Source organism: Cryptomeria japonica, chromosome 3, assembly GCF_030272615.1.
Source record: "Cryptomeria japonica chromosome 3, Sugi_1.0, whole genome shotgun sequence".
In the NCBI taxonomy this organism is placed as follows: Eukaryota; Viridiplantae; Streptophyta; class Pinopsida; order Cupressales; family Cupressaceae; genus Cryptomeria; species Cryptomeria japonica.
Window position 1 is genome coordinate 156,059,907 of NC_081407.1, and position 72,089 is coordinate 156,131,995.

At 37.6% G+C, this 72,089-nt stretch overlaps 1 pseudogene; it reads left to right on the top strand.

Annotated features, from left to right (window-relative positions):
* The first annotated feature begins 4,648 nt into the window (after positions 1-4,648).
* On the top strand, positions 4,649-29,181 carry LOC131043525 (photosystem II D2 protein-like; annotated as a pseudogene).
* Positions 29,182-72,089: the final 42,908 nt, after the last annotated feature.

Genomic DNA, 72,089 nt, shown 5'->3' on the forward strand with positions numbered 1-72,089 from the left:
TTCCATGGCCCCCCTGTTGGTACTAAAAAAGGTAATAAAAAGACCTCGAAAAAGCCTATTATGCCTTGTCAATCCCCTGACCACGCCCCTCTCATTTCCCCCAAAATTGGGGAGAAAAACAAAAGCAATCCTTCCGTTGCTAAAGCTACTTCCAAGAAACCCAGGAAAGAACCTAAGATCCTGTTAGATGAGTCTAACGCGGAGGAAGGTGTGACCCCACGGAGGTCCAATAGATTTGTTGGCAAACCCCATATGAAACAAATCGTTGTGAGGAAGAACTATGTCAATGAGGGTGAGGAAGATTCTGAGAAGGCATAAAGTGATAAGGTCGAGGATGATATGGAGGCCACAGAGGGCTCAGAGTCTTCCAAGCTGGATACCAGTGCCTCTGACTTTGAGACTGTTAAGGATGATAATAAGAACACCTCCCTTTCTTCTGCCACTTCCCCCCCCCCCCGCCCCCCCGCATAATCAGATCTCTGAGGAGGATGGGAGAAATTCCAAGGGCGGTCAGACTGCTACTGAAGGTGGAGAGAAGGAGGAGGTGATGCATTTTGCGGGTTGTAATGCTATCTCTGAGGACGTGAATGGACTGAAGAAGAAGCTGGACTATTTGGATTCCCATGTCAACAAAATTGCAAAAATGGCCATTAAAGTCATGCACTCCTCGGCCACTTCAATGTGCCTACTGCACCAGGAAAAAGTGAAACAGGGTGAGCTGGAAGGTGACACCACGAAGGAATTGTTTGAGTTCCTGGCTAAAGATTGGATCGGGCTTCTACTCTCCCAGCACATTGGAGCTAGAAAAAAATGATTAATGGTGGATACTTTCCTTTTTTGTTATAGTTTTAGTTTCAGGATCGACTAGATCCCTATTAAGTTTAATTTCCTTATCAGCCATATGAGGCTTGTCAAGACTCTTGCTACTTTCTTTAGTTTTTATAGTATGAACAATATGCTTATCTTTAAGGATAGATGGTTTAAGGTTAGTTTCTTTTTTTATTATTTGTTGTTTAAGTTCCTATATGGACGAGATTGTTATCAATCTTGGGTTATTCTATAGCTGCGGGTGGTTTTTGTTTTTGATGATTAAGATAGGGATTGGATGACTGTCATTTGGCAGCTGTGTATGTGTTGTTTATGCTCTCTCTGAGGCTTACTGTGTATTTAGGGTTAGCCCCCTTATTTTGGCTGCTTTATTATCAAAAACATTAAGCGGTAACATCTCTATAGGGGTTTAATTCTGGGTAGCAAAATCACAACACCTTGATTTAACCATAACACAATGCCATTACCAAAAAAATTCAATATATCTTTATATTTAAGAGTTTAAAGTTATTGTTTGGAGATTTGGGCATCAATGATGTAGTCTTGCTGGCGTTATTTTTATTGCGTTGTTCAAAATTACCTCGAAAACTGTTAGATCATGAAGACATATATTACCATCATTTTATGTGTCACTATAAAATTGGATATTTCTTTTATGTTATTTGTAAAAGTTGTACTTGCACAAGTATATATGCACATATATTATGTCCTGATTAAATTTTTATTATTGATTTTTCTTCAACTATTAATTATTTTAATACATATAATTAAGAGTTTAAGTGCGCGGCAACATAAAGATTGTTGGGCTTTTCAAGATTTCCATTGCTATGGCTGAGAAACTTGAGAAAATACAAAGAATTTTTCTGTGGATGGGGTTGGAGGAAAAGGCTAGAATCAACTTAGTCAATTGGGAGATGGTGTGCAAACCTAAGTGCATGGGAGGTCTAGGGATTAGAAAAATTTATGATCTGAATAAGGCCTTGTTGAATAAAATTGGACGGAACCTTATGAAGGACAAAACTAACTGGAGCAAGATTATGAGGGCCAAGTACTTCTATCAGACCCCCTTCTACTCCCTCCTTTCCTCCAATGAGCTCCCTTCAGGGTCTAAGATATGGAACAACATTGTTAAGAATAGGAAGCTTCTCAAACAGGGTCTAAAATGGCAAGTAGGCAATGGTGAGAAGATCAAATTCTGGGAGGACAACTGGATTGGCAACAGACCCCTTGCCTTCTCCTGTTTCAGTTGTCTCAAGGACACTCTCAAGGACTCGTTAGGCTCTCTTGTGATAAACTACATCTCTCCCTCCTATTGTTGGTTATGGCTCGCTGATGGTCTGGGAAACAACCCCCAGTGGGCCCATTTGGCTGGAGAGTTACAATCCCTTCTTGAAAGGATCAGGATCCCCTGTTTCACTCACACTGATAAACTTGTTTGGGCTGCGAACCCCTCAGGGACTTTCAGTGTTACATCGGCCTATAATCTCTTGGAAGTTTGGAACTCTCAACTCATCCCTAAAGTTAACTTCTTCCAGTGGACGACCCTTCACGAGAAGATCCTTACTATTGATAATCTTAAAAAGAGGGGATTTCTGCTAGCCAATAAGTGTGTCATGTGTAATTATGCAGAGGAAAGCATAAATCACCTCTTTATCCATTGCCCCTTCGCTTCTATGGTCTGGCACAAAATTTTACATAAATTTGATTTGGCTTGGACCTTCTTAGAAGACTTGCAGCAGTTTATCAACAATTGGAAGTGCCCCTACGCTGACCCGTCGATCAGTCTATTTTGGAGACTCATACCTCCCCACATCGGTTGGCATATCTGGAAGAAAAGGAATAATCAGATCTTTTGTGGTACCAACAGCTCGGTTGACACAATGGCTGACATAGCCGAGAAGCTCCTCAGAGAGAATGCCCTAATCTGCAAATGGAAAACTCTGCAATCTACCCTTATGGTTTTGGACCGCAACTGGATTAGAACATGGAATTTGCCAGACAATCTCCTTTGATATGAAAATTCAAAAAAATGGAGAGGCTTATTACCAGATGGTCAACACCTCCCCCTCCATGGCTCAAACTTAATTTTGACCGTGCTTCTCGTAGTGGTTTTGCAACAGGAGGTGGAATTATCAAGGACAACATGGGCAACCTGGTTCTAGCCTATGCAGGAAATTTTGACTCTGTCTTCAGCAACATGGTTGAGGCCCTTACTCTCTTCTAGGGGCTTAAGCTGGCTCTTGATATCAATGCTAAAAGATTGATCATTGAAGGGGACTCTAATTTGATTATTGAGGTAGCTAAAGAAGTTTCAGGGGTTAGCTGGATGATCAACAACGTCATCAAGGACATCTAGTCCATGATAGTTTGGCTGGAGGAATTTCAAATTCAGAATATCTAGAGAGAGGGAAACACATTGGCGGACTCTCTGGTTGCAACATGTCTGGAGATAAAAGGTATGAGGTGTTGGAGACACCTTGATTCTCTTACTGACAAGCAGAAGGACCTTTTTAGGAAAGAAAAAATTGCTTCTACCAATCAATGATGTGCCATATACTTTTTATAAGGGGTCGCTTTGGGCTAGCTGCTATGCTAAGCTGTTGGAGGGAAATTTTAATTCAAATTGGGCGAGCTATGCCAAGCTGACCTCATGTGGTCCCCACCTTCTCCGTCCGGTGCCGACGTGGTGGGACACGGAATTCTACATCGCCGAAGGATTGAAGCGCCAACTTTTAATCATTAATCACAACAAGGACACTCGTTATTACCATAACTGGAACTTAAGATCTCTTCATAATGACGATCTTTTCAAGTTGGTAGAGAAATTAAGAGGTGTCCCTTCGCATGCTTCCCAGAGCTGGCGTACGCATGCCTTGGGAAACACCACTAAAAATAATTATTGCAACTCGCACAACACTTTGGCTAGTTCTCGGTTGATTTCTCTTATCTCTAGCTCTGGTTTTTCCCTCTGCATATCCTTCTTCAGGTCTGCGCCGCATCTCAACTTCACTCTGGAGGAAGCTATCATGTGGGGGAATTTAGTCCGGGTGGAACCAGAAACTATTGATGATTGTTTTCGTACTGACCCATGCGTCTGGATGTATGCTAAGGAAGGGAGAATCATCTCGTTCATGGAAGCCATGACAGGGTTTGACGAAAACCTCTCCATGCAGTTTGTCAACAACTGGAATGACAGGAGAGTGGTCATGGGGGACATTTCATTTGAAATCAATGAGGAAGTTATCACCCAGGCTATGGGTCTCTCTACTGAGGGCAGGAAGTGGAAGAAAAGAAGTAGGGTTGCGGACAAGAACAACATGAACCGCTTCTTCAAAAAGGGCGAGGAACCGGCCAAAATGGGTGGGGGTTTCAATAGGGGATGCTTACCCTACCTGTGGACCAAGTGTGCAAGATTATTATGAAATAATTTACCCTCGAAGGAAGGTATGGCATTTTCTACTATTACCATTTCCCATTGCTCAATCACTTTCACAACCAAGGTACCATCTCTTTTCCATTCTTTCTCTTGCATGCCTTAGAATCTACTGTTAAAGATGTCTGCCACTGCATGAGTCAAGAGGGTAATTATACCATCCTCCACCAGGGGCTGATGTTTCGGCTATACAATTTTCACAAGGCCCTGTATCCCCCTAAGCCCATCTCAGTCCAACCCGCCCCCTCCATCCAAGGTCCCTCTGTTGGTTCTAAAAAAGGCCTCAAAAAGACTTTGAAAAAGTCGATGATGCCTTGTCAATCCCCCGACCAAGGCCCTCCCTTCCCCCTCAAAATTGAGGAGAAAAACAAAAGCAACCCTTCAACTATGAAACCAACCACCAAGAAACCCAAGAAGGAGCCTAAATTCCTTCTTGTCGAGTCTGATGCGGAGGATGGTATCACCCTGCAAAGGTCCCATAGGTTTGCTAACAAGCCCCAGATGAAGCAAATCGTTGTGAGAAAGAACTATGCTAATGAAGAAGAGGATGACTATGAGAAAGCGAAAAGTGAAAAGGGGGAGGAGGAAATGGAGGCTACAGAGGGCCTAGATTCCTCCAAACTAGGCACAAACGTCCCCGACTCGGAGACTTTCAAGGAGAATATTAAGAACACCTCCCCTGTTTCTAACACTTCCCCACCACATACCTCTGAGGGAGATGGAAGGAATTCTGAAGGTGGGCAGACTGCTGTAGATGGTGGGGAGAAGGAAGAGGTGGTGCAGTGTACGAGTTGCAATGTTATCTCTAATGACTTAAATGGTGTTAAGAAAAAAATGAACTATCTGGAGTCCTATGTCAACAAAATAGGGAAATTCGTCGTCAAAGTTATGCACTCTTCTGCTACCTCTCTGTGCTTGCTCCACCAGGAAAAGGCTAAACAGGGCGGGTTGGAAAGTGACACCACTAAGGAACTGTTCTAGTTCCTAGCAGAAGACTGGACCGGGCTTATGCTCTCTAATCACATGGGTGCTGAGAAACATGATTAATGGCTTAAACTTTTCCTTTTTGTTTAGTTTTTTTCGCTGGAATGGATAGTTCCTTGGTAATCTTGCTACTTTTAATAGTTTTTATAGTTTAAACAATATGTTGGTTTACTGTTGCTTAAGGTGCTTTTTGGACGAGATTGTTTTCAATCTTGGGTTATCCATTAGCGGTAGGCAATTTTTGTTTTTGAGGACTAAAGTAGGGATTGACAGACTACCGTTAGGCAATTGTGTGTGTGTTGGTAGTCCTTTTTTTTTTTCTGTGTCTTTGGGTCAGCCCCCTTGTTTTGGCTGCTTTATAATAAAAAACATAAAGATTGTTGGTATTGGCTCATCTTTTAGGTCTTTTTTCCTATACTTCTCATCTTTCTTGAGAATAGATAAATATTCTTTTACATATTGAGCAAACAAAGCTTCAAATTTGATGTCTTTTAAACTCTTGCAACATAAATTCATAGAAAATAATCCTTTATCAATGGGTGAATATCTCTAGAAGGGATCATATCCATAAATGCAAAATCCAAAACAGTAAAATTTCAATTGGCTTCTCTAATGGAAACATGTACCAAAAATCCCATACAATTAACTATGTTTCATAGTATCCATTTCTTACAAAAATGCCATAAGGGATGAAGATATAAATGTATGACATGATGTAATTTCTATGTATACACATTACATATCATCACATTTTAGTGTTATATAATAAACTATCTATTTTACTATGACTTGAGAATTACTAATGACTTGGTTGCTTTGATTCAATGTCCTCTCCACTTGTTTTGGTCTATGGTCAGATGAATGTGCGTCAAGAATCATCTTGCCCAATCATTGTAATTATGAATGGCACACAAGGCCTTAGTATATTGGATTGATCACCGATCAAAACACTATTCCAAGGTGGAAGCCAAGTCCCAACATTTCATCTTCCAAAATATTTCTCAACCCACACCTCCATCTTGGTTTGATCAAAGATTTTACCACAACCTAGCTAGATGACTTCCTTGGATTCCCCAGTGTCTAATAAAATGTAAATAACATCAATGAAATGTCCATGTTTACCCTCTAGTAGTGAGTTGAGGCCATGAAGGTCACTCCTAGCACCGTACAAATTGCATGAAGCATACTCATTGCCTAAATGTTAAATATTTGTATTATCATATTATAAATATTTCCCAAAAAGGAAATTTGCCTCTTTTTGACAACTAAATGCATAGTAATATCCATTATCCTAAACCAGTCTAGAATTGTTGACAATGCTAGTTCAAGTTGTCTAACTATCCCCATTTTTGCTCAAGTGTAGTCATTTCTATAATTACACAATCGAAAGTTCTACTACTATACTAGCAAGAACCATGACAATTGTGAATCTCACATGAAACCTATATGATTATTCAATGCAAGAGAGGATTTGAAGATCAAGTTCTATCCTTCATTGCATGTTGGGGGAGTTGTTTACGATACAATATATGTCATTGTCAATTTCTACAATCACAATTTGAATTACCTTCTTAATCATATCTATACATATGTGGCCACTAGTGAAAGCTAACATCTCATCAAGAGTCCCTTATTTTTGGATTAAAGCCGCTCTTGAATAAGGAGTGTTGGGTTTCCTTAGCCCTACTATATGTAAGGTTCACATGAGGTAACCCATTTCCTACCAATCCCATTCTATTTAACTATTTTCTTAATACACTTGTAATATCAAACCGTATTTCACACCTCAAGAGAAGTTGTTTCCTACCCTCATTATGGACCATGCAATACCACCCTCTTTCCATCTAGTGGTATTAAGCTTTGATCTTGTCCTCTAATGACATCCTCGTCACCCCTTCCTTAGAAAGTTAAAATAAGTATTTCATAGATTGAGTTGTATATTCTACCTCTTAAGGGGGTTCTTCCCCTTAAACCTTGATTTTATTTTATATATTCCTTACTAAAATCTCCTCTTCAAATTTATTTTAGTTGTTTGTTCCTTATGGTTTTGGATTTGTTAGCCTCACATAACAATGTAGAGGAGGGGATTTGTCACCTCCAAGATGATGAATCTCAGAGGACAAATCGATCTGCCACTACCTCACTTGAACTGGCGCTAAGGTGAGCTAGGGGATAAAAATAACAGAATTAACTAGTTAACTGTAATTCGAGGCTCTTGGACGACTTTGTCAAGCCTTTGTCCAAAGGACAAGAATGAAGGTCTGGGATACCAGCACAACGCACTGTCATCTTGCACTAACGAGGTACAAAATTCATACAAAAAATTCCAAGTGCGATTATAATGCAATAAATTACGAAAAATAATGAAGCTAAGCTAGTAAATGTGATATACAAAATAACCAAGATAAAATGGAAGGACAAAAGAGAAGATAATAGACAAACAATAGGTCCACACTATGAAGCCTCCAAACAAATAAATTTTCTCTAATGAAACCTGCACACAAGCCAAAAAGGAAAAATGTTTGGGGCTACATGGGGATTTGCCTCAGTCAAATCCCTGTTTTGGTGTTTCCACCTCCACAGATAGCCAGATAGATTGATAGAATAAAAGATAAATGCAAGATACGATAAATGATAAATGATAAATGATAGAAGAGGAATGTGATAAATCCTAAGATGCTCAAAGATAGGATAAATAGATAGATATTACCAAAGAGGCTTGAGAAAGCCAAGAGAGTTTCAAAAGAACATTGTGAGAGCTTGAGAGTGTTGTTGGTGCTCACAATTGGAATGAAAACTAGGTAATAAAACACAATTCACAGATTGAATATCCTTGAATAGCTAACTTTCCTATGGCAAAGGCTCATTTATTTATCAACCAGGGACATAAACTTAAATTTGGCCAGCATTGTATGTGCACCAAGTTCATATCGCAACCATTCTATATTACTGCAGGAAAGGAAACTCTTCTAAAGTAAACACGCGGAATCTCAATGAACTAATACTTAATCTTACAACTGGAAATTAATTTTAAACTACTATTAAATGATAAATTTCTGGCAAGCAACATGAACTAATTTGTTGTTGTGGCAGCGGGAACAGACACAGGAACTATTTCCAATGGCTGCAAGAACAAACAATTGCAGAAACAACTATTACAGAAATATGAAAACTAACTGGAACATACAAAGGATTACTCACCAAGTGGGCCCCCTTGAGAGAGAATCTCCAGAACTTCAGATTATAATTATTTAAGCGTTCAAAATCATATTGATCTTTTTATTTTATATTGACTGTGAAAATACATAAAATACTAGAAGACTGTGTATTATAAATATTATGGTCGTTCTCTACTATCCCTGAGAGGAGAGAGATCCCTTTATTTATAAGAAAACTTATAAAAAACTTCTAACTAATCGACCACATTCCTACGAAATAGGTGAACAAGATTTATTAGCAAGAGACAAAGAAGAAGTCAACATAGGAAAACATAACAACATCTGTCCTGCAGCTGTGAAAATATAGCATGACTCGCTTCCTGGATCTAAGCTCCACTAAGAATAGATAAATGTTTCATAAATCAGTTTGCTGAAGAACCGGTCAAGTGGCTTCGATCATTACTACATTTCTCTGACTGGGTTTGCATTATGGTTATATACTTGGTGCTCCTTTAAAATGTCATTTAGTCTTTACTTCTCCTTTGTCGACCCTGCATCATGATATTAATGTGCACAACAAACATGTGTATATAATAATAGTAACGTGATATAATGTAAACCATATTTAAAATTGATTTTAGATATTTGCATAGATAAATCATTTAAAACCATTATATGACATCCTTAGGTATAAGTCAAACCAGTTTCAAAAACACTTAAAAGGTATCAACTAAGAGAGTATTATAATCCAAATGTCATCTAATTACAAGACCTAAGCAGGAGTATTATATAAAAAATCTATCAAAATAGAGCCATTATTTAGGCTCATCAAGTGTTGTAGAAAAATAGAGATTGTTGTAGCAAGCAAGAGAGAGCCAGAGAAAGTTGTGAGAGCCCAAAGAATAAGAGAGAGATTGTGTCCAGAATCTAGAGATCTTGAATTAAGAGAGAGGATATATTTAAAAGAGAGAAGAGGGAAAAGAGGGCTAGCGATCCGTCTAGAAGATTTTGAGTCGTTTCCACTAGCATATGTGGTGACAAGTGGAAAGGCACACTAAGAACTGACATTTGAAGGTTGAGATATCATGTGATGAATGTGAGGCACACAAACATCTGTGTGGCATGCTAGTGTCCAAATGAATCACGCTCAACAACAACAGGAGACAAGGGAGACACGCAGCTAACAAGAAACAAAAACTGAAGGATAGATGTTGAAAAGGGGGTCTTGAGCATCCTGAGAGGGAAAAGGCTAATGCAAGGGCTGAAATGAGCCTACTTAGGTGCTAGGGGAATGGACACCAAAGTGGTTACAAAAGATGTAGGTCAAATTATAAAGGAGTATGCAATTTTTGACACTACATTTTACCCCACTTTAGCAGGCTTATGAATGACCATGAATACACACGCTAAAGGAAATCTACTGAACAAGAAATAACATCATGATACCGTAGAGGAAGAAGATAAATCTCCAAGACAAGGAAGTATGCCCCCAAGTTGAAGACCTACAAAATAGATGCATTAGATAGAAAAACTTGCACGAAAGAACAGGGTTAGAGAATACGGGAATCCCAAGACAATAGTGTTAGAACATGAAAGCACAGAACAAAGAAACTACAATCTTCAGTCAACAAAGTAAAAGAGACCTTGATGTAAAAATTTGTCTCAGTAGCATGCGTCGTCCCCAAAATAACAAGAAATAATGGATAGAGGAATTATAAAATGAAGAGAAGAATGCAAGGATTGATCACTTCAAGAAAGAATTCACCCAGAAGTCAAAGAAGCAATCAATGTCGAAGAGATAGTACATGACCTAGACACTAGCTTGATGCATCACCAGTGGTCATGATGGTGATAAAAATGATAGATCTAGCAAGTTGTGTTATGCCAGATGATAAAAAATAAGTAGCACCAACCTTGCTCTAAAGGAAGGCCACTACCAAAAGATAAGATAAAGAAGATAGTTGCAATAGGGAGATAGATTTTCATTGATTAGACGAGATTTCCCTCAATGAGATGAAGCTGAGATTTGAAATAGATATTGTTACCTGATACATCACAAGCACGCTAGTTGTAGACTAACATGTCAGATGATAAGATAAAGATAAATGATAAATAAGACAACGTAACAGAAACAAACTTCGCTTTGGAGGAAAGCCCTTTGTTGCGAAAAGATACAAGATAAGTGATCATCGTTGGTATGAGATACGCCAGTATGGATAGCAAAGTGCATTATGCTAGATAGTCATACGATAGGGCGATGCGATAGATAGATTTTGCTGGCATGGGTAGCGACATGCTATATTGTCATGCGATAGGGCAAATGAATTTGGTAAGTAGTAGATTGGCCTCTACCAAGGCAAACAAGAAAGATGAATTAAGAATGATTTGGCCCCCATGTAGGCAATCTTTAGAATAGATCAAGTGGCTTTTGCCCCCACCTAGGCGATCTTGGAAAAGAAAAAGATCAAGTGGTTTGGCCCCCACCTAGATGATCTTGGAAAAGAAAAAGATCAAGTGGTTTGGACCCCACCTAGGTGATCTTGGAAAAGAAAAAGATCAAGTGGGTTGGCCTCCACCTACGCGAAATTGGAAAAGAAAAAGATCAAGTGGTTTGGCCCCCACCTAGGCGATCTTGGAAAAGAAAAAGATCAAGTGGTTTGGCCCCCACCTAGGAGATCATGAAAAAGAAACTAACAAAGGAAACAAATGCAAGAGCTAAAAGATACAATGAAGCTATGATGGCCTACCCTTAGAATGATATGCGTGGAAGGCATGTTATTTTACAAAGAAGAGCAGTTGTGGCACGTCAACATAACGAGATATTTTCGTGGAATGTCACCGAGAGAAAGTGACACATGGATATCCACAACATCAAAAGATGCAATGCCAGAGGACAGAGGGGGATCCGATAATTTGGCATCAGAACCCATAGCAGTGTCAAAAGGATATATAGTATCACTATTAGATGGGTGTATCATCATAGTGTCAAATTTCTTAGATTGGAAGAAGAGCACATGAAGAGAAAGATAGGATAAGAAGAGAATGTGTAAAAGAACAGGATAGAGGTAAGCCTCGATATCACTTCTTATGCAAAGAAGAAGAAGGTACATCAATAAATGAAGAATTAATGTCACTTGAAGTTTATGAAGTTGTTGAATCTTGTCATTCAAGGCCTTATAGTTACTATTGGAATAGCCGAGCACCTGATGATATGCACAAAAATAATGTGATGCAGGAGCATCTCTGGTTCTTGGCAATCTTGCATCAATCAAAAACATTTCTTTTCTGTTTGTTTTTATTTTTGCAGTTTCAACATTTCATTCTGTATTTTCTTGGATTGGCTCACCAGATCTTGCAGAACTGTAATTTTCTTGAGGACGTGATCATCTTCCTTATTCCTAAACCTCGAAGCATTGGGATCATTTACCGGCAAGTTATTGATTCATGATTCCGAGACAATTTTCTGGTGCCAAAACCGCTTGGACCTATTTGCATTGGTGAATCTACCGGATCCCTTTTGTCGCTTGCGGAGCCTCAGTTCATTGATTCTGATATTCCTTGGCATGTGGATGACCTTCCCTTTGTTTCACACTCCATCAGGTTTGGATTTTCTAGAGGAATATCTTTGGCGGAGGTCGACCTATTGGTTTTACATGTTTGATCTTGTTCTTCGGTATTTGATCCTTTTTTGGGCCAATTGAATCCCTCTAGAGCATATAAATCAATGTAATTAAGCATCATAATTCAATCAGATAGAACACAAAAGATAAATTCTAATATTTAGAGGTCCAAAGTTGACCGATTCTATAATTAAGCATGTATGTAGCAGGCCAGTGAGCCAAATCTTGTAACCCGGATGTTACCAGTTATCTGTAATCAGTTTTCATAATCTAATTCATTCAGTTCTACATTGCATCCATCATATCATCTTGTTTCTATTGTGTTTAATCTTGTTTTCCGGTCTAGATTGATCTCTTTGAGGTCCCTCCTAACCTGTGATTGCACCAAGTGGTATTAGAGCAAGATTTCATTTCGAATATTGCGTTGTCCTAAGAATTTTTTCGTGGGGTGGCAGATTGTGGATCTGACCTGCAGTTGTAGAGGATTGGTGTGAAGATGACACGAAGAGGAAATATGAATGATGGAGCATGTGGGAATGCATACCTTGTTGTGATGCAAATGTTGAGAGGAATTGCACCCTAGTTGGAAGCTGTTGAAACAACCCAGAGAAGAGGCTGACTTATTTTAGATGTAAGTGAAGATGATGATGAAGAAACACTAGCAGAACAAGTAGCAAATCCACCATTGATCAATCCAGATGAAGAGAGGTTATTGAGGGTTTTGAATAGAGCGAACACTAAGCCACATTCTACCCCACCGGAGTATGCTGGTAAGTTGGATTTAGATGATTTGATGGATTGGAGCTCGAAGATGGAGAAGTTATTTGATTTTGAGAACACCGTAGAGGAAAGAAGGTGAAATATGCCTATACCTAGTTGAAAAGTCATGCATCTCTTTGGTGGGAGAATTTTTAGGTTGATAGATAGATAAGAGGTAAAGAGAAGATCAAATCATGGGAGCAAATGGTTGCTAAGTGAAAATTGAAGTTTATGCCAACTGATTATCAAGTAAATCTATTCTGGAAGTTGAAGAATTTGAAGAAGACGGAATCTAGTGTGAAAGACTACACCGAAGCATTTTACAAGTTGAATATCTGATCCAGACATATCAATGGTGAGGTTGAACAAGTTGTGAGATATTTGAATGGATTGCGGATGTCTATACAAGATGAACTTAGTTTGATCAAGTTGCAAAGGTTTGAAGAAGCATACCAATATGCCTTGAAAGTAGAAGAAAAGTTGAAAAAAAAACATGAGCAGAGATAGCAAGGTAGAGGTGGAAGGTTTTCCAGAGGAAGATTTCAAGGAGGAAGAGAAACCTGTATAGATCAGAACAAGGACAAGGAAGTAAGAAAATATAGCAATTCGAATCGGAAGGATGACAAAAATTTCTACCAAAGGAGAGAACCTGATGGCTACCAGAATGACGATTTTGGAAAATATGATAGAAGAAAAGACAAGAGAGTGTTTAGGGGAACTTGCTTTAAAAGTGGAGGAGAAGGGCATCATGCTTTCGAATGTAAGAAGATAGAGAACATTGGGAGAACAAAATTGGTAGAAAAAATCCCCACCAGTTCAACTAACAAACCGAAAGATGGAGAACTGTTGATGATGAGGAGAGCTTTGTGTCATACCGGAGAAGATGAAGAGCCCTTGCAGAGGCAGAATTTATTCAAGATCAGATGTAAAGTATCCAATAAATGTTGCAAAGTAGTTATTGATAGTGGTAGTTCAAATAATCTTGTTTCAGATGAAATGGTGAGTAAATTGAAGTTGGAAAGATTGGAACACCCTAAGCCTTATCAGATAGCATGGATTCAGGATGATCAAAAGTTGTTAGTAAGTGAGAAATGCTTAGTAAAATTGAAAATTGGGAATTATCATGATGAAGTTTTGTGTGATATTATGCCTATGAATATTTGTCACCTTTTGTTGGGTAGACTTTGGTAGTTTGATAGATAGGCAATACATGATGGGAGAAAGAACATATACACTATTGTAGCAAATGGGATGAAACAAACCTTGTTACCCTTGGAGGAGCCCCTAAAGAGTGAAATATGTACGAATGATAGAATCTTCTTGGTGAATGGAAGGAAATTCTTGGATGGGATGAGACATGAAAATGTGTGTTTTGCCTTATTTCCTAAGAAGACTGAGAACCTGGAGCATGAAGAAGAACAACTATTATGGTTTGAGACATTCACTTCATCTAGTCAACTAATTTGAGAAGAAACAAATACTATGGTTATACTATTAGCCCCTACCATATCCCTATTCTTTAAATAACACTATAATGGTTCGTTCTTTTGTTTGGATATCGTACCTCAAGAATTGGCAATTTTCTCTGTTTATCAATAGATAGAAAGGTTGGGCTAGAATTGGAAATGGAAGAGAGGGAAGATACTTGAGGGAATCTCGATCTCAAATTTGGTTTATGATACTAGATTATGTAGCTTGGGTAGTGGTTGGTTCCAACGTTGGCCCCTATGGATTCTATAGGCCAATTCTTTCATAACTATAGTTGTTTTTTCCACGTAGACTAGTAAAAACTTCTTTATTCAAGTGGGAGACAATGTATTAAACAAATCCAAAATGAACTTCTCTTAATGGATCCATAGCATGTCAAGAAGAAGGGAATAGATATGAGACAACCCTTCTCTTTCCTATTTTGATACACAAATGTATCAATCATAATGTAGCGTCCTAAAATTGTGACACTTGCAATTTCGACTGCATTTGGGTCTTCACGATGGCGGCGCAACGTTGAACCTGAATGGAGACCCCGAAACCTGCTTGCGACATCAAAAACTGCATCTTTCTGCACCTTGGCCTGATTCTCCTTGCACCCTGCTGTCCCGGGAGGTGGGACCATGGCGCCCAGCGCCCTGGTCCCTGGCCCTATTTTGGGCCCGGTCTCTTGTTGGGCATCGGGTCTTTAAGTTTGCAATTTGGAAAATAATGTTCCTGGGTCGGCCTAAGGTCGGAAAAATCAGTCTCCTAACCCTAATTGACAAGTATATAAACTACATTTCCCCTTTCAGAAAAGGAGGAGGAGAAACATATGTGTGCAAGACGCGGAAGCGATAAGCAAACATTCAAATATTCAAACATTCAAGCATTCAAGCATTCCTTCAAGCAATTGAGCATTCTAAGTCTCCATTCAAGGCTAAGTGTTGCATTCAAGACAAGGATTCAACCATTGAAGAGGAGATCATTTACAACATACAACACACAACATCATTACACCTTCGCATGTAAGAATACAAACATTCTTACAACAAGGTATCAGTACTTGATTACATTACAAACATTTACATTTACAGCATTCTCATTTCTTGGTTAATTCCAAAACCGGGGTTTGACCTAAAGGAAAACCCCTAATCCCTAACCCCCCAATCGTCCTCTCTTTTCTGTGTGTAGGTTGCAGGTACGCGGCTATAATTGAAGATATGGAATCCTTGTGCAAAGATGAACAGATCCCCCTTCGTTTCGCGGATTTTTCGGAGGACCGTGTGCACTCTGGGCACCATCGTCCCGTCAACTTTCGCTCAAATTTGCAGGACAACATCGTCTCGACATTTTACTGTTAATTTCAGGTCCGTAGCTTCATCCTGTGTCCCTATCTCCGTCTACAAACGAATCTTTCTTACTTTACATGCACTCCTAGTTCAATCCTTCTATCTGCATTCTTTACAAAAGAGGGTATCCTTGATGTTTTAACCCTTGAAACTCATTTAGAATCCAGTCTTGAATTGTGTGGGATTGGATCTTGTGGGTTTCAACCCCTCTTTTGAATGTAAAGTCTCTCCTAAGTGAAAACCATCAATCCTAGTGACCTCCTTTCTCTCTCCATGGAGTGGGGGAACACCTAGGGTTCGATTTTCCGCTTTACACATAAACACGCACGAACTTCTAAAAAATATGTTTTGTTGCTTTTTCCAATAAAGTTCATCCTCATCAACATTTTTCAAATTATCAGCATGGAGTATCTTCAAGGGTTACACATTGCTTGTCATATAAATATTTCCATTTTGGAAACCATTTACAAGCCCAAGAAAGGTATGACACCCAAATTGGTTGGACTCAAATCTCATTGCCTCCATTTTCTACGGTGCCCCCAACTATTAATAACATATTCCTTACATATTGGCGTAGCACCATAACATAGAATATTTGACCACCCAAATTTAGGCATCAATTTTTTCTTTATTTTTCATGCATTAGATTCTTAAGAAATAAACAATAGGATTGCATGGTTGAGACACCTTATCCCAAAAAAATGACCTAGAATGAGGAAGGATAAAATATGTGAGGCTAGGGTGTGAATTTATTAGAAATGAATGCCTTTAAATGCAAGCACATAAAAATTAATTATGCAAATGTGTTTTAGTTGGCTCAAAATGACTAGTGAAATGTGTAGGAGTTGGATACAAATAATTTTGAATTTAAAAAATTCATGGGTTAGATCTATGAATGCAAGATAATCCCACACTCATAGAAATGACTCAAGATGAGGATTGAATTAATCATGTGCAATGAATGAATGTTTTATTAAAGAGGATACAATGAATGTGGTCTACCTAGGGAGACATACAAGAATGGATAAGATGAAAAATATATAGAAAAGATTAACACATGAACATTAGGATTGCAAGGTTGAGACAACTTATCCCAACAAAATGATCTCAAACAAGGAAGGATAAGATATGTAAGGCTACGATGTGAAATTGATACAAATAAGTGCCTTTAAATACTATCACATAATAATTAATCATGCAAATATGTTTTGGTTGGCTTAAAACAACTTGTGAAATGTGTAGGAGTTGGCTATATATGGTTTTGAATTTCATGTGTTAGATTTATGAACACAAGATAATCATATATTTGTATAAATGACTCAAGGTGATGTATAAATGACTCAAGGTGATGGAAATGACTATCCAGCCATCAAGATGCACCATGTTATAAATGGCTTGATGCTACATAACTAAATTTTTGACTTCTCATTGATGAGGATCATTTACAACCTATTCACTATACCATTGCCTCAAATGAATTTAACACCAGTCTTTATCAATGAGAAGTCAAAACTTCAATGTAACATCCAACCATCAATGTCATAGTGCATCTTGATGGTAAGATAATTGTTTTCGAGAGACATACAAAAATGTCTCATGACAAGCTCTTGTCCCTCACAACAGAGTGTCCTAGCAAGCCAACATCAACTTTCAAGAATGGACTTGTGTGTGCAGGTAGCATCCAACAACAACCCGTTGAACTTATCTGCATGTGATATGACAACGAGAATTAATAACTTGGCTAAGTTTTAACCCCTTTGGGGTAGGTGTAAACACCCTTCCCTATTTGACCCATAATCAAGTACCTTGTCCATAATACATCCCTCATAGACAAAGATAAAAATTACTCCTCCCGGGTATATATATTTTTCTTTATATTTGCAATAAATGATTATTTGTATCATGTTGTTATTTCTCTTTTAATTACACCCATTTATGGAATTTAGAATTCATTCAATTGAAAACACATCTTATGTATATAGATCTCATTGAGTGATCGCTTGACTTAGATTAATACTACTCCTAAAAATAATGTTAGTAATAAAATTTTATAATCCCCATCTACTTATTTATATATAATATATATTTGGGTAAGTGCACCAAGATGGTGAACAGAAAAGTGGCCACATGCAAAAAACAAATGAAAATTTTCATAACCCGTGCGTGTTCTATGAAATATAAAAACATGAAAGCCTGGCCAAAAATAATAATAATAATAAAAGTTCCTCAAAAACCGTATGGTACGGTTTTTGAGGAACATTATATTTAATAATAAAAAACAAGTTCATCAAAACCCATACGGGTTTTGAGGAATAATTTCTCATAACCCGTACTGGTTTTGCAAAACTAAAAGTTTTGGCCTTAGTTCTGCATAACCCGTACAGGTTATGTAGAGCTAGGAACCAAAGAGGAAGAGAGAGAGAGAGAGAGAGAGAGAGAGAGAGAGAGAGAGAGAGAGAGAGAGAGAGAGAATAGGGTCAAGAGAGGGGGAGGGGAGAGAGAATAGGATAATATAACGAGAGGGGGAGGGAGAGGTAGGGGGAGAGAAAGACAGAGAAGGGGGAGAGGGTGATAATGGGATAGGATAATGTGTGTGTGTGTGTGTGAGAGAGAGAGAGAGAGAGTAGGAGAAGGAGAGGGTGAGAGACATGAAGTAGAGAGAGAATGAGAAGGAGAAGAGGGTGAGAGACTCGACAGAGAGACAAGTATGAGGGGGAGAGAGATGAGATAGAACTCAAGGAGGATAATTAGGGCTCAACATAGACAGAGATGATGATGGGGGAAGGAAGACGAGAGAGAGGAAAAGAAGAGAGACATGCATGTATACAAACATATATACATATATCTATATAAATATATGTATATATAATTATAGATATGCATATATACATACATAAACACATATTATATATGTATGTTGTTAAAATGTGGCGACTGATCAACAAAGTACTGTACACTCAGCATGTATCCTTGCCGGGGTCCGGGTCTGGGTTGGGCCTCGGTCAGGGGTTCGGGAGCGGTAGCCCCCGAGAAAAGCGGGGATTCGGGGGCGGGAGCCTTCGAGAAATTTTTTTTTACCGTTTTTCGTTGATGAAAACCGACATTGTAATAAAACCCTAAAAAGGCCAACTTTGTTTGTTACCCTAAAAACGCATGTTATAAGCGGTTGGGATGCTTAAGGCATTGTAAGGTTGATGTACTGTTTTTGCTGGATAATAAGAAAGATTGGACGACTATGTATGGTGGATGTAACCCATTCTGGGTGAACCACGTAAAATATCTGTGTTATCTGTGTCCTGTTTTATTTCTTTATCTTTTGTATTTAAATCTGCATATAATTGTTAGTTCATATTTGCTTCGAATCTGATTGAAACCCTAACAATTGGTATCAGAGCGAGGTTTTCTGTAAATTGGCAGGACTTTCAGATTTGAGTGGGAGCAATGGAGGATTCCAAATTCAAGGTTGAAAAGTTTAACGGCCAGAATTATCAGTTATGGAAAATGCAGATGGAGGATTACCTATATCAAAAGGATTTGTGGCGGCCATTGGAAGGAAAGGCAAAGAAAGCGATCACAATGTCAGATGAAGAGTGAGACATTTTAGATAGAAAGGCACTGGGATCTATTCGATTGTGCCTTGCGCCATCTGTAGCATTCAATATAACAGAAGCAAAAATGGTTGTAGATTTGATGGCAACATTGGCTAAGTTGTATGAGAAACCCTCAGCTTCGAATAAGGTATTTCTTATGAAGCGTTTGTTTAATTTGAAAATGAGTGAGGGAGGATCTGTAGCGGAGCACTTAAATGAATTTAATACAATTACCAGTCAATTGTCTTTGGTAAAAATTACCTTTGCAGAAGAGGTTAGGGCTCTCTTGATTTTATGTTCTTTGCCAGAAAGATGGAATAGCTTGGTTATGGCTATAAGTAACTCTGTCTCTGGTAAAAATACTTTGGTATTTGATGATATTGTTGGTGTTATCCTAAGCGAGGAAATGCGAAGGAAAAGCATAGGTGAGACTCCAACATCAGCGGGTAGTATTTTGAATGTGGAGAACAGAGGAAGATCAAAGGAAAGAGGAAAAGGCCCTGGGAATGAAAAGTCACGAGGGAAGTCAAAGAAAGGACTCTCTCAATCTAGAGGAAAGAAAGATTGCTGGTACTGCAAAAAGCCTGGTCATCTAAAGAAAGACTATTGGTCTCGAAAAAATAAAGAAGGAGACAAAAATGAAAATGACAGTAAGGAAGCTAATATTGCAATTAATACTTTACAAGATGCTTTAATCTTATTTTTGGATAATGTTAATGATTCCTGGGTAATAGATTCTGGGGCTTCATTTCATGCTACACCCCATAGAAAATATTTTCTAGATTATGTTCAAGGTGATTTTGGACAGGTATATTTGGGTGATGATGAGCCCTGTCAAATTGTTGGAAAAAGAAAGATAAATATCAAGTTGCAGAATGGTAATGACTGGTTTCTGCAGGAGGTAAGACATGTTCCTAATTTAAGAAGAAATTTAATTTCTATAGGGCAACTAGGTAGTGAAGGTTGCATAGTAACCTTCTCAGACAGTATGTGGAAGGTCACTAAAGGATCATTAGTAGTAGCTAAAGGTGCGAAGGTAGGCACATTATATCTATGTATTGGTAACACTTACTCTACCTTAGCTGCTACAGATAAAGTTACTGCAGGGACAACAACAATAAATGTTGCAAGAACAGATTCGATAATGTGGCACCATAGGCTTGGGCACATAAGTGAGAAAGAGATGAAAACCCTTCACTCCAAAAATCTATTGTCAGGACTAAAGAAGATTGATTTAGAGTTCTGTGAAAACTATGTTTATGGTAAACAGAAAAGAGTCAGATTTATCAAGGTTGGGAAAGAGAAGAAGAGTGAGAAGTTAGAGCTTGTACATTCAGATGTATGGGGATTGGCTCAGGTATCATCTCTTGGTGGCTCTTGTTATTATGTTATTTTTATTGATGACTCAACCAGAAAAAACATGGGTATATTTCCTAAAACAAAAATCAGATGTTTTTGAAACTTTTAAGAAATGGAAAGCTCTGGTTGAGAATGAGACAGGAAACAAGTTGAAGTGTCTTAGATCGGATAATGGAGGCGAGTATTGCAGCAAAGCATTTGAAGATTACTGCTCCTTAAATGGGATTTGAAAGCAGAAGACAGTTCCAGGAACTCCACAGGAAAATGGTGTGTCAGAGAGAATGAATAGGACAATCATGGAACGCGCGAGGAGCATGAGATTGCATGCTGGATTGCCCTTACATTTTTGGGCAAATGTTGTACATATTGCTATCTATTTGATAAACAAAGGACCTTCAACCCCTTTGGATGGTGGTATTCTAGAGGAGGCATGGACTGGTAAAAAGGTAAATTATTCTTTTCTAAAAACTTTTGGTTGCGAAGCTTTTGTCCATGTTGATAAAGAAAACAGAACCAAAATGAAATGCCACAGGTACCTGATGCTCTGCAACAAAAAATTGTCCCACAAACTCCTGCAAGTGTTAGACATTCTACGAGGACAAGTAGACCCTCTGAAAGATTTTCTCCTTCTTTGTATTCTATTTTATTAACGGATTCTGGTGAACCAAAAGAATATGAAGAAGCAATGCAGGTAGATGCCAAACAACAGTGGAAGCTAGGCATGAAAGAGGAGATGGACTCCTTGATGAAAAATAAGACTTGGGACTTAGTCCCTTTACCTGCAGAAAAAAAAGAGCCTTGCCTAACAAATGGGTTTATCGGCTAAAGGAGGAGGAAGGAGGTCAGAAAAGATATAAGGCCAGATTTGTGGTAAAAGGTTTTGCACAGAAAAAGGGTATAGATTATGATGAAATATTTTCTCTAGTTGTAAAAATGACTTCAATTGGAATTGTACTTAGTCTTGTGGTTGCAGATGATTTACATCTTGAACAATTAGATGTCAAAATAGCTTTTCTCCATGGAGATTTGGAGGAGGAAATTTACATGTTGCAACCACAGGGATATGAGGTCAAAGGTAAGGAGAAGTTGGTGTGCAGGTTGAAGAAAAGTCTGTATGGCCTAAAGCAAGCACCCCGACAATGGTATTTAAAATTTGATAGTTTCATGGCTGAACACGGTTATCATAGATGTCATTCTGATCATTGTGTATATTTTAAGAGATTTGATAATGGTAGTTATATTATCCTGTTGCTTTATGTTGATGACATGCTTGTTGCTGGGTCTAACATGCAACATATAAATAATCTTAAACAAAAATTAGCCAGGTCATTTGTTATGAAGGATTTGGGTGTAGTTAAGCAAATTCTCAGTATGAGGATTACACGGGACAGGAAAAATAGAACCTTGAATTTGTCCCAAAGTGAGTATATAAAGAAGGTGTTGAAAAGATTTAACATGCAGGATGCAAAAGCAGTTAGTACACCTTTGGCTAGTCATTTCAAATTGACTAAGGAGATGTGCCCAAAGGCACAGGAAGAGGTTAATAAAATGTCTAACATCTCGTATTCATCAGTTGTTGGTAGTCTGATGTATGCAATGGTATGCACAAGGCCAGATATTGCACATGCAGTGGGAGTTGTGAGCAGGTTTATGAGTAATCCGGGTATGGAACATTGGAATGTTGTGAAATGCATTCTTCGGTATTTAAAAGGAACTACTACGAAGACATTATGTTTCAAAGGATCTGATGCTACTCTAAGTGGATTTGTTGACTCTGATCTGGCGGGTGATATTGATTCATGGAGGAGTACTACAGGGTATGTTTTTACTATAGGGGGAACTGCAGTCAGTTGGATTTCTAGGCTGCAAAAGGTTGTTGCACTTTCAACCACTGAAGCTGAGTATGTTGCTGCTACAGAAGCCAGCAAGGAGATGATTTGGTTGCAATATTTTCTGGAGGAATTGGGTCAGACACAAGAGGATAGCCCATTGTATACTGATAGCTAGAGTGCCATTCATCTTGTGAAGAACTCTATTTTTCATTCAAGGACAAAGCACATTCAGCTCAGGTACCACTTCATTCGGACTGTTTTGGAGGAGGGTCAGTTACGGCTTGAGAAGATTCACACAAGTGAGAATCCTGCCGATATGTTCACGAAGGCAGTTCCATAGGAGAAGCTGATTTCTTCATTATTTTTTGTTGGTCTTCTTGATTGATAATTGTAGAATTTATACCAGTCGAGTCCTAGTGTTTTATCCAACGGATGTTGCATGTACAGTGGTGTCATGTAGTATCAGTCTCCAAGTGGGAGATTGTTCGGTGTGAAGCTTGATCAGTCTCCAAGTGGGAGATTATTAAAATGTGGCAACTGATCAGCAAAGTACTGTACACTCAACACGTATCCTTGCCCCCGAGAAAATCGGGGGTTCCCGCCCCCGAGAAAAAATTTTTTTGTCATTTTTCGTTGATGAAAACTGACATCGTAATAAAACCCTAAAAAGGCCGACTTTGTTTGTTGGCCTAAAAATGCATGTTATAAGCGGTTGGGATGCTTAAGGGATTGTAAGGTTGATGTATTGTTTTTGCTGGATAATAAGAAAGATTGGACGACTGTGTATGGTGGATGTAACCCATTCTGGGTGAACCACGTAAAATCTTTGTGTTATCTATGTCCTGTTTTATTTCTTTATCTTTTGTATTTAAATCTGCATATAACTATTAGTTCATATTTGCTTCGGATCTGCTTGAAACCGTAACATATGTCTATACATATGTGTAGTAAATGGTAAGTCTACAAGCATACATTTTGATGTCATCATAACCCGTACGGGTTTTGTGAAACTCAAAAGATGTTTTTCATAACCTGAATTGGTTTTGTGAAACTCAAAATGATGTTTTTCATAACTCGTACGGGTTTTGTGAAACTCAAAATGATGGTTTTAGTTCTACATAACTATGAATGGTACTTTTTATTTTTCAAAACCCTAGTGGGTTATCTTGCTAATCAAAAACTGTATGGGTTTTGGCTTGGTAAGAGGGTTGGAAAACGACCCTAAAGCTTGCAAGCCCATTTTCCCTCCATTTTTGTCCCTTTTTTACGTTTTTTCATCTTCCAACGTGATTTATCGACTTCATCATCATCAAGTTTACAAATGATCAAAAGGGTATTTTAAAATTACCGCCATAATCTCACATGTCTTCTCAGCTTTCTGACCATATAAATTTTTCTATTTTTGGACAACATTAGCATAGTAAACTTTAATTTTCTTTACCAGTGCCTTGACAGTCCTCATAGACATACGTCTACCATTTTTTTAATAACTTTTGATATAATTGACCAAATTTAAAATAAATTACATATTATTGTTCTACACTAGATTCTATATAATTTTTTTTTTTAAGTTTTCATTTTCGATTATTTTGATATAAGTCATGCCTAGTGCACGAACATGCACCAAATTTTCAGGATGCAAACACTTCAAAAAATCATAAAAATGAAAAATTACAAAAAACATACACAACTTTTAGATCTCAATCTTACCTATCATCCTACCAAAGGGTTTTGTAAAATACTAAATCTAACTATATATCCTGTGCAGCCCACAAAAACAACTATGTTATGCTTTTCTAAAAAAATTAGGAACAGTTTTGAGTGTGTGACCTTCAAATATCTCTTTGAAGTTCAGGTTTACCTGTTTTCAGAAAGAAAGAAAAAAAAGTGGCCACTTATAACCCCCTTTTTTTTCACCATCTTGGTGCACTTACCCATTTAAACCAATTGATTATTGTTAGAAAGGTAGTCGTATTGACTAAAATAATCAAGGCTAAACAAATAAAATACCAAAATGGTGGCTGGAGAGTTAGCAAAAGATTAATCCAAGTCAACAAGGTAAGTTCCATAAACAAATCAACCCATGTCAATTATCATAGAATAAGAGAATGATTAAACAAATTCTGAACCTCAATTATGAAGAAGTTAGATCACGTCGACCCACATAAAAAGAGAAGAGGATGATAACAAGAAAATATAGATATTATTTTGCAAAAGAAAAAAAATAGTGATAATAATAGCTGCAAGAAAATATATATATATATATATATATATATATATATATATATATATATATATATAGTATGATTAATAAATAGTGCAGACCGATTCTTACTTTGAGACTGTAGAAATGAGAATGAGAAGATAATTTAAGAATTTACTTTGCCAACACGAGGATTTAAGAATTTACTTTGCCAACACGAGGAGAGAAGAAGGGGATGGGCGATTTGCACAATAAAATAATGCAGATCGATCTACTAAGATTCTAGAACCAGTAAACAAACAAATCGACTCATGACAACTTTGCCAAATGAGAGTGGATGAGAAGTGATTATAACAAATCGATTCAAAAGAAGTTAATAGAAACAAATGTTAGATGGGGAATAGGCAACAAATGCGATTACCTTACAAATCCACATGGGAAGGAGGAAACAACTGCGACGTGGTGAGGTTAATAAAAAGTTAGCATACTCTCCCTGAAGATGCCTTCCAAACCAGCTTCCTGCTAAGTACAAGGAAAGGAGAGGTAAGTGTGGGGGTCTCCTAGCAAAACACGCCATTCAAGAAATCGACCCTAGCAATACAATGGAGTGGAGGAAAAGAGTAGAATAGCATGGTCCCCCTTACTGGTAGGTCAATCACCCAAACTCTCAGCTAGCGTCCAGGCTTGTGATTGCCTCCCTCTGCAAGTAACAACCCTCCCTGTTGCCTTGCAAACTTAGAAAAAGAAAACGCTGGAAAGAATTGGAAGAGGAAATACGATCAAGAGGAGAGCCCAAAAATAATTGCCCCAAAAGTTTGATATCTCAACCTATATATTAACTACCTTGGCTGAGAAGATAGATCCATAGATTGTGGATCTGGATTGGAAAAATTGGAAGTTGAAGTAAGGTAAACTCAATTAGACTTGCCAGTAAGGAAAGTTGATTAAAGGTTGGACTGGATTGATTAGCCAGCCAAGAAGATAAAATTGAGACATGACAGGAAGTTACTGAAAGTTGATAGGAAAAAACAATTAGTTTGACTCCACTCTCCAAAAACTCACAGAAAGTTGACTGGAAAAAACAATTAGTTCAACTCCACTCTCCAAAAACTCACATGTTTTATTTAATATTAAGTCATTAACTTAATATTTTAAATTCATTTGCTTGAAATCTCTTATTTAACATTTAAATTTAATATTTTATGTTTCAATTATTTCTTAATGTTATTATTATCGATTTTATTATTTAATTAATATGTTTAATTATTACGTGTGTGTGTGTGTGTGTGTGTGTGTGAATGCACATGCCATATTCCTTAGGTTACTGTCAACGAGTCAGGAGACTCCTCCTTGGTTATTTATCTACCTCCGAAAGTCGACCCTGCATCCACCTCGCACCTAACAAAAATCATCAAATCATCATGATATTGGAAATCTGCAACTTGAAATAATGTCATTAATAGCATCATCGCATAATTATCATCAAATGTCATCAATAACATCAACTAACATAATAACTAATCATTGTCATCAAATTAACACAATTTGATGTCAAACATGAATAATGTCACTAGACACATCATAATATCAATGTCAAATTTAAATAATACCATCAAGCATCAATAATATCAATATCTCACTTATCAACCTAGTCCAAAACTTGTTCATCTAAATTGAGTCATGACACCATCATTTCATTAGATATATTTATGCATAATATATCTACCTACATACAATATTTTCCTATATATCTCTTATTACATGTATCACTTACATAGATTCCCTTACCCTTTCTAAAACTACTGCATTTTACTCTACTTTATACATATATTCTCCTATTTGGACATGTCCCTAACAAAGTACATTAACTTCTTATGTGTAACCCGTCTCTTGGAGCTTCACGACCCTCTTGAAGTGGTTTGTGGTATTTTTTCTTCCTTTGTATATTTTATTATACTATTTTTCTTACTAATGTCATCCCCCTATTTAAAACCATGTCTTGTCCTCAAGACATTTAAAAAATTAAAATTGAAAGTCGATTACCAATAACATTAACAAAATATAATAGTCTAGTTACAACTTTGGTGACCAAGTTGATCACCTCAATAGAGCTCCAACCAAGTTGGTCAAAATGAAACTACATAATATCTGATAAGTGACTAGTCAAAATAAATATATAATCCTGATCCAGCTAAAACATCAAAGTTCACGAGTGTATCGGGTAAAATTTGGAATTGGGGTTTCAATCAAGATAATAAAACCACTAACAAGCCAAATTATCCAACACATTGAAAGAGGGGTGAATATACTAGATCTAGCCACAATTCCAATAAGGAAAAGGCTGAAATTCTAATTAGAATCACTGGTAGTTAATAGTTATCCTCTTTTTTAGTTGAAATTGGAAGGTAATTGTGAAATTAGGGTAAAACCATGAATAATTGAAGCAAATTGTTGAAAACAAACTGCTACAGATATCCCGCAGAGCCACAAACTGAGATTTGGGCAAAAGAATATGTTTAGAACTTGTTCCCAAAAGTTTGTCCTGATTTTTTGTGACCAATTAGTACAGATTCACCTTGGTCCTCCAAATTTTTCTTCATTGAAAGTTGATCATGTTTGTTGTTGTTAACTCTATTGGAATTTCTGAGTACAACTCCTGAACTTTTTTCCTACATACAAAAAGAAAGGGAAAGATGTTGTGAATGGGAGTTGGCCTTAGGGTAAATCCCCAATTTAGGAATTAACCTTGAAATTTAAATAAGATATCAAAAGGGAAAGGAAAATCTAATATGCACTTTAAAATTTAAATTTTAGATCTCTTTTTCCAACCTTAAAATGATAATAGATGTTTGTCATGGCTTCATAGACATTCATGATGATGTTTAAAAAAGAAAAAGAAAACTCATTCAAGGCTATTTACATGGAGACTTAGGTTTTTGGAATCCTTTACACCATTTACACCAATTCTAAGATATTATTTATGGACACATTTTTGGAAATATTTTGTGAGTATCTCTCAATCTTTTTAAGGGGAAAACCCATAAAATAGATATAATTTTTTTTGATGGTCAAACAAGATCATATGTAGATTCTCTTCATGATATTTTTTAATCCTCTTTTCTATGCATTTTCTACAGATGATAAAAGACTTCAAGTAGTGAAAGAAGATTATAATTCTTAGGTGCATTTTTGTTGCAAGGCTAGGGCTATTGATATTTGATTAAAATGTTCTAAAATAATTTCACTCATGCATTTTTCCTCATGCTTGAAACAACCTCTATGTGCCTCTATAGTCTTCTTCCAATCTAATTCATAGGATTCTCAATTACCAAATCTTGAAGAAATACAATTAGATTTTCATGGTACTCTGACATGGAATTAATTTAAATAATCAACTGCATCTTAGGAGAAGGGGTCGGCGCTGGTAGTCACCACAAGCGCGCCCAATATGGAAACCTCTCCAAGGCGACCTCGTAGCCTCTTTCGTCCAACCTTCTTGCCCTCATTGCCTTATCCATCATTTACACCCTGATTGCTATGTGCAGGATCGTTGGCCACTTTGAAACTCTTTGCGGAGAGTGGCACAATGATTGGGGGGGGGGTAAATCGAAGCAATTGAATCTTTGGCCTTGGGCCATTGTGAGGGCTAATTGATTTCCTGTTCACATCTCATGTCCGCCCAGTAAAAGACTTGACGACTTGAAGCACAAGGAGATTTTACTTGTTGGTGTCAATTAGGTGGTCTATGGGCTTTCGTTGCTCTTCATGGTGCTTTTGGTCTAATAGGCTTCATGCTACGCCAATTTGAACTTGCTCGATCTGTACAATTACGACCTTATAATGCAATTGCGTTCTCTGCTCCGATTGCTGTTTTTGTTTCCGTATTCTTGATCTATCCATTAGGCCAGTCTGGTTGGTTTTTTGCGCCTAGTTTCGGCGTAGCAGCTATTTTCCGATTTATCCTCTTTTTTCAAGGTTTTCATAATTGGACCTTGAATCCATTTCATATGATGGGAGTTGCCGGAGTATTGGGTGCTGCTCTTCTATGTGCTATTCACGGTGCTACCATGGAAAATACTTTATTTGAAGACGGTGATGGTGCAAATACATTCCGTGCTTTTAACCCAACTCAAGCCGAAGAGACTTATTCTATGGTCACTGCGAACCGTTTCTGGTCTCAAATTTTTGGGGTTGCTTTTTCCAATAAACGTTGGTTACATTTCTTCATGTTATTTGTGCCGGTGACCGATTTATAGATGAGTGCCATTGGAGTAGTTGGCCTAGCTCTAAACTTACGTGCTTATGATTTTGTTTCTCAGGAGATTCGTGCAGCGGAAGATCCTGAATTTGAAACTTTTTATACAAAAAATATTCTTTTGAACGAAGGTATTCGTGCTTGGATGGCGGCTCAGGATCAGCCTCATGAAAACCTTATATTCCCTGAGGAGGTTCTACCCCGTGGAAACGCTCTTTAATGGAACTCTAACTTTAGCTGGTCGTGACCAAGAAACCACTGGTTTCGCTTGGTGGGCTGGTAATGCCCGACTTATTAATTTGTCAGGCAAATTACTTGGGGCTCATGCGGCTCATGCCAGATTAATTGTATTCTGGGCTGGAGCAATGAATCTATTTGAAGTGGCTCATTTTGTACCGGAAAAACCTATGTATGAACAAGGATTGATTTTACTTCCCCATCTAGCGACTCTAGGATGGGGAGTCGGTCCTGGTGGGGAAATCGTGGACACTTTTCCCTATTTTGTATCCGGGGTACTTCACTTAATTTCTTCTGCAGTTTTAGGCTTCGGTGGTATTTATCACGCACTAATTGGACCCGAAACTTTAGAAGAATCTTTTCCATTTTTTGGTTATGTATGGAAAGATAGGAACAAAATGACCACAATTTTAGGTATTCACCTAATCTTGCTAGGTGTTGGTGCTTTTCTCCTAGTGTTTAAGGCTTTGTATTTTGGTGGCATACATGATACTTGGGCTCCCGGCGGTGGAGATGTAAGAAAAATTACGAACCTTACGCTTAACCCAAGTACTATATTTGGTTATTTACTCAAATCCCCTTTTGGAGGGGAGGGATGGATTGTTAGCGTTGACAATCTAGAAGATCTAATTGGAGGACATGTGTGGTTAGGTTCCATTTGTATCTTTGGTGGTATCTGGCACATCTTAACAAAACCTTTTGCGTGGGCTCGCCGCGCGTTTGTATGGTCCGGAGAAGCTTACTTATCCTATAGTTTGGCGGCTCTCTCTGTCTTTGGTTTCATTGCTTGTTGTTTTGTTTGGTTTAACAATACAGCTTATCCCAGTGAATTCTATGGACCTAGTAATCTGTCTTGATCCTGGTTTTTCATCTTCGAAATACTTGGATTTGACTTGTCACTCGAACTCTCCTCTTTTGAGGATTCTTGTGCGTGCGCTCGTGCCATTTCCTCGATCTTATTAATAAGATATTAAAGTGTGGAGTGAGTACCTTGCCCAACTATATTTGGGGCTCTCACTCCCTTACTCGGTTTGAGACCCCCTTGCACGTAGGTTGTGGAGCATCGCGACTCTTTCTATGTTTGGCGGTTGTCTTCTGATGATACATTGGTCCCAAAGATAACATTACTAGCATTTGTGTCATTGTTCTTCATCTTTGGCATGTTCCTTCGTTGCAATTGGATATCTCTGTTTATACGCATGCAGCTCCTCGCGCCGATTGAGCGCTTTCCCACTCATGCACTCTCATGGTCTCCTTGGGAGATATATTATTGAAGAGGAAAATATATACTAGAGAATTTTTATTCTAGAAAGGAAACCAAACAATTAATAATCAACTACCTGATCATATATATTAATACTATTATGGATTGTTATTAATATATACAATAAAATATTGATAATGTAATATTATAATATTTGAACCGAAATTTTTTGAACCCTTCATTTTCCCATTCTAGGGAAACAAACAAGTTTAAACGATCAACATGTTTGTGGAAAATTTAGATCTACATCTAAAACTCAAATGAATGAATCGTTGCACAAATTACAAATAAATGATGTTTGATGGTCACCTCTCATGAAAGGAAGATTCCAACAACTTGAGTCACTTTGAATATCATTAATATGTTCAACTACATCAAGAGAAACTTGCTAAGAGTATATTTTATGCCAAGAAAGAATAATATTAGATTGAAACTAAAGTTAATTCAAGATAACAAACAAATGGAAAACATGTAAATGATCCCCTCAAGCAAAAGTTATATTAAATAAAATTCAAATGGCACTAAGGAGATACCTAAAGTTGAAAAGAAGCCAATTAAAAATTTTGCCCAATGAGGATGAGATAAGTGTAGGAGAATTTTAAAGATTTGTTGCTCATTCATAATCATTAGCACACCAATACCAATAATCCTAGACATATTCGAAGAATTCAATGACTACCCTATAAATTTACACTATAAAATAAATAGACAAGAAAGTGTATGTTTCACTCTAAACAAAGAACAAGTCGATCCTTAAACAATGTTGGAGCTTTACAAGTTCTTGCAAACTCTCAAAGATCATAAATATGTACAAGATAATTTTAAATGAGAACTCTAGATATAAGAAGATATTCCATTCTATCAAGGAATCTATTGCTGGAATCCCTCCCATAAAAAATATTTCTTAACCTTTAGCAAACACCCTATTGGATCCTCCAAAGATGAAAATGATTAAAGAAATAAAAAAGTAAAAGAAACAAAATGAAAATAAAGAAAATAAGAAACAATAGGTGTCATCAAATTTCTTACTATAAGCTAGTTGATGGAATTAATTTTCCAATGTCCATGAATTAATGTATAATTTCTTTTGGGTTAAATTGTGTATGAATATTTGATCGACATTTTGAATCGCGGCATGTGATTCAAAACATTGATCAAATAATGATACACAATTCAACCCAAAATAAATTGCACTCTAGAAGTTAGTTTTCAAGCAAGTTGTAGTTAGTGCCTATTTTATATGTGTTGTATATGCTACTCATTGCATATTTTTTGTATTTTATAGACCTAGTATTGATAAATGGTTTTGAAAGATACCACCTGATCAATGCTAGAGCGCAAAGAGGAGTTGACTCAACAACACATTGAGATTGGGGGTCGAGGTTTTGGTCTAACTCGTGCCAAGCCTGAGGAAGAAATACGTCAAACTCCAATTAGAAATTATATAAGCCAACTTAAACTATAGAGTATGGAGTCTGAATTTGGGCCCTGACACCAATTTTGGTCCTGATCGACTATTCTAATCTGTGTAGGTAGCATATGGAACCAGGAGGACTTTTCAATTATAGGTATCTAGGTTATGTTATTGTATATTATGTGTACTTTGATTTAACAATATTTTGTGGACAAACATCCGTAGGAGATTGTAATTAGTAGATTGTTGGAATCAACAAAACAACCTTTGGTTTTTGATATCGTTCTCATTTAGGGAGTGCATTGGAGCTTCAATGATTTGTAGGAAAATTTAGTGAGTTAGTGTGTGCATTGTTGGTTGATGTTTATATTGTTTTACTAACAATTACCTGTAGAGGTCAAATTATAATCAATACAAGTTACTGCTAGAGTTTGAATCATTTGTGTAAGTTTATTGTATTTTTTAAATACTATAGTTTGAATATAATTTGGTGAAGCCCATGTTTATGTTATTTAGTGAATAGTGTGATTTGTATTTCAAATAAATTATTTCATTAAAATTTTGGAATCAATGTCACTTTATTTAAATCTTACATTTTATTTCATGTAAAAATCTAAACCTTAAATTTTATTGTAAATTTTGTCTAAAATATTTATGTAAATGAACTTTTGTTTCTTTAAACATGTCACTTTATTAACTAGCAGTTGCATGTTATGTGCACGCAACAGGAAGCCTTGTTTAAAATGGGCATATCATGTTTAAAATGAGATTCTCGATCCCTTGTTTGAAATAAAGTAGTATAGTAAAGCAATTTTTAGCTAAAATGTCTCACACTGATAAATGCATATTAATCAATGAAATTGTTTGTTGCAATTTGTTTTTGAATCGCTAATATGGAATGAGTGAAATTAGAGATAGCATAAAAAATTTACAACGAGCGAATGAAAATTATGTGAGTAGAGCTGGTGTGCATGATTGAAAACATGTGCTGCAACTGGAGTGTTGAGTGGATGTGAATAAAAGAATTGAACATTAGAAAGTTGTGACTTGGAACCAAAGACAAGGAAATAGAAATTTAATGTATCTTAATAAAGTAAATTGTGTGGAAAATAAAAATTTTAACTTGATAGGAAGAATTAAAAATAAAAGAATCAAGAGAACTAAAATATTAATTATGAGGATATATATGAACAATTGAGAGCCATTGGGAGGTACCTGAAATGTTGGCCAGTGAAAGAGAAATCAAATGGTGGTTTTTTGCTCCAAGGAGAACATCTGCAAGAGGAGAAATAGTAAGTAAAAGGAAATGGGTAACATGCCAAGTTGTAGTAAACTCCAATGGAAAGAGAATGGATAAATCTTTATGCATAAAGAAGGTGTAAACTTGATAAATATAAACGTTGGTATAATTATAAGTATAATTTGATAACCAAGACTAACCACAATGCGTGTTGCATGTAAGACTTAAGTAGCATTGTAAAAAACGAGGTGAAGGTGAGTATACTATAAACAAATCTATTTGTGTTGCGTATAATATCAGTGCATGAAACAAAGTTGGTGGAAGCGAGGTTATCGTTACAATGCTTTTAAAAGTGAGGGATAGCCAATGATTTTGCAAAGGTTCTAATAAAGAGAATACAATTAGTACTGTGCAGGTGATAAGAGCTATATTAACAAAATGATGTGTAAATGGGAAATTTGTCAGAAACATGAAAATTAAATAAAATAATTGGCAGCAAGTAGTGTAATACAATTTGAGAATATTTTTACATTCATCTAGTGTTTAGAGGCAAGGTGTGGTAGTGCAAAGGGATAAAATCTGAAAAAAATGGAAGATGCAAGGAAAAAGTATAAAAAAAATGTTGATTTCTTTTAAGATAGCTAAAATTGCAAAACATGCAAGAAGAGAAGAGTGTAATAAAACAATACTTGCGAGAAGTGTTTAACATAGAAGAAGGAATATAAAACCAAGGGAATGAATGGACCGTATTTGCAGGGAACATTAAAACGCTCAACAACATACAAATAGGAGAACATGTAATTAGACATTCATATCTAATATGGAGGAAAATTCATATGTATAAAAATGTGCACCTAAATATATGTATACATATACACATTTATAAAAATTATAATATATATTGTGTACATACATATATTTGTGTGTGTGTGTGTGTGTGTGTGTGCTTTCAATGTATATATAGATACATGCATACAAATGAATATGCGGCTGGAAATGTTTAGGAATGACATGCAATGTACCTAGGCATATGATTTATTGGTCCACTATTGTGTGGATGTTCAATGATTTCAAATGAAATAAGAAAAATCAACAAACAAAAAACAAAACAAGTAACACAATAAAATCTTAGTGAAATATACATATTTTATGTGTTTCATCTGGACTTATCTATGTCAATTATAACATTTTTTTCTACACTTACCAAAATCCAACATTCAATCCAACTAAGTAAATAGTAAACCGGCCATCCACAGCTGCAAGAAATTTAAATAGAATTATATAATTAGTCAGTATACTATTGTTGCTAATGATGATATTGAAATGAATGACATTTTATCATTAGAGTTATTCCATCATGAAGATGATAAATGGTCAATAAATTTTGCATTGAACAACATGGTTGGTGAAGTAAGAAGATGAAGTTATTTGCTTGGAAGCAGATGCCTTCTCTAATAATGCACCAATATTCAGTGAGGCCTAAACAACCATTGTACAAAAAAATTTCAGAAGTAAGAAGATGAAGTTCTTTAATTGAAAGTAGATGACTTCACTAGCAATGCACTGATATTTAGTGAGGCTTAAACAACCATTCTATGCTCCCAGATCATGTCTGATAGCGGTTTTGCGGCCTTGAAATTTATTAAAAATTGCACCTTGGCAGTTTTCGAGGCCAATAATATGTTTACTTGATAGACCAAAATATTATACCAAAATTAAATGAGCTTTACAAACATCAATAAGATTTCTTCAATATAATCAACAATGTACTATATTTTCTCATCTCTTACAAAATTGAGTAAGATTTTTCACAACATGCCTGAAATTGTATCAAATTTGTAGCTTCAAAACCAAACAAGATATTAAAAAAAAATTGTACAAAAATTAAATGAGTTATACAAATTTACATAAGATTTCTTCATGATAATCAACAATATATTCTATTTTCCTAGCTTTTACAAAATTGAACAAGCTTTTTCGCAATGCATATAAAATTGCATTAAATTTGCAGCTTCGAAATCAAACAATATTTTCATTTAAAATTAAAAAAATAAAAAATTAAAAAATCTACAAAAAATAAATCAATTAAAATTTAGGCAAAAGAAAAATTACCAAAATTTCACCAATTTCAATGACACTGAAACTTTTACAATAACATCAAAATTTTCAGGTGATAATAGAAAAGACTAAAAAATGTTTAAAAACATAAATTTACTTACCATAAAGATCTTTTATTTAAAAACTTCTAAAAGTAAGGGGTAACAATTGGAATCCTATGAACACGAAACTCTAGTGTTTTGAAAATATTTTATTGTAAAGTAACCCCCACAAGTGTTCCTGACTACAACTATTTGCTTACACAGTGTGTGGGCCACATTACTTCTAATGGACACTGACTTCATGGATTTATTCCACAGAAGACATTCAACATATATAAGTAAGAATGATGTACATATTGCGAAGATGGCAACCAGAGATACACTTAATTTTTTATCTTACTATCTAGGAGTTGGCACCAAATATGGTGTGTAATTCTTTGTTGTAAGTTTTGTTGAGTTTTTCTCATCTTGCAAACTTGACCACATGAAGAATATATATTTCTGAAAGATTGTTGGATGTATGTACTCAAAATATAATTTGTTATCATTTATATGCAGACCTTCTATTGGAACTTATTGAAAGAGATAAAGAAGTAGGGATCCTTCCAGAGGTTGATATTGACATATTTTTAAAATTAGGGGACACCAACCTCATATTTCTTTAGTATTGTATTCAGTTTTACTGAAAATATAAGATTACCTTAAGCTAATTAGTAGTTTCATGCAGGGAAATTCAATTAAAGGTTTGATGATAAGCCTTCAATAGACTATATCTTAAAGTTAAGAACCATAAACAATTAACCAAACCTCTTTTTGCAATTCGAGCTCGCCACAAAAAGGTTATAAGAAGAAAGAATATTTTAAGCACTTTACACATTTCTAAAGAGTATGCTTTCACTTTTCTTTTGCCTAATTTTATAGATTATGGCCTTGGATGTATGCACAGACACCATAATTGGTAATGTCATGCAAAGGGTAATTTCTGGCGGGCAGAAAAAGAGAGTCACAATAGGTAGGATTTTCACACTCTAAAACATTTATTTCCTTTGTTATGTATATTGTAATCAAAATGCTAACAAATTTCTCTTATATCTTGAAAAGGATATTTAATAGTTGAATTTTTTATATGTTTTGGCTTTAAGAATGATGCCTTGTAAGTAGGTGTGAAACCCTCAATGTCATAGGTTGTAGGAATTAGATCAAATCCAAATGTCATTTTTCATGTTTTGCATAGAAATAAGAGGGATGATGTGTTTTCTCTGACCCATCGTGCAAGCAACCCTAGTCTTTCAGCAAAGATGGTAAATGCTAGAGGACAATTATGAAGAATATAAAGACAACTATACGACCAATTCCAGAACTTGAATGTGTTAGTTTTTTAGAGTTGTATCCACTACTGTAAATTTTAGCATGTGTAATTAATCAAAATACTAACACTAAACCTAAACCTAACTATAATTCTAAACCTAACCCTCACCAAAACCATTATCCCAACCCTAACTAAAACCCTAATCCTAACCCTAACACAAATTATAATTAAATTTATAATTCAAACTCTAACCCTAATCATAATTCTAACCCTAACCCTTTACTAAACCTATCTCAAACCCTAACAATAACCTTAACATAATTATTATTCAAACCCCAATTGTTACATAACCATAATTTACTTGTCAGTGGCTGACCAGTTAAAATTGGAATTCTCAAATAAGAACCCTATAAGAAGTTATAGCATAATGGATTTACCTATTTAAACTAATTACAATAGAGTTCAACCACTCACTCATCATAAGAAGCAATTTCACAAGATTGCATACAGATGAATGGTTATTTGAGGCCATATATTCATAAACTAAATATATGAAAAACCTTTTGGGGCCCATCGTCAATAGAGCCTGCTAAATTATTAAAAAAATAGTGTATGAAATTTTTCAAAGAGAGTTTTGCAGAAACTTAATAAAGTTTTGTGTGATAAATATTGCATAGACCAAATCATATTAATGCTATAGATGTAAATTCTCTCACAGTGTTTTATGTGCTTGCACTTGAGCAGTTGAGCTAATGTCAGCCAAATGTACTAATGCAGGTTTCACTTTAGCCTCTAGTCCAAAAATTCATAATTCCATTTCAGCATATGGTCTTAATCAGAGTTATTCTTTCCTAAATCCTATCCATTTCACATGACATAAGTTTAGACAACATATCTATAACTATAAAATAAAAACCATTGCAAACCTAGAAGCATCTTCACTTTAAGTTTTTCGATGTCACATATGTGATGAGTTGTATCTGTAGACACCCAAAATTGTCATGTCTAATTAAATAAATATTTTATTTATTTAATTATCTAAGCCTAATTCTTCTATTAATTAAATAAATTTTTATTTATTTAATTAATTCATTTATCCTCTTCTAGCCTTATTTCTCATTTAAATAAATACATTTATTTATTTAAATTATCCCTTTCCTATATTAAATAAATATTTTATTTATTTAATTGCCCTACTTCTTCTATTAATTAAATAAATCTTTATTTATTTAATTAATTCATTAACCTTTTCTACGCATGACACATGTCATTCATCTCTTATTTCCTACACTACCTACCTCTTTCATTATTTTGGTATTTCTTATACCTACCCTCTAATCCTAGCCGACCTCTCTTTTTACACCTCTCAATCTTAACCCTCCATTTTCTATTGTGTCTTCTATTTAAGGAGATGCTTTCTTCATTACCAAACCCTAATGACTAATTTTGGAGGACTTAGCTACATTACAATTCTACTTGCAACCACATTCCGTTCTTTATTGAGCTCTTGTGCACATAAAAATCTGAGAGCAAACATATCAAACAAGATCAATGGAGATAGGAAGAATGGAGATCAAAACCCTAGTGGACATGTGATGGTATAATCTTTGTGATTTTTGAGTTGTATTTGCATTGTCTTAGGTTATCTTCATATGTTATGGTGGATCTTTGTTCATTGTTAGGCTAGGGTTTGGTGGTTGAATCCATTTTAGTCTTTCAATATTGTTGTTTATTGCTATCCATTTTCACCATATACATTTTGGCACGCCCGGTGGGACTCTTGTCCCTTTGCATTTAACATTTTTGTTGCAGATTTTGCATTTTTGAAGTTGCAGATCGGACGATTTCGGTGACATTTTAGGTTTTTTCCGCGTCTGCGAGTGTTCGGATCGCGTTTTTGTATTTCAGAGGCGTCTGTGATATCTTTTATCGCGTCTGTGTTTCTGTCATTTTCTATTTTTGCAGGTTTCCGAAAGTCGCGTCTGTGATCCCTAATCGCGTCTGTGATCCCGAATCGCGTCTGTGAGCCATCTGATCGTGTCTGCAGAATAAAAAGGCGTCTGTGTTCTGAAATCATGTCTGAGAATCACAGAACCACGTCTTTGTCGGACAGACGCGTCTGTGTCTGGTATAACAGCGTCTGTGCATTCTGTTTTGCAAAATTTTTTATTTATTTTTTTTTTTTTCAAGTTTTTCGATTCGGCTTTTCGGATTTTGTACTTAGGGTTTCAGATCTGGTTTATTTTTGGCTAACCTTTGCAGATCTAGCTAACCTGGTTTGTGCAGCTTGCTTTGGAGGCAAATACGTTTTTGTTGAAGGCCCCTTTTCACAAAGTCTTTTTTGGGTTTTCTAAAATTTACCTAACTTGTGTGCTTGCAGGAAGGGGTTATCATTTGAAACAACCCAAACTACTAACAATTTTGTTGCAGGGCCTTAGCTAGGGTTTTGTAATTTTATTTGTGTGCCTTGTCTTCATAGCTTAGCAAACACTTCAATTGGTGCATTAAAATTGAACCATTGTCTTTTGTGTCTTGAGCAATAGGCTCTTTTTGTTTATTCTTTAGAGGGCCTGTCTTCCCGTGTGGTCATTAGGACTACTAGTGAGAAGAGAACGACCCAAGTGGTAGCAAAAGAAAAGCCATCTTCTTCCAAGCCACTATAATCAAATGTATTCATGGTGAAAACTATGAATAACGTGTGCTGATTAGTTCATACCGACACTATGTCTCCCCATAAACCCGTTTGATCAAATTTATTTGATCATTTGTAGGGCGTAACCCCTACCGGCTGGGAGCCTTCTGTATTTACAGAGCTGAAAGTGCCGCATGTATGGCCACACGAGCGGATGCCCTTACTAGTACCTCATTGTTTTAGATGCCCAAATCCTTCTAGTTGTTGAGGCAGGAGGTCGGACCTCTGGTAGCGGCCCACACACATACGGTTCTTAGTAGAGATACAAAGTTCGCCATGGGGAGTTTTCATGGGGACTGATGCTTGGCTGACCCGAGAAGTGAGTGCCGAGGGTGGAGCCAGTGAGGTCAAGCATCTAAGTATCCGCTCTGAATAGCATAGCCTCGGGGGTAAAACCCCATGTGGGATCAACAATTATTGTCCTGGCCAGCCATAAGAATTGTGCTTGACTTATGATAAACATTCAAACAATCAAGACAAAACAGCAAAACATTGTGTCTTTTGTGTCTTCAAGTGTATGCAAAAACTTTTTACATCAAACAACACACTTTTTGGAGTCTAAACAGTCTGCAAACATTGGGTCATCAACACTGTGTCCTCTTGTCACGAAAAACAGTCGAAAAATCAGATTTGGTCACAGCAAAACAAATTCACAGATAGGAAAGATTGCACTAAGGTTACAGAACCGCGTCTGTGTCTGATAAACGCGTCTGTGAAGTACAGAATAGCGTCTGTGTTTTTACCAGCGTCTGTGTCGAACAGAGACACGTCTGTGTCTGGAAATCGCGTCTGTGAAGTATACAGGCGCGTCTGTGTCCACAATTGCAAAAACTGTTACAGTCTTAGCAAACATCAACAGGAAATCTCAGAATCACGTTTGTGTCAAACAGAATAGCGTCTGTGTCTTCAAACCGCGTCTGTGAAGTATACAGAGGCGTCTATGTCAGGATTTGACAAAAGTTTAACAGTCAAGCAAACGAAGAAATCAGTTTCGGCACACTTGAGCTTCCTAGGTTATCTCTTCAGGTTTCATCTAGTATTCAGCCTGTTCTAAGGTCTTACACAGTCCATCATTGCTTCATACCTCATTTTACATTCATACTTGTCTAAACTTGAGTCAAAAGGTCACTTGCTTGTCCTCACTATACTTTGTCAACACACTACATACTACAACACTTTGCTAAGTGGTCCCTCATCAAGGTTTCTTACCTTTGGGTCTCATTTGGTCTTACTTAGAGTCAAGGTCAGTTTACCTCATCAAGAGAAACTATCCTCTCTTTGGAAGTCACACCTACTCTACAACATACATACTTGGTCTTACACTTTGGACATTGCAAGTAAACTTCAGATTCATTTACACTCCATACAACTCTTGGTCTTACATACTCTTGTCATTTCGTCTAAGTCTCTCACATATTGGTCTAACACCTAGTTCATGGTTGAAACCCGTCTTCAAAAATCTAGGAGAAAAGCTAAAGAAGCTCAAGGGCCCGTAAACATGAGTTCTTATGAGTATGACAATGATGTCTTCTACAATCCTGAGCACACTACATTACCAGACATGAATGTTTATAGACACAATCCAAATATGGAAAGCGCAAACGCTATACACAACGCGACACACAATGATAATGTGGACAATTCTTCAATACTATCAGCAGACATACAAGAATCTATAATGGATCCTCAATTCAATAGATTGGTTGAAGAGATAATGAGGAGAGATCGTCAATACTTTCTAAACATGATGGCACAAAGTGGAGCTAAGATACCACATGATTTTGACTTATCTCAACTTATGGAAAGTAGACCTTCACAACAAACTCAACCAAATAGTGGAGGACCCAATAATATGATGTCGGAGTCACCATCAGTTTTGCTTCAGAAACCAGCAATCCCACATACACAAGCTCAAATGCACGATACTTACACTCAAAGACCATCATGGAGGCCTTATGTTCAAACACATACTCAAGATATGGGTCAACCAAGACAAATGGATACTCAAGGACTTTCTCAAAATTTTGACACAAGAAGACCTCATGCCAAAATTGGGGGCAACACAATGGAAAATGAAAGGCCCATTGAATATGGTTTATATACACAAAACAGATATGGGGTCCCTCAACAAGAAATTATGCCAAGTGCTCCATACATGTCGCAGCAATATCGACCTCCATATGGACATGTCTACGATCAGTATCATCCATACATGCAACAAGCTCCTCTTCAAATGGGTGTTTCAAACATGGGATATGCTACAAGAAATCCATCTCCTCCCAAAAATAATTTGGAGCAACAAATTAGAGATCTACAAAAGAAAGTGGAAGACATGGGCACATCAAAACCCACATATACTATGAGAGATATATGCCCTTATCCCTTTGATAAGAGCATTCCAATGCCTCCGTTTCCTCCGCACTTTGCAACACCGAAATTTGACAAATATAGAGGGAGAGGAGACCCCAAGGCACACATAAGACAATTCTTCACAGCTTGCATTGAGGTAGCAGCAGAAGAAACATACTTAATGAGGTTGTTCCCACAGAGCTTAGGAGATCAAGCGATGGAATGGTTTTCTCAATTACCTCCTGGTATTAAGTCATGGGGTGACTTAGCAGAGGCATTCATTCAACATTTCTCTTACAACATTGAAACAGATGTCTCAGTTACTACCTTGTGCAATACGAAACAAAAAGAAGGAGAATCTTTTGCGTCATTTTTACAAAGATGGAGAAACTTAGCTAGCAGATGCTCTTGTGAAATCCCGCAAAAACAAATGGTGGAAATGTTCACACAAAATGTTAACAAGGCTATTGGTTATGATCTCAGAAAAGCTTGTTTGTCTACATTTAAGGATGTCATTGAAAAGGGCCTAGCAACAGAAAAGGTCTTGATTGAACAAGGAGTTATCAAACTATTCAAAGAAAACAAAGAGGACTTTAAGGGAAAGGACAAACCAAAGTTTTGGAACAAGAACAAGAACACCGTTAATGATGGTGTTGTTGATGCCAACACAGTGAGACCAAAGTTCATCTTTTCTGGATCAAATTCTACCAACAATCAAGTGAACAATCAAACGGCTGCTAAACCATGAAGGAAGTACACTCCATTGGGAGAACCACTTGAATCAGTATTCAAAAAGCTTGTAGCAAACAAAGTGATCACGGTCCCAGATTTTCCTCCATATGAACCAAAGGTAAAACCGAATTGGTGGAATGATGATGAATATTGTGAATTTCATAAAAGCAAGGGTCACAAGACAAGTAATTGCCATCGATTGAAAAACATTGTGCAAGATCTCATTGACAGAGGAGATATTGAGATTGAGGGACATTCATCTAACCAAGAGCATGAGGTGTTTAAGGAACCATTCCCAAAACATGACAAGGGAAAAGGCAAAGTCACAGATGATCAAGCCAATTACACCAGAACATCTTACAATTATGATTCCACTATTAATCACATCTCAATGGACAATCATATTTCTACCATTACTATCAAAAATAAAAATCCTGAGAATCCTCCTCAGCGACCTAAAATTGTCCTAAAAGGTGTGGGATCTTCATCCGAAGCTACCTCTGAATGTCATGTTACAACCCGTCGAGGTAAGATCACATTGCCAGGAACCTCTTCTAAGAATACCAATCTTCCGTCAACTAAGCCTGAGTACGATCTTGTAGAGCAATTAGGGAAAACACCCGCACTCATCTCTATTCTTGAGCTCTTACGTATATCTCCTGCACATAAAGCTGTCCTTGACAAAACCTTGAGAGATACTGCTGTCCCTACGGATCTAAACGTGGATCAGTTTCAAGCCATGGTGGGATACCTATCCGTTCCACACTCCCTCACATTCACAGAAGCCGATGACGCCTCCATAAGTCAGCCTCACAATGCACCTCTACATATTGAAGCCTTCATACATAAACACTGAATAAAACGAGTCCTGATAGATGGAGGAGCAGGTCTTAATATTTGTACATTGAGCACCATCAGACAATTGGGATATTCTGACAAAGCTGTGAATGCTACAAACCAAATCACTATTAAGGCTTATGATGATGAAGAGCGTTCGTCCAAGGGCACAGTCATCTTACCACTAAGAATAGGGCCAGTCACAAAGGATGTGATTTGTCAAGTCCTGGATCTAGACCTCACGTATAACATATTGCTAGGACGTCCATGGATTCATGAAATGAGAGCGGTCCCATCAACATACCATCAGTGTATAAAATTTCCTCATAATGGAGTCGAGGTAACGGTCAATGGTGATCCAAATCCATTCATATATTGCAATAACTTGAGATCACATACTGAGATTATCATTCCCAGCAATCGTGAGGCTACTCCTTCTTCAGCATATATTGATCCTGAGTCATTAAAGCCCTCGACATCCAAACAAGGTGAACTTAGAGCCAAGTTTCAAGACAAAGGCATGGGAGAATACACTCTGAATCAAACCATGTTCTTACGACAAGTCATGAACTCCCCCAAGGAATATGGGAGACCACATCCTAATAAGCAAATCTCCATCATGCTCCTCAAATGGGATCCTACCGTCTTTCAAAAATGGGGCGAACTAGAGGAAGAAAGTTTATATAAAATGCTATATAAGGACGTTTATATAAAATGCTATATAAGGACGCTGAAGATGATACACATGATCAAATTATAATACCCTGTGAAAACTATGGTAAAGGTTTCAAAATTCTGCAGAGATTCGGGTATGATGGAAAAAGTCCTCTAGGACTACGCAAAGAAGGTGTCATGGAGCCTCTACAACCTGAGCTAACTACAAGAAGGGAACGCTCTAAGGGGCTTGGTTTTCTAAATCCCAAGATTCAACACAAGAGAACAAAACAGATATGGCGAGTCAAAGTGGCTGAAGTTCAACAAGAGGATAATTATTCCACAGACTCCAATGAGTGGGAATGGGGTTCAGACAAATCCTCCAGCGATTATGAACTTAATGAGACATTTAGAGAGCCAGATGAACCTACAGAGGAGGAGGAGTTTTACAAGAAATTCAGAGTTGGTCAAGAACCGACCCATAAGGATCCCGCACAAGCTTCGTTTCAGGGCCCTAGGTCAGGATCACATAGGATGAGGACACCTGTTCCTGAGGGTGCTACTAGTGATGATAATTTGGACTCACTCACGATCGAAACTGATGAGGAGAGTGCCATTGACGACCTCGATGACTACCTTGACATACCTGAATGTAACCACATCTTCACTATTAGCCTTGCGGACTCTAAAAACACTAAAGACCTTCCCCTCGTTCACCCCCAACTCATTGACTGGGATCAGGATGGACCACCACAGATTGATACATTTCAAAATGACGAAGCTATTGTTGATTATCTTGGCATTCGCGATGATCTTCCTCTTGGAGACCATAAAGCAGGATACGCCATAGAGCTAAATAACATGGCATACTTTGGCGAGGGTGTCGGGCCTTCTAGTCGCAAAAATGTGAAAATAAAGACAAAACAAGGGTCTTATGGCGAAAACCACACTGTGGCGCTCTCTGACTCTAAAAAAGTAAAAAGAAAGGACGTATCTGAGGGTGAAAACCTCTCTGAGGCGCCCGAAGATGGAAGGCTTGACATTCTCCCAGCATCATACGAGGAAAAATCATCCATGTTGGTAGAGGAGACTATAAAGACAAACATTGGTACAGCAGAGGTTCCACACAACATATTTTTAGCTCAATCATTGACAGAGGCCGAGAGAGCAAAATTCATAAGCTTCTTTAAGGAACGACAAGTCAACTTCGCATGGTCTTATGCTGATATGCCTGGACTAGACCCCGACTTAGTAATGCATCATTTAACAGTCAAACCGGGGGCAAAACCAGTAAAACAGAAATTGAGAAAAATGCATCCACAGGTGGCATTGCTAGTCAAGGCAGAGCTGGAGAAATTACTAGATGTCGGATTCATACGCCCAATTGATTATCTTGAATGGATTTCCAACTTAGTACCTGTTAGCAAACCAGATCGCAGCATCCGAATATGTACAGACTTCAGGGATGTCAACAAGGCTTGCCCGAAGGACGATTTCCCATTACCAAACATTGATTTAATTGTTGACCTCACAGCAGGCCATGAGATGTTATCTTTAATGGACGGATTCTCTGGATATAATCAGATCAGGATTGCACCTGAAGATCAACATAAAACATCATTCACTTGTCCATGGGGAACCTTCTGCTGGAATGTCATGCCCTTTGGGCTGAAAAATGCAGGTGCCACGTATCAACGAGCCATGACTACTATCTTCCATGATCTCATGCATGTAAAGGTGGAAGATTATGTCGATGACCTTTTGGTTAAATCAATAGACAGAAATACACACTTGGACATACTTTCAGTTGCTTTTGATAGGCTGGAAAAATACAAGGTAAGATTAAACCCAAAGAAATGTGTCTTTGGAGTAACCTCCGGGAAGCTCCTAGGATTCATTGTGTCTAAAAGAGGAATAGAAGCGGATCCAGCAAAAGTCAAGGCTATCTTGGACATGCCGCCACCCAAGAATATCAGTCAACTTCGGTCTTTACAAGGGAGACTCCAGTCCATACGAAGATTCATAGCACAACTTGCAGATAAGTGTAATCCTTTCCAGCACCTGCTACACAAAAACATTAAGTTCAAATGGGACGAGAACTGTCAACAGGCTTTTCAGGCACTTAAAGACTATCTTTTGAACCCGCCAGTTTTGATGCCACCAATTTCGAATCAACCATTGCTACTTTACATATCAGCTACTCCAACAGCACTGGGGGCACTACTAGCACAACAAATACCTGACGGCAAGGAAAAAGCAGTCTACTATATCAGTCGCACATTGGTGGGATATGAGCTGAACTACACACCAATTGAGCGTGCATGTCTCGCTGTGGTCTTCGCTTCACAAAAATTACGACATTATATGCTTACTCACAAAACCAAGTTGATTGCCAGAATTGATCCACTAAGATATCTACTCAACAAAGCTACACTTACTGGGCGACTGGCCAAGTGGGTAATGATTTTGAGTGAATTCGACATTGAATACGTGGACAGAAAAGCCATAAAAGGACAAGCCATTGCCGATCAACTGGCAGATGCTCCCATGATAGATGATGTTCCTCTACAGTCAGAATTTCCAGATGAGTCCATTCTAACAATATCACCTGCAAAGCCATGGCAACTATACTTCGATGGCTCATACACACAGCACGGGGCAGGAGCGGGTATACTCTTTATAACTCCCCAAGGCGATTCTATACCAAAGTCATACCGCTTATCATTTCCTTGCACCAACAATATAGCGGAATACGAGGCATTAACAACTGGGTTAAGAATTGCAGTTCAGTGGAAGATCCAGGAACTTCGTGTTTTTGGCGATTCTCAACTTGTCATCCGTCAAGCAACTGATGATTATCAAACAAAAGATGAAAAGCTAATGCCTTACAAACAGCTGGTAGATGATCTGAAACAACACTTTGCAAAGATAGAGTTTGAGCAGATACCAAGAGAACAGAATCGCGCTGCTGATGCCATGGCTACAATTGCTTCACTCATTGACCTACCGCAAAATGAGACCTGTTATGAGTTCCTGGTTGACAACCTGCTGATTCCGTCATATGAGATCACTCTCACGGAAATGATATGTGTTGTTGGTCCTGAATCCCAGTTATATGGTTCCATATTCACATACCTTCGCGACAACATCTTACCTCCCGATTTATCGAACAACCAACGCCGCACTTTCATCCGCCAATCCTCCCGATACGTTATCCTAGCTGATATCCTATACCGGCGAGGTCTAGATGGCACCCTCCTTAGATGTTTAGAGAGTGACGAAGCTCAGATTGCGTTACGAGAAGTGCACGAAGGGATATGTGGTCCGCATACTAGTGGTCCTACCTTGGCCAAGAAACTCATCAGGACTGGATACTACTGGCCTACTATGGAAAAAGATGCATATCAGTTTGTCAAGAAGTGTAAGCAGTGTCAAATTCATGGAGACCTCATACACGCACCAGCACAAGAACTACAGCCACTTGCATCTCCTTGGCCCTTTTGTCAGTGGGGACTCGATCTCATAGGCAAGATTCACCCTCCTTCTTCCAATGGACATAAATTCATTATCACAGCCACAGAGTATTTCACAAAGTGGATTGAAGCCGTGCCTCTCACGCAAGTTACTGGGAAACAAATCGCTACTTTCATCCTGAACTACATCATTTGCCGATACGGGATTCCTACTTCCATTATCACTGACAACGGGCGTCCTTTCAAGAACCAGGATGTTCGTGAACTCTGTGAGCGATTCCATATCTCTCATCGTTTCTCCACACCATATTACCCCCAAGGTAATGGCCAAGCTGAGGCATCTAACAAAACAATTCTCAAAATACTTAAAAAGACAGTCGACGACGCTGGCCGTAACTGGCATGTCCAACTCAATCCCGCACTTTGGGCCTATCGTACCAGTGTCTGCACACCTACAGGGGCTACACCTTACTCACTTGTCTACGGTGCTGAAGCCATCTTGCCTATTGAGGTCGAGTTACCTTCTTTACGGGTCTCCTTGAGAAACATAATCAACGATGAAGACTACAGGGTCTCTCGCCTACAAGAACTAGAACTGCTGGAGGAACGACGACACACTGCTTTTAATCATCTCAAGGCTTACCAACAACGAATGCGTCGCAGTTACAATCACAAGGTCAAGCCTCGCACATTTGAGGTAGGTGACTTAGTCCTCAGAGAGAACCCCAAGAATCAGCAAGATAGAGAAAAGAAGGGCAAATTTGAACCCAACTGGCTTGGTCCTTACATCATCACAGCAGTATATGGATCTGGGGCATATCAGCTCTCTACTACAGAAGGTGAATCCTTGGAGGATCCTATCAACAGCATGCACCTTCGCAGGTTCTACACATAAGCTCTTTTTGAGTATCCTAATGCAAAAACACAAAAAAAATCAAAAAAATTCAAAAATACAAAAAAAAAATTATAAAACAAAAAAATTGTTACTTGGTGAAAACCTGGCAAACAGGCGCCTTGTGACAACAAAAAAATTGCAAAATCCAAAAAAGTAAAGAGAAATAATTTCGTCCAACGGTGAAAACCACTTCGGTGGCGCCCTGGGCAAGTACCATGGTGAAAACTGGGTCACCAGCGCCATGCGTAGGGACTTTTCTCCTCCCTCCTTCAGGATTCCCTTTCATTCTTTCACTTCGCACACACTCACGACCAATTCACTCACAATAAACTTACCCATTCCCATCATGGCTTGTTATTGATCTACCCAAGATTGGTTAGCCATTCATAATAAACCCCCCCTTTTCACTCTCTTTCTATCCATAATAAATCAGATACTATCTGTGACTACGGCCAATTCCTACGTCTAGTAATGGGTGTGGAACTGAGAACATCACATGTTTCGAGGAGTACAGTTTCTTTCAGCTCTCTTCAGTCTATCCGCGCACAATTCGCAATAAAGCAACATTTTGCATCGCAGATCCGCAATAACGTTCCATCTTCTCCACAATAAGGTATCAGTTTCATGGATTCAGTCAGTTTCCAAGGAGACACAGCAGCAACAATGGGCTTCAACAAAATCAAATCTTTCAACAGACTCAGACAACATATGGTTCAGTGCTATCTATCCTTTTTGTGAAAGTGAACATTGTGACCACAATCAAAATTTGACTTAAACAAGTGACAAGAGACACAAACTTGAGGACTACAGTGGATGTTGGTGTCGAGTCTTGGTTTTCTTTTGGTTTTATCTTTTTGGTGACATGTCTTTTAGCTTTTCCGGGATGTCTTTGACTAGAGATTCTATCTCCAGGATGTCTTTGACTAGAAAGGCGAGGATGGGGTATCGTCACTTATTTGCATTTGCTGTCTGTGGATTGTCTTTTAGTAATGCTATGACTTGTCCAAAGATATGAGGACACTGTGAGTCTAGTGTGAACTGGGGCATTCCTTGTTTGTGACTGTCTTATCTCCATGCAAACAGGTACAATGACTTTCTGGGCCGAACATATGCCTCGATTGTCATAACCTATTCTGCCATAATAAAGCTCAATGATGATAACACACAAGAAGCTCTTTCACGTTCATATCTTCTGTCTTCCATCCCCCTTTCTTGATTGACTTTCATTGTCCTTCTCGAGTCCGCGTAGCCCGCTATCACATGACTGAGTATAATGACACACCAAAAACATTTGCATTTCATATAGTTGCACCTGCATCACCACATATAAGCATTTCATACATATAGATATTATAATTGCATCACATCCTGCATACAACACATGTTAGCACATCTCACATTTACATTATGTAAATAATCATTTGCATTATCATATTCATTTGCATCACATACATTTTCATTTGCATCAGGCATCACATATACAACATAAAAGAACAAAAATATATGGCATTGCATCATATAAGCATCCATATCATAAAACATGCATCACATAAGAACATCTCATCACATAAGGTACACATGCATATAGCTGCCGCAAAAGATGAATCATCTCATATATATAATCAATCAAATGTGTCATAATACAATGATGTCAAAAGAATCATATGGCTACAAAAGAATCACCCGCAGGTGTCTACAATACAACAATGATACATCTACTGATACAATGGGAGACCACTATAGCTATGAGGAACTCCCTCCCTCGGAGCCGCCGCGCCTCGACGGAGTCTGAGCTATAGATGGACCCGCCCCAGGATCCCCCTGTCCCTCTGGTGGTGGTGGAGGCCCCATAACCCCACCGCTGGATGTCTGTCTCCTGCGGCTCCCTCCCGTAGCCGTCGCTGTGCGCGACGACCTCTGGAAGCTCCTAGCCCGCTGCTCTGCTGGCACGGCTGCATAATATAGATCCCTCCAGTAGGCGATCTCCTCTCCGGCTCGCAAAACATATGCGTAGCCTGCCCCTGCATCCTCTGCCGCCCGCCTACCTGCCCTCAGAGCTGTCTCGGCCTCGGTATATCTCTGGATGGCCTGATCCCTCTCCCGCTCTGTATCTCGAACCCTGATCCTGAGGTGGTTCCTCTCTCGAACCAAATCCTCAATCTCATCTGCCTGGCCCTGGCAGATCTCCCGTAGCCTAAGCACCTCATCCTCCTCGGAGTCTCCACTCTCCGCCCCTGCCTGTGGCTCCTCCTCTACAGGTGCCTGTCCCTGTGCCTCTGCCTGCACCTGTCCCTGTGCCTGTATAGGTACCTGTGGCTGTACCTGTCTCTGTCCCTCTGGCTGCACCTGTCTCTGTCCCTCTCTGGGACCCTGTGCTGCTGGCACCTGTAGGGGCAATCCACCCCGTCCTCTCACCACTGGAGCTGCTCTCTCCTGACCTCCCTCCCTCCGAGGTGCTACCCGTCTCTCTCCCACCACTCCCCTCCGCCTCCGCCGGCCCCTACCTGCATCCCCTCCTCCATCATCATCATCTCCTCCACCCTCTCCATCCACTGGCTCTGCCGGATCCGTCAACCTAGGAAATGGATGCTCTGCCCAGTACGCAGAGTACTCTGCGTCCATCCCTGCATCATCTACCTCTGGCCACATGTCCCATGGCATCGGCATCATCTCCGCTAGCTGCATCACTGCCTGATCATATGATAGCAGTGGGCCAAACTGCACCTGATCTCTGACTGTACGGGCATACATGCCCGAGCCTCGCGGCATCCTCTGAATCCTGCCATACTGCCTGCATACCCTGTCCACCAGCTGTCTCTCTAATATATAGGGCGTCCGCCCAATCAGGTACCTGCTCCGGAAGGTGTAGGGCAGCTCCAGTGCATCGTCCCCCCACTCCTCGCACCCCAGGTACGGCCTCCAGATCACCATGTCAATATCGTCAATGACTCTCCTCCAGTGCTCCAATCTCCCAATCCGAGGCTGGGATGTAATCATCGCATATAGGTGCACAAAACTCTGTCCCTGTCCTCTGCCTCTGAAGTGAATAGGCCGTGTGATGGGAAGGTGCTCATAGGCCCACACCTGCAAGAGAGTCACACCACAGCCCAAACCCACTGATCCATGGTATACAAACTGATGCAGCTCATAGTACAAATGTGCTAGGACACATGGCCCCCATGCATACCTAGTATGCTCTGCCATCAGCGTCTCCAAGGCCCCTCCCCAGCCCACTGCCAATCCTCGTGTGGCCCTATCTGGACACAAGTATCCACTGATAACTCCCCCAACAACTGCCGGCAATGCTAATCCTGTGGCAGTCATGGTGTCCCAGGCTACATGGCCTGCTCGCATCTCCAACTCAGGATCCTGAAAGACCCGTCTCAAAGCCTCCCTGTCACCGTCACGGTCGTAGGGGATCAACTCTCCATCAATGGGAACATGTAATATCCTGTATACATCCTCCAGTGTCACTGTCATCTCACCCATCGGCAGGTGAAACGTGCATGTCTCTGAGTGCCATCTCTCGGCCAACGCAGTCAGCAACCCCATGTTTGCCCGAAACTCGGGCACATAGAGCATATATGTGAGACCCATCTCCTCAATGGAAATCATGTCCTGGATCGACAACTCTGGTCGCAGTCTCTGTGTCGACGGGAATCTCTCCCGTGACTCCAACATCGGCAAATACTCCTGCAGTCAAGCAAATCAATCTTGTCAGTTATCGTGGCATTCACTGTTTATCACAAAATGCTACTTGCTACCTAAATGCATATGGCTATCTACCTTAGTGACACTCACTGTTCATCACAAAGTGTTGCTATTTATCCTAGTAGTGCTCCCTGTTCATCACAAAGTACTACATGTGTGACATTCCCTGTTCATCACAAAGTGTCACTCACATTCGCACTCCCTGTTCATCACAAAGTGCTGTATATCCTGGTGCTCCCTGTTCATCACAAAGTGCCTTGATCTATCCTAATCTTCCTAGAGGACCTGCTTGAGTGTATCCTCTCAGCAGCTTATCCAATCGACAGCGTATGTTCATCACAGAACTGCCGATTTGACCTAAAGGACTAAAACCATGCATTTAAACACACAAACGCACTTTTTCAACACACACGCACTTTTAACTCATAAACGCGCTTATAGACTGCATAAACGCGCCTCTGCAACACAGACGCGCTTTCTAAACACAAACGTGCCTATGCCAGACACAAACGCGACCGGGGAACACAGACGTCCCTGCATGACATAAACGCTATTCCAAAGCACAGACGCTACTACATTTCACAAACGCGTCCGCATTCAACACAAACGCGGTTCCAGGCACAGACGCGCCTGGACCCGACACAGACGCGCCTGTTGGACACAGACGCGCCTGGCGCTGACACAGACACGGTTGCGCGTTTTTGCACTTTTAAACTATCCTATTCCTAGCGCATTTATTGCTCCTAAAACATGCATTTATGACAAAACTCGAAATGCGTGAAAGTACGAGGAGGTTTTCGGGTACTTACCGGCTCTCCTGCATCGGCTGGTCGCTGGAATCGGCAGACACGGTCGAATCTATGAACGAATGCCATCGCTGCTGACTGCTGCTGCTCTTTTCTCGCTCTGCACTGTGATCTTCTAAGGGTGTGGATGACAATGAGGATGTCTTTTGCCCGTGGTCTATCTTATAGCCTACCCTAGCCCTCGCCCTCATTTCCCGAGTCAGTCTTCCTCATCCCGTGACTTTGTCACTTTATCCAATCAGGCCATTCTATCCCATCTTTCTTATCGAGAGATTGTCTGCAATCTTTCTAGACTTTTTCATCCAATCTCTCGAGGGGGCATATCATTCCCATCCTGGGGAAACTCTGTATCAGTTCATCTTATCTTCTTTGAAACAACGCGACAAGCCGCATTGTCTCAAAGAGGGGCAAAATGTAGACACCCAAAATTGTCATGTCTAATTAAATAAATATTTTATTTATTTAATTATCTAAGCCTAATTCTTCTATTAATTAAATAAATTTTTATTTATTTAATTAATTCATTTATCCTCTTCTAGCCTTATTTCTCATTTAAATAAATACATTTATTTATTTAAATTATCCCTTTCCTATATTAAATAAATATTTTATTTATTTAATTGCCCTACTTCTTCTATTAATTAAATAAATCTTTATTTATTTAATTAATTCATTAACCTTTTCTACGCATGACACATGTCATTCATCTCTTATTTCCTACACTACCTACCTCTTTCATTATTTTGGTATTTCTTATACCTACCCTCTAATCCTAGCCGACCTCTCTTTTTACACCTCTCAATCTTAACCCTCCATTTTCTATTGTGTCTTCTATTTAAGGAGATGCTTTCTTCATTACCAAACCCTAATGACTAATTTTGGAGGACTTAGCTACATTACAATTCTACTTGCAACCACATTCCGTTCTTTATTGAGCTCTTGTGCACATAAAAATCTGAGAGCAAACATATCAAACAAGATCAATGGAGATAGGAAGAATGGAGATCAAAACCCTAGTGGACATGTGATGGTATAATCTTTGTGATTTTTGAGTTGTATTTGCATTGTCTTAGGTTATCTTCATATGTTATGGTGGATCTTTGTTCATTGTTAGGCTAGGGTTTGGTGGTTGAATCCATTTTAGTCTTTCAATATTGTTGTTTATTGCTATCCATTTTCACCATATACAGTATCGTATATTGGTTATGATCAATAAGGCATGTATTCGGTGTCTATTGCATAAGAAATCAAGATTCAAAGAAAAATGATAAGAGTCCATGATGACAGGGTACAATGTTGCCCATTGGGTTTTCAAGAATAGGCTTCACAGAGGAAGAGCTTGTCACAAACTTTATAACAGTCTTGGCATAGCTTTAAACAAGTCATACTTAATCATACACAATTTCTAATTTGCATTGTTATTCTATGGTATTTCTTACTTGTGTTTATGTCAACAAATAATTAGCAAGGTACCACTTTGAGAAAATTAGACCATGCAGATTGTACATTATTGATTAACTATTTTTTGCATTTGAGTTTTCCTTGTGCAGAAATTTTCTCCAATAATTTACACGAATATTGCATTTACTGGATTGTTACATCTAATGATTATTGCATTTGTTCCTCTTATATTTAGTAAAACCTTACTACTTTGATCTATCATTTATTATTGGGATGTTGGCACCAATTCTTATTTGTTTAACAGTTTTGTTCGCAAATATGTTACTCAATTGTTGTTGCATGCATTCTTATGATGTATGTAATAATTTTTTACTAACTTCTTGATAATCACATAAAACTGGATGGCCTTCATTGGTATTGAATCTATGATTTAGGATGCAGATTATAATATCTCCAATCTAAAAATTGTTATTAATGCACTGTGGAAGTTCAGTTTGAAAAGAACTAAGCTACATCCACCTTTAAAATTTCTTTGTAGAAGTTTGTTTCAACATAAAACCATGAAAAATTTAAAGGAACATAAAATGTCTTAACAACTAAAGCTTCCAAGGTAATAGCAGATGACAAAGAAAGGAATGCAAATTTCTACAAAGAGGATTCAACATCACACAGGAAAATGAAATATATGATAATAGAAATAATTGAGCAAAAAGGTCTTTGCACATCCATGGAACGAGATACTTCCATGGCCAAATATCCAAGGTGCTGACACCTGTCATCTTTGTAAAATTTTGTATTTTTTTATGGATGGATGATGATAAGTTCGGGTGTATCAAAAACCTAGATGCAACCTCAATAGAAAATTCATGTGCTAAGAACCTAGTCCATAGGGTTGCACATTATTGTTACAATAGATGTTTTCTCACTTGGCAACATCGACATGAGGCTATAATCATCATGAGTTACCACAAACTTGCATCCTAGCTCGCTACACAAGCCATGTTGATTAAAGGTCAATGCTCTCTCAAATAGTGAAAGATCCAATTTGAAATAAGGAGATCATATGTTTCACTCATATTATTGAATTAATTCAACTCAAAAGATTCAAATTACAGAGAACTGTAACATGGAGGCAAGCAAACAAAACTGAAAAACATACCTAGCATGATGCAAAAATCAGAAAAAAATATTTTTCTAAACAAATGATTCACTTTGTATCAATATATTTTGCAGCCAACAATTTGATATGTTTATCAATGATTCTGCATCTGTAAATAAAATACAGATTAAAAATCAGAACAAAGTAAAATTTCTAGAATTAGACTCTTTAAAAATAAAGAATGAGCCAGCAATCCTCTACAAGAATTAAAAAATAAAGTTGAATATACCTTAGATGGGAAGCTTAATTAGATTGAAATATATGACACAAAGACTCTGTTAGGGAGATTGCTAGGTAAGTGCTCAAAAGGCCAATTTTGGTCAAGAAGTCATGAAAAGGAAACAAAAGTATTGTTTATGTTTGCTCCTTATGTTGGCCAATATCGAGATTAATTGCAATAGTCAGGTCTCTCTCTACACTCTGATAGGGAGATTGCTAGGTAAGTGCTCAAAAGGCCAATTTTGGTCAAGAAGTCACGAAAAGGAAACAAAAGTATTGTTTATGTCTAATCCTTATGTTGGCCAATATCGAGATTAATTGCAATAGTCAGGTCTCTCTCTACAATTATTCACCAACAACCTCCCTTTTTGGTGATAGCTCGCACCCATGCTCAAACCTACTCAAATTGCTCACTCCACCCATCTACACATCCTCAATCTGTGTTCTTTTGGCATTCAACCCTCTGTTTTAGAGTGTATTAGGATTCTTCAACATGGGCATGTAGGGGCAGCAAGGTTTTGTTCAAGTTTGACACCCAACTTAGTTTAAGGCTCATAGCCCTTAGCTTACTCAAAACACCAACCAAAAGTCAAAGACCTCCAAAAGGATTATAGACTATCCAAGGGCCTATTTGATGCTTGTTTCATTGTTTTGGAGAGATCTCATCAGGTTTCAAAAACCCCAAACTCCTCCTTATAACCAGGTTTATGCATTTTGACAAAAACAGTCAATTATGTGTTATGTAGTCAAAAGGGCTACTAGCCCGTGGACGCCTAATTGGCTAAATTTTGCTCATGATGCCCAACGATGGGCTTCTTGACCATGGGAGATTATTTGGTTAGTATGGAATAGGTCTAAACAAAGGTATTTTTGTGGTTTGGGAATCCCTCAACCTGGTTTAGTGATTGTCCACAAAATTAGGCTTAAAAATAGGGTTTCATGAGGGTTTGGATGCTTCCACCACGGATTCCTTCATCAAGCTTGATTCAAACCCCCACACTGCTAGGATACCTCTGCCATAGAAAATTAAAGCTTCCCCTACCTTTTATTTACAACAATTATGCCAAACACTTGGCAAGCCACTCAGAAAAATGAAGAGAAATGCCACTGTGACTGTTGAATTACTGTCCTTTAGCAGTCAACTGCTGCAACTTCTTTGGACCTGCATAATGAAGAGTTTGAATAGGAAGTATACCTCAATGAGGTCTGCAAAACACTAGATAATCTCCTATTACATTGCCTTCTCGGTTACAAGGCTTGGATGATACTTTTGAAGCATTCCATGAGCATTTGGAATAAACACAAAACACAAAAATAGTGAACTCGTTGTTTTGCTTACAAAAAGAGAATAATTAAATGGAACAAGCTACTCTAACACATCAAGATGATGCTAAACATCCTTGGCCACATGCCCAGACCTCTGCTTCATTCATTTTTTCACTCCAAATTGCTTTTGGGTACAAATCTTGAGTTTTTAATCATGCTACTAGCCGAGTAATCACTACTTGCCTCATATTCACTCAAGTCCTTCTTCCAACCACACTTTTGGCATAAAGTAGAGCATATGTATAGTATATTCATGAATGAAAACTTGACTAAATCCATTTTGTGGGATCTGAGACCTGGATTAGTCAAGTTGTGGCATTTTCCCACTCCAAACCCTTAACAAGGCAGTGAGCACACAAGAGTGAAAATAATTTTGTATAATCAAATTTTCAAGGAAACCAGAACAAAAATAAATTAGAGAGTATTATAAAACTGTTATGCACACCTCCCAAAGGTATAGTATGGACTATGAGAGCTACAGTACAGACTGTTACTCAAAGGAAGGAAAAACCAATCATAAAAACCATAATTTCATGATTTTTATTAAGAAGCTCTTGCTCATACAATAACTAACCTTATTCAAGGAAAAGAGAGTTATTTTTATAGTCCAAAAAGTTATTTATCAAGCCTAGTACGGACATGAGGCTTCCACAACTTCATTTTGCAAGAAAAGTAAAAAAATGACAACTTTTACAAGCCCAAATGACAACATATCTTGCTCCAAAAGACATTTTTGGAAATCTAACCTTATCAAATTTTTTAGAAACCTTAGAAATGCTTTAAAAAACTTATCAAACATGTTTCAATTCTTTGGAAAGCATTAGAAGACCTTTTTGGCAATTTTACACATTTTTGCCAAAAATTGTCAACTCAAAGCCTGAAAGGCAAAACTTGACCTCTTGAGCCCAAAAAGAGATCAAGACCACTAAAAAAGACACATAAAAAACTAAAACAACATTATAAACTTGACACAAGACATTACAAAAATGAAATCACAAATTACTCAAAAAGGAGAGTTTTGCTCAACTAAGTGCTCCTACACTAGACTCTTTGTTCAAGATGAATTTTTGGCATTCCCTTCTTATTCTATACAGTTCCAGAATCAATCCTAATTGTATAATACTTATAATTAGTAATTTTTATTGACCTTCCAACCATACTCCCTTTTTGTTTTACTTTAGTTTTCTTTTAAAAAAAATATTCTAGCCACAATAACATGGAATGTAAGAAATCACCTGTATTTGAATTACACAAGACCCTTCCCCAATAAAATACTGATATAAAAAATATAAAACAATATCCTTATAACATATCTGAAATAGTACCAAACAGTCTAAGTTAAGTTCGTTACATATCTTTCTTGATATACAAATAAGTTTTTAGAGGAGTTGAATAAGACATATTTCTCAAAATTCATCCTATCAATTATTTCAGGGTATATATCTAAACACTGATAGAAAAATATCGATTTGCCAAAAGAAAAAGTCCAGAATTTTCCTGACGAAAAGATGGAAACATCACTTGATGACAGGGAAAAATAAATTGAAAGTGGCTACTGAATTTTGGAGGAAGAAACAGAAGGTAAAATTTCTTAACATCATGTGCCTCCTCAATTTGATGTCAAGAAGGATAAAAAGGTTGTAGGGGTCTTATTGTAAATACTCCTTTGTAATTTATAATGGCTAGAGTTTTGTGAATATCTAATAAAATCATAAACAAAAAATGCAAAGGAAAAAAAAACACAATGGTAACCAGCTACGAAGCCACCTTCTCCATTATTGTGAGTTGTAGGAATTGGAAAAGGTTTCGTGCTTGGTAGTCTAACTCAACTTTTCCAATTCTTGGCTTCATGCAATTTTAAAAATATCTTCCTAAAAGTTAGTGAAGGGTCGTAATCTTTCTTTGCATCTCTCTCTAATTTCCTCTTCTATTTAGTTTATTTTATTTAAATTCCATGGTTGCAGTAACAATTTAACTTTCCTTAATGGATTTCACACATTTATGTTATGATTTGAATGAACATTACATATGGTTAAATTATAAAGTGAATGGTTACTACAATGTACTTGTCCAATTCTTGTACATTGTGCAAATTGTGGATAAAGGAAGAAGGACCAAAAAAGGGAGAGCAATCTTCCAAAGCAAGATGATAAATGCTTCAGCAAAAACTTTGGGACTCTTGATTTACATCAGAAATTAGCTCCCAAAGAGAAGTGGAGAAAACAAAAGAGAGTTCCTTTGGAAACATGGTCAAGAGTTTATCAGATTAAGCAACCAATTTCAGTTAGCAATTATAAAAAAGGGCACATTACTAAAATGGTATCTAATGTAATGTTATATATTTACTAAAATAAAATACTTCTATTTATGAATAACAATTTCAAACACCTTTACAACATTAAAAAACCTCAACTTTTAGGCTTTGGGTGCAAGCCAAAGCGGCTCACTGTATAAAACATTTTTCGTGTGTTCATTAGGTTGGAATGTTCTAAAAACAAGCATCATACATATAAATAGATGATACTCTAAGGAACCTAACTTTACACATATAGTACCTATCTATCCTAATGACTATATAGAAAATAGAAAAATAGTATTGGAAAGACAAGATGAAAATTGAATTATGGATACAAAAAGTAAGGAAACTTCTTTGAAGTAGAACTTAAGAGTTGAGGTCTTGCTGCCATATTAATAAAATCTAAAACAGAGGACTTCTCGAATAATAGTGGTGCATTGCATGTTGTTGCTCTAAATTAATTGAGAGTGTTTGAAACTTGATTTCACGTCACCATTTTTATTAAAAAAAATCCATGGGCATGACCTACAAGTTTATATGGCTCTGACTTGTTTCCATGCAATTAAAAACTAATAGTCTAATCATTTGCAATCAAATTTCAAATACTCCCAAGAACCAGTGAGAAAGCATACTTGCAGCGCACAAATTCTCGATGATGAAAATGACAAATTGCCTTAATTTCACCCAAAAAATCGCCTAATGTCACCTGATAAGCATTAAAAGACTATTACAATAATTTGAAATTCTATATCTATCATTCCCAACTTTAGACAAGGAAATTCATTTCTATACGAATCAATTATATGGTCTCAATAGCTTATATCACAATTTTGTGATTCCCTTCATGTAAAAAAGAAAATTATTAACTTGTGGAAATCGGAAAGCATCAAGATTGCACACTTATTTACTTTCATCTTTCAGTGGGATTAGCTTTTATCTCTATTTTGTAATATTCTACCCAATATAGACAAAGTTATACCCTGGACGTGAAAACACCATTTTTCTATCAATTTCAAGCCTGGAAAATTGTAAGTCTCATAAAATGTAAAATACTCATAGGTGTAGAATTTTGCAGCTGCACAAGGATAGATCTAGCTAAAAAATAGAAACAAAACTTGCAGAATAAAAACATAGCAAAAAATAGCTCTAAATAGATCTGAATGGAATTCTCTTGTATTACAATTACACTAATTGCATGAATATAAATACAATTATTGAACTCTCGTAAGAGATGAAATTACAAAGGAGAGCAAAGTAATTTATGAAGGAGGCAGAGTTAAAACTAAAACTCTCCATTGTTAGCTTAGATCTATGCAATGCATGAGCAACAACCTCTCCATGAATTACAAAGATAATAGACAATGCATGAGCAACAATCTCTCCATGAATTACGGAGATAACAGACTTCAAGTTCCACTAACACACCCCCTTAAGCCTAACTAAGGAGACATTTGGGTCCTAGCAACAAAGCTTTATCAAGTACCCAATTACAAAGAAGGAGGAAAGCCAAGTGCGAAAAAATCCTAACCATTATTCAAACTAAAGAAGAAAGTTGCAAACTGCAAATGAATCCACACTGCAACAGGATTGTACATAATCATAGAAACCACTGCATGAGTACCTCTAGGATACTTTGAAAATATAGTTGTACATATTCTATATTGCTCAAATGGATGAACAGATAGGTACATGGTCTCTTATGGAAATTGATCATCTGAAGAAGATATGAATCTACAGAAATATGCTCCAAGTTGAAGAACTACAAAGATGACCTTCAGTTGGGATGATGCCATTGTATATCCATTGCTCAATAATGTCCCACTAGAAAGAAACTTTGGAAGCACTCGGGGATGCGACTTTGAAATCTCATGTAGTCAGGAACCTTGCTAGAAAGAATCTCTAGGAGCAAAGAAAGTTGCAACATTGGAATCTCATGTAGATAGGAATTTAGAACAAAAGAACTTTTTTTGGCTGTCAATTGGAGGAAGAGTGCATAGCAACTTTAATCTTCTATTTATTCAAGAAACTTATTAAAAGAAACCTATGCTAAATGCATTAAGCAAAACCCCATAGAACCTTTCTAAAAGTTCAATTTTTACAAAGCCCCAACTTTTCCAGATCTTTATTATGTTGTGTTTTCAAACCACATACAATTTTAAAGAATCAATATGAGAAAAAAGCAAGGAGCATGCAAAAATTAGGGAAAGAATATGCATGCATCTAGAAACAGAGGTCTACATCAGCTTCCATGGTAATGCTAATCTTTAGAAATCTGCCTACAAATAATCGTGTTTAGCTTCTTCTTCCTAGCAATCTCGATCTGATACCATGTAGAATTTTGCAGCTGCACAGGGATAAATCTAGCTAAAAAATAGAAACAAAACTTGCAGAATAAAAACAACACAAAAAATAGCTCTAAATAGATCTGAATGGGATTATCTTGTATTACAATTACACTAATTGCATGAATATAAATACAATTATTGAACTCCCATAAGAGCTGAAATTATGGAGGAGAGCAAAGTAATTTCTGAAGGAGGCAGAGTTAAAACTAAAACTCTTCGTTGTTAGCTTAGATCTATGCAATGCATGAGCAACTTTCTATCCATGAATTACAAAGATAATAGACAGTGCATGAGCAACAATCTTTCCATGAATTACGAAGATAACAGACTTCAAGTTGTGCTAACAATAGGACCTACCTCCTTGTACTCCCCATGGCCTTTTCTCTCCAATGCTTGTCTTTTCTCAGCTTCTTTCTGCCAAATAATAATCACAGTTCTCACTCAAACAGCTAGAAGAAAAATAAATATAAAAACAAGCAAAAATGTTCTTTCACAAAAATATTAAACCCGAGGTTGTTGATACATTAGAATGGAAACAAAGGTATTAATGTCCCGTTGTAAATAGAACAATAGGATAGTCTTCGTCCGACAAATAAGAAATAAAAACAAAAGTCAAGTAAAGCATTTGTATAGAGAGCCTCTTACAGGTAAAGAGAAACAACTTGAAGTTTGTAGACCAGAAAAACAAACTAACCAGTTTTAGAAATAACAATTGGTATACTCCATACCGATTTGAGCAGAGTAGATAATGGGCTGCCAATAATGGCTATAATCACAATATAAAGGATTGCATTCCCTCATTAATTAGGTTAATGCAAACAAAACAACACAACAACTAGTTCAATATGAAATCCCATCAATTTCTATGACAACCTTATGCCACATTTGTTATAAATTGAGAGGGGAATCATCATTACCTGGAGGAGCAGCAAAGACTATAGGCCAATAGAGCGCCAACGTAACTATATAGTGCAAATACATGTGTGAATGAATGTCGAGACATAGTTTGAATTCCATCTAGATGATCACCATCATTGTTCACATTACATTATTCGGTAAATGCTTCAAACGCAGTCACAAGAATTCCAATAAATCCAAGCAATCAATAGATAACTCTAAAATAGCTGCCACTTGTAGCAGAGTTGGCTGGGGCTTGGGGTTTGCATCCGTCGAGGTCACTGGTTTGACTATGCTTCGTAGTGGGAGAAGGCATGGGGTCAGTTATATTGTGTGTCAGTTCCTACTCTGCTGACTCGGGGTATAGGAATGGACTTTACCGCTAATATTTTTTAAACATCTCTAAACGATAAAAAATGTCTCTGCAATTAGGTGACAGGAGGTGGCCTGGTGCTTGGGCAGATGTGGCATGGGAGGATCCACCACATGTGCCCCAATGGGTTTTATCCAAAGGGAGATGGGAAGATAGGGCTTCGTAGACAAGCAGGCATTACAGGGGGTTTCGTCCGGTCTCGAAATATTTTCAGGGATTTTTTAAGAGTAATTTGCGTCTTCACATGAGGAGCTCAAACCTGTGAGGACAGAGTGGAAATGGGAGAAAGCATATCATTGGGAAGCAGACGGGCATTTCCGGTTGTGATAACCAACCGTTTGCTGAAGTGGTGGCCGCAGGAGTCAAGGACAATTCTAGGGAATTCGAGTTTGTCAAACAGGCGGGTGTTTTCGCTATCTCTGGAAAGGATGCGGCAATCTCGAGCAATCAAGCCCTTTCTGTTTCAGGTTTGGAAAAAGGTAACATGACGGATGTAGCCCCGACGAAAGAGGTATGGTTCCCACTACCGTGTTTTAATTTTAGAGGTTCTTTTATGGTAGAAAGGGCCTCCAAGTTACACTCCGTTGATCTTTTGGGGGAATTATGGGGCCCTCAAACCAATTTGTCTAAGTTGCATTCTAAATTGAGAAAATATTGTCCTGCACTAATTTGTTTTTAGTTCTTATCATCGAATTCCTGCGTATTTGTTTTTGAATCCCCCCATTTTAGGGATGATGTTCTTGCGAATTCATTTCATTGGTTTGGTAATATTTTGATTAGGGTTTCTGCTTGGAAACCCTTTTTTGTCCCAGATTGGGTCAAGCCTAAAACTCTCCCGGTTTGGTTTGGATTGCCTCAACTTCCCTTTGAATTCATGGACGCAGAAGTGCTGAAATCTATAGGAGACAATTTTGGGAAGTTTTTGACATCTAAATCTATTTTTGAGGAAGGGAAGGATCTGGTAAAAATCTGTGTGTTGGTTTCCCCTACCTCTGTATGCCTGATTTCATGTAATCTCAAATCAAATGAGGGTATTTGGAAATAATCTATTGTGAATATGGATAATTATCTTACTCAAAATTTAATTGTTGTGGATGCCCCCCTATTCTTGGACTTTCATAATTATAACTCCAAAGTTGTTACAAACAATAAGGAAGGTTTGGATGTTCCTCTGAATCTCGTCTCTATTAAAGCCCCTCCTATTTATGTCTCGATTGATTCTAATTACCAGTCAAAGGAGGGTCCCAATAATGCCATTCAGTCTCTCCATACTGACAAATTGCAAAGTGTTGTGAACACTTTAAATCAGGTTGGTTTGGAAGGGTTTATTAATTCTAAGCCTGTCGGTCAGGCTCAAGGTGGCAATGCTAATCTAGTTAGCCAGACATGTCCTCCCCCCCCACAAGGCCCCAATAAATGTTCTGCTCAGAAGGGGGGGCTAGATGGCAATATAGGTGATGAGGGCTTTTTTTCCTTAGAAGGGTCGGGTGGTCATATGGATATTCCACATAATATTGTAGGTACAGGGGAGAATGCCCCGGTTGAGTCTATTCCCTTTAGTCATGATGATGTTGTCCTAATTTAAAAGGTAAAAGAGTTAGCGTATAGTGATCCTATCAAGGAGTTTGGCAAGCCTCGGGAGCCTCTAGATATTTCTCTAGATGAACACACAGTTCAGCAAGTTGAGCATTTGCTCAAGTCTAACAAGGATAATTTAGAGGAGGAGGTCTTGGATAAGATTATGTGTTCTATTGAGAATGATTTAGATTTAATTCATAAGAGTTTGCCTCTATCCCCTTCCTTTAATCCCTTTGAGGTCCCTATTAATGTTACCCAGGATGCTTCAAATCGGGTGGTACCCTAGGAATTGGTGGCTTCTTCTCATCGACTTCAATTAAAACTCCTATTGGTCCTCCTATTACCCAAGTTGAGATGAAATTCCCTATCTCTGTTGTGTCTCCGGGCAGGGGTAGACCTCCAAAAACCCGTAAAACTCAATTGGAAATTGATGCAGGAATTCAACAAGTTTTGTCTGCTTCCCCTGGGGTTAAGAAGGCTTCAACCTTGTCTTTGGGTAAAGGGAAAAACAGTGGCCATGGCTCGAGCTCCATCAAAAAGCAAAATAAGTGTGTAATTAGTCCTTTGGTCACTAGATCTATGGTGGTTAAGAGGAGCTTACATAAAAGCTTTGGGGAGAACATTTCTTCCCCTAAGGATGAAAAGAGGGGAGTGTCGACCTCCCCTCGAGGGCAATGAGGATCATCTCATGGAATGTTAGGGGCTTAAATGCCCCTAACAAGAGATGCTTGATCAAGTCTCAATTAGACTTGGTTAAGTGGGATATAGGCATGCTCCAAGAGACTAAGCTCTCTTTGGAGAATTCTGAGTTTGTATTTTCTTCTTGGAAGAGGTGGACGTTTTTGTCTTGTCCGGCCTCTGGGCCATCGGGAGGCTTGGCATTGTTATGGAATGATTTCATGGTTGATGTAGAATTGGTTGCTTCTGCTCCTAATTGGATGTTATAATTAGTGTCATACAAAGATTCTAGGTTTAAAGTATGGGTGTTTAATATTTATGCTCCCTCAGGTGTCTCGGCTAAATACAACCTTTGGCGAGAACTCATTAGGGTTTCATCCCCCCTTAGGAATCATTTCTTTATTATTTTGGGGGGGGGGGATTTCAATGCAATTCTGGATTTAGGCGAAAAATTAGGGGGTATTTGTCCTAATAAGAAGTCTATGGATGACTTTAATGCATTCACTTCTGATATGTCTTTTTTTATTGTAAGCCAAATAATGGTCTTTTCACATGGACAAATATGAGGAATAATTTCTCTCAAATTGTGGAAAGATTGGATAGATTTTTACTTTCCTCCAATTGGTTTGATTCAGATATTGATTTTTTTTCTTCTATCCTTCCCTTGACTGGGTCTAATCATTTCTTGGTTTCCCTTTCTATTGTAAGTGATAGACCTTCCCACAAATTGCCTTTTAGATTTGAACCCATGTGGTTTAGGGATCCTTCTTTTCTTTCCCTCATGCGACAATGGTGGGGAGAGGCTCCATTCATTAGAGGATCTAGAATGTTTCGAATTGTCAAGAAGATCAGATTTTAAAAAAAAATTATCACGGAGTGGAATTCTCTGCATTTTAAAAATATTTTTGAAGAAAAGCAGAGTATCTTGGATATGATTGATGTTTGAATAGGCATGTGATGCTTCATGGTATGGGTTCTAGGGTGTTTGATGAAATTAGGTCTCTTAGGAGTGAGTTAGAAGAAATTTTGGCAAGAGAGGAGGTATATTGGAGACAAAAATCTTGGGAGCTTTGGTTACCTGATGGGGATAAAAATACAAAACAATTTCATGCTACCACTAAAATGAAAAAGGTCGGGAGTAGGATTTCTTGTATTCAGGATTGTCATGGGAATATTCTCTCTGAGGCAGGGGACATTTCTAGGGAAGCGGTAAAATTTTTTAAGAATCTTCTTTCATCTGAGAATATCAATGTCTCTAACAATATCTCTTCTCACATTCCCTCTTCTCACATTCCCTCTCTAGTTTCTCCCGATGACAATAGAATGTTAATGTCTCCTTTTTCATTAGATGAGGTTAAGGGGGTTGTTTTTTCTATGAATCCGAATAAGGCACCTAGGCTTGATGGATTCACTTCTTTAATCTTCTAGAAATGTTGGGATTTTGTGGGTCTGAATGTTCTCTTGGCTCTTGAGGAAGCTAGGTGAAATAGGTCAATCCTTAAAGAAATGAATACTACCTTGATAGTTATTTTACCTAAGAAAGAGGACCCTAAAACTTTTGTAGATTTTCGTCCTATCACTTTATGTAACACCCTCTACAAGATCTTTGCCAAAGTGATTTCAATGAGATTGGCCAAAATTTTACCAAAATTAATCTCCCTTGAGCAAGGAGGTTTTGTTCCACAAAGGGAAACTTCTGAGGGGGCTATAGTTGCTTACGAGGTTTTACATTTGATTTTAGTTTGGAAATATCCTGCCATGATCCTTAAGCTAGATATGATGAAGGCTTATGACAGGGTCGAATGTAATGCGTTAAAAGTTGTTTTGTCAAGGTTGGGTTTCTCTTTAGCTTGGATAAAATGGATCATGTCTTGTATCTCCTCGGCTAGATTCTCAGTTCTTGTTAATGGGTCCCCTTGTGGTTTCTTCCACTCTTCTAGGGGTCTGAGGCAAGGGGATCCTTTGTCCCCTTTCTTGTTTATATTATTAGCTGAAGCTTTGAGTTGGGCAATCAGATCAGTTCGAGCGAATGGTTTGTGGAAGGGTATCAAAATTCAAAACTTTGATTAGAGGATTTCCCTTTGCCTTTTTGCCGATGACACCCTTTTGTTTAGTAGTGCATGTTTGAAGGAGGCTAGAGTCATAAATCAAGTGGTTAGGAATTATGTTTCATTTTCGGGTCAAAAGGTCAACAAGGACAAATCTAAGATATTCTTCTTAAACACTCACTCTTTGATTCAGGATAAGCTTCAGAAGTTTTGGGGTTTCCAACTTGGGGATTTCCCTTGCAGCTACCTTGGGATCCCCTTTTTTGTTAAAAGGATAAGGTGGGATTTTGGGACAAAGTAATTTCAGGGGTTTGGAAGAAAATCTTGTCATGGAACCATAAATGGCTCACCATGGCTGGGAAAATCGTTCTGATTAAGTTTGTGTTGAATGCGATACCATTCTATTTAATGTCAATTCTAAAAGCTCCCAAGGTTGTCCTTGTCAGTTTAAAGGATACTCTGAGATCTTTTCTTTGGAATAATAATAAGGATGGGAAATCTAGGATCCCCTTGTTAGCCTAGGATAAGGTATGTCTTCCTAAAGAGCTTGGGGGGTCTAGAATTTGAAGTTTGGAGAATCAGAATCTGGCTCTAGGGGCTAAGCTAGTGTGGAAATTGTATGATAAACCAAATTTCCTTTGGGCTAAAATCATGTTTGCCAAGTATCTTCATAATGGAGTTAGAGAATCTATTTTTCGTGCCTCGAATTTGCCCCTGGGGTTGGCTATTTGGAATTTTTTGGTGAAATGTAGAAGTGTCTTGTTGCCGCATCTTTCTTGGGTAGTGCATAATGGTAGTAAAGTTGGATTTTGGGATGATTCTTGGAATGGCTATTGTCCTTTGGATTCCATTAGGGATTGGACCCCATTAAAATCAATCCTTCTGGACAGATGGGATTTTTTTTTGTCTGATTATTTTGATGTTGTACACAATGGGCAAGTGAAGATGGCTAAATGGAAATCAATTGATTTTCTGAATGTTATTCCCATTCTGAAAGCAGATTTTTGTACTATCCTCAAAGATAGAATTATCATCTTGTTTGAGAGGGAAGATGAGCTTATTTGGACTAAGAGCACATATGGCAAGTACTCTGTGAAAGATGGATATAATTCCCTTATGTCGGCTAAGTACTTTTCTTCTTGGCCTTATAAATTATTCTAGCATCTAGCTTGCCTCCCAAAGGCTGGAGAATTTGCTTGGCTTGCTGTACAAGACAGGTTTCTTACTGGGATGAGACTGGATAGGATGGGTTTGTCTATTGTTTTCCCTTGTGTTTTGTGCAATAATAATTTGGAATCGTCCTCTCACCTGTTCCTTCATTGTGATTTTGCCTTTGGATGTTGGCAATGGCTATTTGAGAAACTAGGTCTATCCTTTGTTATTGGCAATGACCTTCTCTCCCACTTTAGAGCTTGGCCTCTCTTGTTCTCCTCATCCTTTTATGCCTATCTTTGGCTCATCTCTCCATCAATTATCATTTGGAACATATGTTTAGAAAGAAACAATAGGATTTTTAGAAAGTTATCTGCTTCACTTTCTCACATTTTAGTCAAGATAGAGGCTTCTATCTCAGAGGTGGCTTTGTCATACATTCATAAGAATTTGGAAAATCTGACATCATTCTCTCATTGGGATGGCAGGATTACAAGGACACGGAAATCTCTTTCTGCCATCCCTTCTCATGGGTCTGTTGCAAGAGGTCTGGCTATTAGTAATAAGAAACTTGCTGCTAGATGGGATCCTCCTCCTCTAGGTCATTTCAAGCTTCATTTTGATGGGGATTCTAGGGGTAACCTGGGTTTGGCTAGGGCCGGTATGGCCATTTTTTACCACAATGCAGTCCTAATAGTTGCTCAATGTCATGCCCTTGGATCTCAATCAAACAATTTTGCTAAATGCCAAGCTTTGTCCCTTGGAATTGATTTGGTTATTTCTTTAGGGATTAAAAATCTATTGATTCAGGGGGATTTGATGGTCATCATTCAAAGTGTTTTGAGTTGTAAGAGTAATTGCTGGCACTTGAAGTACATTATAGATCATATTTTGAAGAAATTGTCCTTCTTTGATACTTTCTCATTATCCCATTGTTTTAGAGAATTGAATAAACTGGCAGATTTTCTGGCTAATATGGCAATTGACACTAGTGCTCATCTTAAGATTGTGGAGGTGTGTGATATTCCTCAAGACATTCTTCTCAGGTATTTGACCTAACCCCAAGGTTTAAGGTAATTGTCTTGAGCTATTTTTCTATTATTTATTGAGGTATACATATTATCCTCTTCTCCGATCAGATTGTATTTGTACCACGTAGATAGGAGGTTTTATGTTTATGTTCACATATGGTGTATTCTTACAATTATGCATTTGGGTTAGATGTTGATGTGTGTATCTCATGAGGTGTGGGCAAGTAAACTACAGTTTGCATCTCATCTGAAAGGCTAATTTATAATCTGCTAAGGTATGGTCTCTAGGCTTCTTGATCTAAGTATGGGTTTATGGCAATTCATTTCAATTTATCTGTCTCTATTACTTCTTGAGGTACGCATGTTATCTTCTTCTCGATTTAGATTCTATTTGCACCACATGTGTAGATAGGTGGATTATGCTATTGATTACATATGGTGTGTTCTTAAAATTTGCTTCTGGGCTAGATGATGGGGTGTATATCCCATGAGGTGTGGTTAGCAGGTAAGTTGCAGTTTTTGTTGTATGCATGTTAATCTAGAGGTATAGTTGAATTTCTATCGAGGGTCGAGGAGAGGGTTATTCCTCAAGGTTATGTATAAGGCAGTGGGATGCATTTTAAAGGCCCGTATCTGATATTGATAGGTCGCATTTTGTCTTTGTTTATTTTGGCATTGATAAAGACATTTGTAGGGTGGTGGTATGTGTGATTTGTGCAGTTTTTATTTTGAGTCCTTTATTGGATATGACATGCTTGTAACTTTTTAATATTTGGTACGATCCTGGGTATTTATTACTTGATGTAAGTACTGTATCGTTGGCCGCCTTGTGTATGTTCCGGCTTTGACAACATTGGCTTATGGGATAATCATTGTTGAGGGCGGCGTCCTCGCTTGGTGGAGATGCATTTATGGGTGTTAGTGTAAGGGTTGTTAATTCGTGTGAATTGTTCTAATCAAGTAATCTTGCAATGGATATTTTGCATTGTCATTATGGAAAGTTAAGGGCGGTTTTTTCATTTATGTTATCTCATACTATTGTCAAAGCAGTTTTTATGTTATGTTTGTCGTGGCTTTTTCGGTGCCCTCCCTCCTGCAAATGTCTTCTTCTCTGCCCATTGGTGTTTACAGCGTGGTGTTAGAAGCCCGAATATTGGGGGAAGAAAATGAGGACAATTCTATCAAGCTTGGTAAGCTTTTTAACTTGTTTACTCCTGCGGTGGATTTTGAATTCCGTAGGCTTTTGGGGTGTCGGCGGTTGCAAGTTTGCCCTCAAGTTTCTTATGCTAAGCTTCTCTCTCACTTTGTTACTATTTGCTTTGATGTTTTACTTGATGTGGACTTGGTCTGCCTCTTGGTTTCCACGTTTATTTTTTCGTCAATATGCAATTGGGCATTGGTTTCTCCTGCATTGGTTGTTTATTGTTTTGATATGGGGTCTTTTTACTATGGTGGCTTTCTTCCTCTTCATGAGCTTATGGCTAATGGCTGGTCTGGCCAATTACTGCATGAATTACGAATGGGTTTGATATGTGATTCCTTGGAAGACACTCAGGCCTCCATGGATTTTCTATTGTATTTGGCTCCTGATCAGTATGTGGATAGAGCTTGGGTTATCTTTCAGGCATTACATTCATTAATCACTCTGGGCTCTTTGTGCTCTGCTCCTACTTGTTTGGCTTTTCCTCTAAGGATTATTCCGCCTCCGACCTCACCTCATGAACCTCCGGAGGAGAGCTCTAGTTCTTGGTTTTTGGATATATAACTATTTTCTTTTTGTAGTTGGTGGAATGGTTTTTGTTGTTGCAGGCTTGAAGGTTCTTTGGCTTCTATTATGCTCGGTTGATTATCTATGGCTTTGGCAAGGAATTTTTTGTCACTTATCTTCCTGGCGGTCCTTCATGGCATTTTTTATCTGCCCTATTTGGTGATAGTCTGGTGTTTTGGAATTGTTCTATGGGACCCTTGTAAAAATTGTAGAGACAGTGGGTTGGGGGGTCTGACTGGACATAACATATGATGTAAGGGTAGTGCCTATTTTTATTTGTTTGAAGGCTACAACCAGAGGTTTTCTTGCAGGTTCTTTCCTGCCGATATGCCTTTTTTTGAACCCGATGTAAACACTTTATTATTAATATATAAGTTTAGTGGATTTTCCACTTTTATTTAAAAATATATATATATAACTCTAAAACAAAAAATCATGCATCAAACTGGGTTAGTGCAGGATCAAGGGGGGCCAAAAAGTGGCTATGTGAAAAAATAGCCATCTTCACTCACCTAAAAATGCGAAAATCCGTGTTGACTTTTTGCTTGGCCTAGGTGTCAGTACACCTTGGCCTAGTAATTACCTATGCAAATCGGATATTGATAAAATTGGATATTCGATTTTTATTTGTAATTTTAATTTTAAAAATATATTATATATTACATATTATATAATATATAATATATTATATATTACATATTATATAATATATAATATATTATTATATTATATTATATATATAATGTAATAATATATTAAATAATATAATAATATATTATATTATAATATAATAATATATTATATTATAATATAATAATATATTATATTATAATATAATAATATATTATATATTACGTATTATATTATATATATTATATAATACAATATTATATTATATTATATATTATATAATATATAATTATATTTTATAATATAATACAATACGTAGTATATAATATAATAATATATTATATAATACGTATTATATAATATATTATTATATTATATATACTATATTATATTATATATATTATAATATATTATATAATACGTATTATATAATATATAATATTACATTATATTATATATTATAATATATATAATATAATACAATACATATTATATAATATAATAATATATTATATAATTTTTTTTTTTCAATAGAAGTGGATTATTCCACTAAACTTTTTTATTAATATTTTTTATTTTTTACACAGGATTCAAAGAGCATACCGGGGGAAAGAACCTTTGGAAAAACACTATTGT